Here is a 55000-nt window from a genome sequence, read left to right on the forward strand (position 1 = left end):
TGTATTTGTATATAGACGTATACATTAATAACAAGTGAGCACCCACATGAAGCCAAACATATTCCTGTCTCAATGACTGAGCACATTAGAAAGCATTAGAGAAATGTACCATTCCGGGAAGAAAATGAGTTCACTTGATCTTCTCTCTTAGCAGGCCTACCAGATGGTGAGCTAACCTTGACTGTGTGGAGACAGAGGCACACAGATAAACAGTTGTATTCCCGACTTGCTTTAAAGAACAGCAGTGGTCATACCGTTTAGCACTCCGCGTTGTTATATTTCGCTTCAACGGCCAAACATTGACACAGCGGGTCTCTAGACGATGACCTGCCGTCATTGGAATATGCACTTGAGAAAGGATTAAAAGAATATACTCCATTTTAGTCCATTTTATTCAACACGATGGGGTACGATTGTTGATTGTTGAAAATTGAACAGAAAGTCACAGAGGCCTTTGTTGAGGGAAGGGACTCTGCAGCTCTCTCAAAAATGTGCAGCGAAAGAATGTTTTGGTAATGCATAATTTCAAAACTTTTGGAGCTCTGCTAAAGGCACCACGCTATCAATATCTGTTAAAAAGACAGAATTACAATAGCAACACTTTTCTCAACACTCATTCATTCGCTTCATAGTGAAGGGGGAACCTCACTAACCGCCACCAATGTGTGGCACCCACCTGGGTGATACACGGTAGCCATTAAGCGCCAGAACTCTCATCACACACCAGTGAGGGAGAGAATGAGCCGATTACAAGCTGAATAACACACTCTTATCATTCATGAGTGAAGATCAAAGTTCATCTTCTGGAACCAGGTAAAGTCCATAATGAAGTGGTTAAATTTACATGTAGCCATTTAGGTGACACTTTTATCCAAAGCGACTTGCAAAGCAGGGAACAATCAGGGTACAGCATGACAAGGACATATCAGTGCAGCAATAAGTATTCTACTACTCACATGGAATTGTAACAGTTCTAGAAAAAGGATAGTCAAGTGGTATATTGAAGTAGTGCATATACAACCATGATGTCAGAGGTGGAAAATTCCAGCTTCAGAAAGTGAAAATCCAGTCATGGTTCTACCTTAACACAGGTGATCTCATCAATTAGCTGCTCTAGCTGGCTGAAGATGTGTTACTGTTATTAGAATCAGCTGTTTAAGTGAATGGTTGGTACAGATATGTGGTAGGACATTTACTTTCTGAAGCTGGACTTTTCCACCTCTGTAAGATAATATGCAAATCTATATGGTTTAATGCAAATGTGTCACACTGAAGCGTACATCTTCTATATAACAGCAGTTATGAATCTCTGATATTTTAGTATTTAGGACTGACATGTTCTGCACAAAGCATTCTTCTGAGCCTCATAGAGAGTATTTTGAGATGCTTAATTGGCCACACGCCAGCATACAACTTAAAAGGTCAGCACTCATTTTCAAGTGAAACGTGTTCAGCATGGTGTTCAACAAAAGGAGTTGTCGTCCTGTTCCTTTGGGAGAAGAGGAGGATTTCAAATACTCCGTCGATCCCTCTCATGTGGACCACAACACTAATTAATTAAAATGTCCTTAAAATTAAGTTTTCACGTTCAAACTTTAGAAGGACACATTGATTGGATCGAAGATAGTGTGTCCTTACACTCATACCTCTGTGCTTCAGGAATGCACAAACAAACGTGAATGTTTCTTATATACCCATATACAAACTTTGATCATATTTTGATTATCAGAGGAGACACACAGACACACACACACACACACACACACACACACACATACACACACACACACACACACACACACACACGCACACACACACACACACACACACACACACACACACACACACATACACACGCAGACACACACACACACACACACACACACACACACACACACACATACACACAGAGAGAGAGACCATTGCCAATGACATTTTATTATTATCACAGCCTTTTTAGTTGATGCCTACAATCAAAAAATCTCATGAGATGTCTAGATCTGGCTGGGCAGTACTGAAGTGACATAAAGGCTACACAATGAAACAGGATAGTTGTCAAGATGATGAGCGTCACACACTGCGATTCCTCAAAAGAACAGATAAAACTGGTTTAAAAAAATAGTTTTTTTTTAATTATTTGATCTGAGCAATGGATTATTTTAAAGAAACACTAATCACTAAAGCTACTTAAAAAGTTTATTTTCTGCAGCTCAAAGTTATGTAAATCTGTATTGTTCTATGTGCACTTCTGTGTATCTCTCTCTCACTCGCTCTCTCTCTCACTGTCACTCTGTGTATGTGTGTGTGTGTGTGTGTGTGTGTGTGTGTGTGTGTACGTGTGCATGTGTGTGTGTTTGTTACATATAGTAAAATAAAGCCTGTGACATAAATGGGAGAGCACAATGAGTACAAAAAACACCATGGAAGTATATTCGGATTGAGACATATCCCAAGAGAGGGAAGAGAGTAGACAGAGACTTTAGACACACTCTCAAAGACTACACATATCCCACCCCTTCCTTTATGTCTCCCTTTTCACTTGAATAGGAGAATAGCTGCCCGATACCTGCCCAAAGTGCATTACCAACATGGCCATAGAGTGGGGGGACTTGCAGGTGTCAGGTCAGGTGTACCAGTTCCAGGTTGATTAGCAAGACGCCCAAGTTAGCCCAACACATCTACATCTCACAGCCAGCAGGGTGTGCCAAATACCACATCAAAACAAAAGGGGTTCGTAACAGTATGTGTGTGTGTGTGTGTGTGTGTGTGTGTGTGTGTGTGTGTGTGTGTGTGTGTGTGTGTGTGTGTTTGTGTTTCTGTGTGTGAGAGAGAGACTTTCATGGAAATTACATGGAAAGAACAATGAAAATAAAAGAATAATTGGAGATAAACAATCCTGAACATAAATGTATTGTATTGCACCATTTTTTTATGAAAATTAGATTCTAATTATTTGATTTGATAGGGCATCATTTGATTACAGAGAAAGAAAGAGAGAGCGAGAGACAGATATTACATTACATTATGTAGCAGCTTTTATTAATTTAGCCAACACTTTTAGGTGACTTACAAAATGAGAATTAACATTCAAGCGACATTGTAAAGGAGTACATTAGTTAATATGAATACTACTTTACAAGCAACACATTATCACCAGTGTGTAAAGGTAAAATGATGCCACGGGTCCCTGAAATCACTGCCGACTATGGGTGTGCATGTATGCGTGTTGGTGTGTGTATAGGTGAAAAGTATAAGTCAAGGGCCATTGGAGCATGCAGTTGACACAGCGGGTTGTTCTGCTGCCATAGTCCAGGTACTAGGGTCCGATGCACTCTCAGCACGCATTGTGGACAGTGGTACTTGGATCCCCCTATACTGGCTCACTGTTTGTACTGGTGGATGAACACCACGGTACCTACAGTACGTTCTCCAGGTCTATAGGTGGAGAGGATGGATAGATGGGAGAAGACAAAAGATATAAGAGGACAGTGTAGCTTATAGTTATAGTTAGGTGTCTTATCTGTATACTGTGTGTTAGAACTAATGTATCCTTGTATCCTTCTAACTCACACATACAGGATGTAGGTAGACAAGAAATGAAGCTTTAGCAAATTATTTATTAGTGGAAATGCTATTGCCTGTATGTCTGGAGTGACACCAAAGGTCAGTACCAAATTCATTAAATGTGTGAACATACAGTATTTGGCCATAGGTTGTGATTCTGATGGAGATGAAAGGAATAGAAAACAAGGGACTAAAATTGTCCAGCAAAGTAAAACAGAAAGGAACAGCGGTAATGCAGATGGAGAGTCTGAGATCAGAGATGAAGAGAAGCTGCCGTGTTGACAGAAACACTCTGGGTGCCTCTCAACATGCCTCCTCGATCCTCGATGCTCGATCCTCGAGGGGCGCTCCCACTGATCTATAACTAACACTGGATAGACTATCCCATTGTTTCCCCCCATCATTCCTTATGTAGATCAGTGAGGATCGAGGCATCGAGGAGCGAGGGAGGACGTATAAACGCTGCATGAGAGGCACCCCATAAGGGCGCGGAACAGCAACGGGATTGGTTGATGGAGCTCTTCATAGTCTTGTGGGTGGGTGGCGTGTCAGCGTATGCTTGGGGTTACACCTATAGGACCTACCTATAGAGGAAACACACCCACCCCAAGTGCCTTATATTATTGCAGTTACTGCATGCAATGCAAAGCTGTGCACAACACTGGGGTGTGTTTCCCAAACCATAGTGGTAAACCTGTTAGCAACTTAGTTGGTTGGCAAAGGGAAATTGCATTGCAACCAACAAAGTTGCTAACTTAGTTAGTTGGTAAGTACCTTATCAATCACGCAACTCCAGACACTGATAAAATAGAAAAATAGAACAGAATATAGACTTTTTCATCACCTCGAACACAGCTGCGTACATTCATATCAGCACTTAGAACTTTCTAATGCCCTGTCAGTCACCACACTTTAGACTGATGATACTTGTCAGCTACTTCTGAAGACAACAAGAGGTCTGTTCTCAAGCATTCTTTGATTGCAAAAGGTAAAGGGAGTAATTTGTTTGGTTGTTTGGTCTGTTTGTAAAGTAGTTTGGTTGTTGCTTTGTGCCAGTAGTGCAGTTTTCTCATCTTGCCTGGACTCATCTCATGACAGATAACTGACATTCACTCAGTGTCCTCGCAACACTAGAGTGTGCCAAGGCAGAGCAGGCACTCCTTACAGCACAAGCAGTTCCCCTCAGCGGGCTAGCAGCCACACAGCTCTGAAACAGAACATCTGGAGTTTCCCTCATCCCAGAGTAAACAAAGTCAGATTTTTAACAAGACCCGTTTCCTAGAATACCTTAACCCCTAATCCTATACATCAGCTCTACATGCTTTAGGCCGGATGAGAGTGTTCTTGTGTCAGCTGGCAGAATCTAGTGAAAAGACTATTGATGACTAAGACCTATGACTCCCACTGTTTGGTGGTGATTTCTTGTCAACATCCACATCCTATTGCTTGATGTTACTTGGTAGGTAGGTCGTAAGTGTCAAAGGAAAACCCATATGAATGACAGGACCCAAGGCTTCCCCGCAGAACATTGCCCAAAGCATCACACTGCCTCCACCGGCTTGCATTCTTCCCATAGTGCATCCTGGTGATGTTTGTTCCCCATGTAAGCAATGCACACACACCCAGCCATCCACAAGATGTAAAAGAAAATGTGATTCAACAGACCAGGCCACCTTCTTCCAGTGCTCCGTGGTCCAGTTCTGATGCTCATGTGTCCATTGTTCAGGAGTGGACAGGGGACAGCATGGAAACCCTGACAGGTCTGCGACTGCGTAGCCACATATGCAACAAACTGCGATGCACTGTATGCTCTGATACCTTTCTATCAAAACCAGCATTAAAGGGATAGTTCGGGTTTTAAGACACAAAGTTATATGGGTTCCCTGTCAGCAACGTTGTGCATCAGCAATGACTTACCCCCCGACAGCGTCCTGTGAGCCGAGATCCAGCCGGTTTTTGATGCTGAAGAAAGTAGTCCGGCAAGTTTCTGGGGTCACGAAAGTAAAGTGTTTTTCTTCTCAAAACCATACGTGTTCAAAAGAGTGATATATTTGCGCCACAAAAACGTTGTCCAGGAAAAAATCAAACCTCGTTATCACTGCACTATTTTTCTCGATTCCTATCACTGTGCGCTACTGACAGCTGGCCAACGTTTTTGTGGTGCAAATGTATCACTCTTTTGAACGCATATGGTTTTGAGAAGAAAAACACTTTACATTCGTGACCCCAGAAACTTGCTGGACTACTTTCTTCAGCATCAAAAACGATCAAAAACCGGCTGGATCTCGGCTCACAGGACGCTGTCGGGGGGTGTCAGTGCTGATGCACAACGTATATACCATATAACTTTGTGTCTTAAAACCCGAACTATCCCTTTAACCTTTTAAGCAGTTTCAAGTCAAGTTAAGTTAATTTATTCGTCTCCCTTGGGAGAAATTTTGGCTAGAGACAGGGTACTGCTGCAGACATACATTAAAACATACAGAGACAGCAATGTGTCAGACAGTATAGACAACCAAACAGAGACAAAAAGGTACACAACTGGCAACCAGATGAGGACCAAGGTGCAAGAGTTGCTGACTGTGCAAACTGCCCTACCTGAAGCTTAAAACTAATGCACATTTAAAGTGCCAGTGCACAGTAAAGTGCTGGTGCAATCCAAGTGCAGTGCACAATAAAGTGCTAGTGCATATCAAAGTGCAGTGCACAGTAAAGTGCAAGTGCATATCAAAGTGCAGTGCACAGTAAAGTGCTAATGCATATCAAAGTGCAGTGCACAATAAAGTGCTAATGCATATCAAAGTGCAGTGCACAATAAAGTGCTAGTGCATATCAAAGTGCAGTGCACAGTAAAGTGCAAGTGCATATCAAAGTGCAGTGCACAATAAAGTGCTAATGCATATTAAAGTGCAGTGCAAAGTAAAGTGCTAGTGCATTTCAAAGTGCAGTGCACAATACATATTAAAGCATACAAAATAAAAATGCTGGTACAGATGTAAAACACTGCTGGTACATGTTACAGTATTACAAAGAAACCTTCCTACATTTGCTCATTAATGAGCTTAACTGACACTGGGACAAAGGACTGTTTGAACCGGTTATGTTTGCATAAGGAGACCCTGTATCTTCTCCCTGAGGGCATCAGGGAGTATTCATTAAACAACACATGGGCTAGCTCGTCTGTTGGATCAGACTACATGGGTCAGCCTTCACTCCCTAAGTGTAGTCATTGACCCAGTCGCCTGTTCACCATTTCCTCTTCTTTGGACCTCGTTTGATATAGGTACTGACCACTGCAGCCTGGGAACACCCCACAAGGACTGCCATTTTGAAGTTACTCTGACCCAGACGCCATCACAATTTGGCCCTTGTCAAAGTCAGTCAAATCCTAACACTTGACTATTTTTCCTACTTCTAACACATCAACTTTGAGGACAACACATCAACACATCAACTTGTTACCTAATTTATCCCACTCACTGGCAGGTGCCATAATAACGAGATGCTTCATGGTCTGCTGTGTGTTGTATGGTGTTAATGTGCATGGACCATTGTTTGCTGGCACACCACCCATCATCCATGTTTACATGATGAAAAAATGAATGCATCACATTTATGACTATATAAAAGCACTCAGAGTGCAGACTTCCACCAAGCAAATACATAACCTGGATCAAGACGGTGATACGGATCACTCCCAAAATGTAATCGTTTCTTCCTTGGGTCATTTCAGACCTTCCCTGAAAATGTCATTGACAGACAGACATTTCACAGACAGACAAACAAATAAACAAACAAACAACCCCCCGATGAAAACAACCTCCATGGCGGAGATAATGAGCCTATTACAACTATCCAGGTGGATCCAGGAAGAAGATCCGTCTCTTACATAAGTTCCTGGCAGCAATTCTATTGTGTAGTATTTTCCGTGGCTCTGGTAAGGGTATGTAACTGTATGCATTCTTATGCTTTTCTTTTGTGACTTAGGTTGTTTATAAATGGTGTTTTGTGTGCTTACCAATGTACATTAATGTCATCCAGGTAAAGTAAAAGCATGAAAACCATTATGATTCACGCAGTTTACGGCGGTTAGTGTTTGGTGGAGAGATACAAGAGAGTTCCCTCCGAGTTGAATGTGATAACTTAAACCACATAAGACCAACCTGTACAAGTAACAGCATATCATTTCTGTCAGTCAGCTTTAATTGCACTTGTGAAACTTGGCTCTGAGCTCGTGGATCTTCCTAAAACACATTCCTACAGGTCGCTGCTTCCCCTCTGCGCTCGCTCTCTCTCTCTTGGATTTTGGCTTATATAGTTGGCTATGTGGATGTGGTTTATATGTAGTTGATAATGATGGTAATCATTTTAGACTTATTATTGAAGTTTCCGAAACCATGCAGCTCCCATAGCTAATAAACAAAGACACCCTCCCTGCCCCCATTGAATGCATTGAAAACACTCACTCACTCACATGAGACAAAGGAGTTACCGTACTGCAATGTAGTTACATGTTATGAAATGTGAATGTATTCATGTTTGGTTCTGTTCTCCCGCCACTATGTTCTTTGTTTATCTCATACTTAAGTGAGGATACTGCATTTTTCTCTACAGATCATAGTTCATTTTTACCCTCTCTGCTTGTAACAGAATAAAACCTGATTCTTGAGTTTCTTGCAGTTTGCCAGTTAGTCAATAGTTAATAGTCAAGTAATTTACAGTATTTGGTGTTTTAAAAGAGAAATCCGGCCATTTTCATTTTAATGCCATTTACTCTGAACCTCAGCCTACTGATATTGCACTATTCTCATACTCCTTTCAATTGTATATTGCATCTTGCTTGTGCCTGTTGAGGTGTCCACGACCATGGCAACCTGACAGGGACAACAAGAAGGCGGACATTCCCAGCCGCACTCCCCTCCGAACAATTGCATTCCCACCCATAGTGTCTATTCATTGCAAATGTATTGTTCTGGCCCACATTCTGGTCCAGGATTAGGCAAAGTTCAGCTGGAGTAAGCTGTAACCAGAGGACTGTGGTCATGACAATGATGATGATTATGATGTTTGTGTTGTTTTTTGCATAACAGAAATCATGTTGTGTATTGAAGACATGTGCAACATTCTGGATGACTTGTCAACAGAACAGTTTAAAAAGTTCAAGCAGTACCTGAGGGAGGACCGGCCTGGCATTCCGACGAAGGGGAAAGACGTGACTGAGATAGTTCAACTGATGAAGCAGTATTATGGGTCCGCAGGCCGTGTGACAATAACACAGCACATCTTGACCGTTATAAATCGCTTGGACCTTGTAGAAAAGCTTCAGCAACCTTTTCAAAATTCCACTGGGACCACCAATCAGACAGAGAGGTGAGTAATCAATCATGTAGTGAGGCAAGATTGTCATGGCCAATCAGATTATTACTTTGGTGTGATTTCCCCACTCATGTTGCTTCACCCAGAGCTATAGGTCCTTACTATGCTAATATTGATGTGTGAAATGTAGATTCTTTACAAATAACCATATCTAGTCACTTCCGCACACACTGAAAATTCCCTCCCCCTGCCTCCATTTGAAGTTGTAGAGTCATTTGGTTTTCTCTCAGCCAATTAGGGAAGATCAAGCTATCTTACAAATATTGACATCATAGCATCTGACCAATCAGCAGTGGACTACAGCACCTCAAACACAAGCATCTGGCAGAAATCACATATTTTAGGTTTTTGAACCTGGCTCATCCCACAACTATCATAATAGCATCAAAACTAAACATTGTAAGTTGATGTAACTCACACATTATTTGGTTGAATAGTTGTGTTAAAGATTGAGATTGTTGTTATTTGCATAGCATTTTTAAAAATGAGCTTATTGTTTGGCTAAAAACTAAATGCACTATATTTGATCATACGCCCTATTCACATAAGTGGCACAAGTGTCCATTTTTACACATATGCCTGATATATGTATCTTTTTAAAATATTATTGAATGGCACACAGGTGCTTATTGTTAGTGTGAAACCTAGTACTGTGTGCATTTATTTTAATGACTCAATACTGGTTAGTGATAAAACACAATTATGAGCAAATATAAGTGGTAATTTAGTGATTATAGTTGTATTTCGGTTTTTATACACTGGTACATAGGAGTATAGCATTCATAGTACTAGGCACCTGTGTATGCCATTCATGCCATTTAATTATATTAAAAAGATACATGGTACACGAGTCCATGTACCAAGTTTGGTTTTGATACATGCAGGGGTTGCTGAGATATAAGCTCACTTTCTGTCTGGCGGCTTCGCAAAATTGGCAAAAATGGGCAAAATTGGCTGTTACGGGCGAACGGTAAAAGTTCCGAAGAAAAAACTGAAATGGGTTGGTGAGGCATCAGCTGAGGATGCTCTGTGTCAAGTATGGTGTTGATTGGAGATTTTTTTTTTTCAAATTCACCCTCTATTTTTTCCCCCCCCAGACGGGCAAGGACATATATATGGTAACTTCATTGACCATGATTTGCTATGCCAAGATGAAAAAAAAAAAAAAAAAAAAAAACATTATTTATGTCCTGAAACATCACCCATTAACTTTCTGAAGTTAAAATTTAGAATTTCCAAAGATTTCAATGAGTGCCCTATAAAGGGTTAATGTGTGAAATTCAGTGAATTGTCTGCTCCCGCTAAACTATAAAATGTACTTGTCCTTAGGGCAACTGAACGTAAGGCTGAGGCTGAGGCTGAGGCAGACACCAGCTATGTGAGGGCTTCCAAAGAGTCCAAGAAAGTGGAGAAGACGGATCTGGCGAAAAAAGCCTCTGAAGTCAAGGAGCCTGCAGTTAGGAGATCTACAAGGATACAAGCAGCCAAGAACCTAGCAGTGGCTGAAAAAAAGGAAGACCCCAAAGAAACAAAAAAGGTAAACACGCCTGCAGCACCCGAAAAAGCTGAAACTACTAAGTCCAAAAGTCCCCAGCCCAAGGTTTCCAAGCCCAAAGAAGCTAAGAAGGTGGAGAAGACGAATTTGGCAAAGGAAGTCAAGAAGCCTGCTGTTAGGAGATCTGCTAGGATACAAGCAGCCAAGAACCTAGCAATGGCTGAAAAAATGGAAGACCCCAAAAAAGCAAAAAAGGTAAACATGCCTGCAGCACTCAAGGTGGCCAAGGTGTCTGAGCCCTAAGATCCAAATGCAAATTATGCAATGTTGTAATAAAAACACTGCCATGTACAGTGACCCAATTGTTTTGTTTTTTCTCATTTAGCCTACTGTTAGTAATTAAAGAGACCCTATGCAACTTTTTCATAGTCATAAAATCTCTCAGAAATCGTTGATTTTTACTCATTTTTTAAATTAAGGCATTACAATCAATTCTCAAAAGATGATTATATTCCTCTTTTTAGTCAACTTTAGCATGGGTGTGAATACTTACTATACCCACTGTATGTATAAATATACACGCTAAAGCTGTCGGGAAAGCTCTGCAGAGAAATATGCCAGGGTGAGATAAGGTAAATTGGGACATCAGGTAAAATGGGACGAAGTTGGTTTTAGACCTTTATCTCTTTAAATATTAAAACATGTCATTATATTGTCACTACATATGTCCTTTACCAAATAAAATAATTTTGATTGGTCTAAAGTATCACAAATGGGAGGTGCCAACATTAAAAACATCAGTGGACCCAATAATTGCAAGGAAAGCCCCATGGCAAGCCGATTCTGTCTTAATGATCATAAGGATATTGTAGTTGAAACAAAAACAATATTAGGCCTATACAAAACTCTCATGAAATGTATCCTATTTCATGAGAGGTTTAAATTAATATCAAAACTTTTGGGCTGTATCCTTTACTTTTTTAAGGAAAATTAATTTTAGTGACTTTGGTGTGCATCAGGCAAATTGGGACAAAAAAATCAGCTAAAATGGGACACTTTTACATTACATTTGCCATTAGCGTTAAGGTGTTAGCATATTAGCCGCATATTAGCCTTTTCACACTCAAAGTAGGCCCATACACTCACACACACTTACACACACTTGCACGCTTGTGCTTGTGCACACACGCACCCACCCACACACACATCTGAACACTATCATTAAATGATTAAAAATGACAAATAAACATTGTCATTATTCTACAATTTGTTGCACATTTTTCAATTCTAAACTGACTGTCCCATTTTACCTGACCGAGTGTCCCATTTTACCTGAACACTTTCTTGGACTGAGGTATGGTGTCTTGTGGTCTTTGAAGGTAAATATCTTTAAAAATATTATATTTGGAAGCATATTTTCTGCACAGAAATGTTGCTAAGACTCATATGAAGTGATAAAAGTCTTCACTGCACTGCATTCCTCTTTAAGTAACTATGTCCGTTTGATGTCTGATACATTTTATAAGCGAAACAAGCAGTCACTGTAATTTAAGAGGATTTCTGATTTGGATCTCAATCCATCACAGCCCAGGCAGGCCAATTCAGGCATACCGGTATGTCCATAAGGTTATAACCGATGAGTGTCTTGGACAACTCCTTATAAAGACTCAAAATGTAGCTTTTGTCATCTGTAGCTTTTGTCATCCCCTTAGAATTATGTTTTCTGAATTGAGTTATTGACTCATTCTCATTCTTTTTTGAAGTCGTATGCATCTATGGACACATTATCCAAAAAGGCTTGCTCCACTCATCAATAGGCCTATAACGAATATGAAATTCTAAAACTTTGAAGCTCAATATCTGAGAGCTACTCAGCATGCAAACAGACCTTATAATTCCAAGGGCACGATGTGTCAGCTGCAGCAGTCAGTGGCAGGTGCACAGTGTGAAGAGTGCATGGTACACGTGGGTGGTGGTCAATGTCCATGATCGCCACCCCAGCATCCTACTCGTGGTGAGTGACTCCAGCTCACTGTCAACAACAGAGCCAGCTTTCCTTACCAGTTGCCCAGCATCCCTCTTCCTAATGTTGCCTCCCCAGCACACCACAGCATAAAAAAGGACACTGGCAATGACTGACTGGAAAAACATCCAGAGGAGCTTACTGCAGACATAGAATGACCACAGCCTTCTCAGGAAGTAAAGCTGACACTACCCTTTCTGATTCAGCACTGTGTCATCTGTGTTGGCTGACCACTGAATATGTGGTTTAGATCTCCTGAGATCCACCACCAACACCTTGGGTCTTTGTTTTGCACCATTGCACAAAGTCCTCCACACCTGTACTCGTCCTCCTGTCCATCCCTGATACACCCCACAATTGCAGTGTCATCCAAAAGCTTCTGAGTGACTGAGGAGTAGCTGAAGCCAGAAGTGAGAGTGGACAGGAAGGGACGGTAAAAGCACAGTCCCCTGAAGTGCTCTGGTGCTGCTGATCAGAGTCTCTGAGAAGCAGCCTGATGAACTGTGGTCTCTCCGTCAGAAACCCTGTCATTCAGGATGCCAGATCAACCCCCATCTGAACAAGCTTGTCTCTCAATCTGACAGACTGAATGGCGCTATGATTCTCACAGCACTTTTCCCTTGTCCAAAGGAGATTGCATTCTGCGCAGTAGGTACTGCATAGCATGTATCTTCCACGCCCACCTTCTTCTGGTATGCGAGTCGGTTGAGTTGGTGGCGGACCTGGGGTCTGAGGATGTGAAGAAGTAGCCACTCCATCGTCTTCATCATGTGTGATGTTAGGTGACTGAGAGTGTCTAAAATCATTTAGCTCACGATAGGACCTGGGATGAGACATGATGTCTTCCACAGTGTCGGAGGCTGAGATTGATGACATGAATAAAGTTGAATCTAATCTAATATAATCTAAAAGTGTGTGTGTGTGTGTGTGTGTGTGTGTGTGTGTGTGTGTGTGTGTGTGTGTGTGTGTGTGTGTGTGTGTGTGTGTGTGTGTGTATTATGTGACCAAATGGCTGAAAGCAATTCATTTCACCATTAACTGAAATGGATACTGACATATTGCTTCTGGTGTTAACACTGCCCTCCACTGGAATTTGCCATGGTGATGGAGTCATGCAACTCCTTTTTTGGCCATAGTGTGGTGCCAAAGACACAGATTGCATTGTGATCACATGACCAAGTTGCTATGGTCCTATAGCCTTTTTAACACTGCAGTGTCATGTATCAATTTAGATATTATGAAATAATGCATCAATGTGGAGATGGAGTATTGAAAGCTGTGTTATGTGAGACAGTTTGCAATAGGAGAAATGGAGTGTGTGTGTGTGTGTGTGTGTGTGTGTGTGTGTGTGTGTGTGTGTTTGTGTGTACGCTTGTGAAAGGGAGAAAGACAGATAGAGAGAGAGAGAGAGAAAAAACTGTCTGGTGTAACAATGCTGCAGTCATTCTCCTCTGGCACCACAAACATTCCAAACCTCTCCAGCGCTCTAAACCTAAACAATAGCGGACTGTACCATGTACCAGAGGAAAGGGGGGGTGGACACTAGTGCTATTTCTGGAGCAGGGAAGCTGCCAGCAAATTCCTGCCCGCGTAGTGGCTGGAGCTGAGCAAAAGCCTAACCCTGACATGGATCACCCCTGTCAGAGCTAGGGCTGTACTGCACCCAGGCTCCCTCACCAGCTCCAGGGAAGAAGACTGTGCTTTGAACACGCCTCAGTAGACACTCATGCGTCTCTCCTACCTCATATGGAAGTGGTGCGTGTGTGTGTGTGTGTGTGTGTGTGTGTGTGTGTGTGTGTGTGTGTATGTATATATGTGAACACCTGGTGCACATGTAGGTCTGTGGATGTCTCTGTTCCGGATTGTTTGGAGTCAAGAGACTGATTAATGCATCCATTTTGTCTCTTTCTCTCTCTCTCTCTCTGTCTGTCTATATCTCCCTTTTACTGTCATTAACAGCTGAAAATCTTACTCTGAGCAAATGGGGGAGGTGCACGAGAAAGAAAAACTGTACAGCTTCTCTCTCTCCCTCTCTCTCTCTCTCTCTCTCTCTCTCTCTCTCTCCTGCTCTCACTCTCTCACTCAACTGCGTCTGATAGAGCAGCAAACATCACATGATTTGATCCTGTAGAGACACTGCAAAGGGTGGAGGTGGGGGGTTGAGGGCAACAGAGGCAGCGACTGACCCAGTCTTATTGAAGAGGGATTACATAAGGCTGTTGTTGTTTTCTCCAATGGCCACACCTCAGACATCCACAGTCGAATGTTACACACACATGTGTGTGTGTGTGTGTGTGTGTGTGTGTGTGTGTGTGTGTGTGTGTGTGTGTGTGTGTGTGTGTGTAAGCCCTCTGGAGGACAGGTGCTGTTGTATTTGTATTGTATTTCACAGCAGGTTGAAAATAATGGCTTGTTTGTCTGTGAGTGTGTGTGTGTGTGTGTGTGTGTGTGTGTGTGTGTGTGTGTGTGTGTGTGTGTGTGTGTGTGTGTGTGTGTGTGTGTGTGTGTGTGTGTGTGTGTGTGTGTGTGGTGTGTGTGTGGGGGGGGGGGGGGGGGGGGGGGGGGGGGTTGTTGTCGTCGTCATCTTCTTCAGATGAGAAGAGAGACATAAGATATCCAATCAGAACATTTCATCCAACTGATAACCTATAATTAGGCTATGGACATAGCCTATGCTTTGATCTACGTGATCTAAGCAATTCAGGGATCAGGGATCATGTGAGGATGCTAGCCTATGTAACAGCATGAAAAAACAAACCACCTCCTATCATTGCTAATCCAATGCAGATGACAGATAAAATGACTATGCACTCTGGAATTCTTAAACTATCAATCAACCACTGAGGAGTGGCAGTCACACAATCACAGCAACATCATGATTTGCTCTCTTGTGTGTAGGCTGTGTCCATGAGTCATTAGCTACTTATCTTCTGCTACTGGACCAGACGCTGACACACACACACGCAAACGCACACAGGCCAAAGCACCTGACTGAAGCCTCTGCGCAATAATAGGCTTATTGCACATTATTTTCTCATTTAAGAAAAACAGATGGAAAATCACGGTTGTGGGCTATTAATACAGGTCACGTATTATTCCCGTATACCATGTAACGTTATGGATCCATGGTTCCGCCGTTTTCTCCTTGTTCTGGTTCTCAGTGACCGCCGCTGAGCCGCGGTAGGTCTCCACTCTGCACACACACAGTGCACAACACCGAACTTTCTGCGTGCAGCACGGCCCGGCGCTCTCCACAGGTGATTGGTGCCATGTGTCGTCCAATCACAGAGCTCCGATCTACCAATGCAAAGTTGTTAACCCCAAACCATAGAGTCGCCTTCGTTTGGTAAAAGCTTCCACCTTCCACAGTGGTCTCTTAAATGGTCAGTCGATGGATTTTACCTGCCTAAACGAATACAATAGAAGCAATAGACCAAGCGACGCCAGTGACATTGTAGAAGTTGTCCAAAGTGATTTGGTCAACGATACGTGGTATCTGTTTTCTGTAGCTAACTAGCTTACAGCTCTACATTGGCTAGCTACCCAACTATGCTGTCTGCCCGAGGGATGGCTCACTTGCTCATCATGTTGAGCGAAATTGCCATCTTTCACCCTAGAGGCGTGCACGGTAAGTTATTTTTATTTCTCCATGTTTGTACACTTGAAAGTCTACCTCATGTCTTGTGATAAGTGGATGTAATGCTATTCTTTTCTTTTCTAGTCTTCTTTCCGTTAGTAACAGTAGCTGTCTGAAATGTATGACGTTAGCCAGTTAGCTAGCTCGTCAGACATTCTTCAATGCGAATTCCGCCCAGGGTGTCGCTTTAACCTTCGATTTCCTCGGAAATATTGTGACTGAAAATACAGGGAAATGGAGAAAAATATTGACCCTTCATTCTAGCATACTGAACTACTGTCGAGTAGCATAATTTCAAGAATGAATCGTTTTTAAATGTATGGATGTGTTGAAATTAAACTTTATAATGCTACCATAAGCTGTCTTGGTTGGCTGAGCAGATACTTTTCCCTGCTAAAAGGGGGGTTCATCTAGCCAGCGAAATGCCTGCAGCGCAAAATGTGTACGTTGCACTTTTTTGTCGAAGTAATTTTCGAACACGTATCAGTTTTTTCCATTCGTTTCTTTCAAGGAAGATGGCCAACATTGCACCTCTAGCGTCGATTGTTAGTTAATGTTAATCTTCAATTTATAACCATAGTCGATTTGACGTTAACATTGTTTCTAATTTACCACGTAACATTGAGGCCAATGTAACACAACCGATACAAATTAACATTATGCTTAGCTTCGCTTTCAAGTTACCTTTTTGTATGTAACTTCTAATTGTAGTAGTTAGTTAGCGATCGATAAGTTGTTGAGGTATGGATGGATAAAGTAAAGGTTTTATTGCCTAAGATTAGGACATTTTGGGTATCGTCAATTCGCTTTTTTTCTCAAGGATGCTCGCCTTAAACTTCGCGGCTGACTTCCTCTTTACGGTGTCGAGTCCCTACCGGACGCTAACGTTAATGGTCGTTACAGATGGCAACTCATAGGGCTGACGACGCCGTCTTTTCACGGTGTAATGCTAAATTCGGTCTCACCGGTGGTTCGCTCTGTTGCGCATGGGGAGGGAGGGAGGGGGGGGGCATAGAATAGGTGGTAATAGAAATGGCTTTAGTCTACGGTGGCGCTGTGACACCATCTGCTAAATCTACCCTTAACTTACCCCTGTACCCCGTCTACAGTGGCATATGTATTTCGTTAGTTACATGTGTTGACATGCCTTTTAACAGTCTCCGGGGTGGCGCTATATCAGTTGTTCTGCCGTGGTGTGTGGCGTGATTTTACTGCTGGTGGGTGTTTTTGTGGCGTGGTTGTGCCTTTCACACCGCCTTCGTCTCATCTAATTGCAGCTGATACAACCATTTAGATAAGGCAGTGCTCTTCACCACAGACTCAGCCATCAGCAAACGTGACATTTTTCACTGTTCTCGTTGTCCCAGCCGTAACTTTTGCTCCGCTTTTTGACGGGGTAAGATTTAATCAAACGTTTGTGTGAATTTGTGAAGTGCCCCCTAGTTGCTGACTGGTGAGTAGGTTTGTCCCCTCCCCCCACACGCGCCCTGAATTACACAATCCTCCTGTGACACTGAAAACGACTCTTCCGATCTCCAGCTCAAGACTCCCGCATTCCCCAAATATGACCCAGTTTCACCACGGGTAGGAAAGGCTAGAGCACAATGCTTCCGCCCCTGCCCAGGGTGAGGAGGGGATATTTCCCTAGGCTCAATTATGATATTTTGTTAGGGAGGGAAGGGAAGAGAAAACAACGGTGTCAGATCACTGTCAGGCCATTTGCTTATAATTGCTCCTTTTAATACTGACTTACGTAGGCTGCATGTAGTCTCATGTAAATTATATTTGAAATTGCTTATATCCTGTTCCTGATATTCAGCCACTAGCACAAACATTGTAGGCTGTAACCTTCTCTCTGCTTAAAGACACCGGATAGCATTGCATACTGAATCAAGGCCTCAGAACGTTCATCCATGTAAACAATTACACACATGCTTACACATGTATTTTATACACTGTTTTATATAGTACAACTGTCCTCAACCTGTGTGCCTGCTACTTTGTCCACCACTGCTAGTAAGTAACTCCATTATTGAGGACAGGATGGCGTCCCTGAGAGCCCCCTGCTGGTGACAACCTTGTTTGCCTTTTTTTCAGTTCCAGTACCGGAAAACAAACTCAGTCAACAATGTGTAATGCCTATCTATTACTGTTGTGATAGAACACTTATGAACGCTCCATACAGACAAGTAAGAATCAGGACATTTCTACATGATGGTGCTTTATTTAGAGAGGAGAGTGGCATCTTTTCTCTCTTGTGCGGTCCTAGTCTAGTCAGCGTTATCTTGGTAAATATATGTGTGCTAGTTACAGTACAGATAATTCTGACTTTGAAAGGCAGGTAGATGTTTAAAAAATCCCTAACTCACCCAGTCTTCGACAAAGAGTAGCTAAGTGCGTGCACTAAACCAAAAAGGACTTTCCGTCTTGCATCTTTTTAAAGGAACACTGTAACTTTTTGGTCAATGGGCCATTTAGGCCACAGTTGGGCCAGTTGAGGCTAAGCATGTGAGGCTACTAAAACAAAAAGGGAGTTTATTACAGTGTAATAAAAAATGAACAGTTTTCTGTAAATTTGACTTTTTCTATAGAGAGGCCCAGCACAATTGTCATGTACTTGTGTATATGTGACAAAAATGTTTAAGGATGCGACTTAAATTTGTCCTGGGTCGCATTGGCACACCTAATGTCATAAGAGTCAGCGCCTAGACTTTCTCCTCACACAAATTGTCTCTCCTCAAACAAAGCGTTTGCTCTTCCTGATGAATTCACTCTAGTCTAGTCCACATAATGCTAGACAAGAGCAATAGTGAAGAATCGCTGGAGTTGGGAGAATTCCCAATAGATCACATTTGGGATCGGCATAGGTGAGCTTAAAACAGGCATAATATCATTGTTTATTAATTACTGCTCAGTCGCAGTGCCTTTCTTCTCAACGCAGTGGCCCATCCCCACAGGCACAGCTGTGATGATCGGTCATGCAGGTTCACCTGATTGTGGATACAGACCCTTACAGAAGTTTTAGATGGGTGGTCGTGACGTCTTTCTTGTTGCCCTGGATATTCCCCCCTAAAATAGAAATAGTTCCAATAAATGACTTGAAACCTAAATAAATTATCATTGCTTAATAAATTATCATTGATGCAACGCAGCTATAACTCCTGCCGGTACTTTCGGCACAATTTCAATGAAGGCCTATTCCGCTGCTTGTGCAAACCTGAAATAAAAGAACAAACGTTACATAGGCTTGTTGTTGTAACATATTGTAGGCCTATATGTTATGCAGTATAAGCCTATGTAATGTTGCCTATTAATTAATTGTTAAGTGTAGCATATGTTCCACCGGACATCCTGTCCATTTATATTGTTTATGATGGACAACTACTCGTGAAACTGGCCAATGTCCAGCTGTAGCCGGCTAGCAAATTCTGCTCCCTTGTCCTTGCTAAGATGCCACCCTGGTCCTTCAATTTCTTTTTTTGTATTTTTATATAATTGTGCTTCAAATAAAGACAAGGATTTACCTACACCTTATTCTTGTTTTAAATCATTTACATACATCATACAATCATTTTTATATTAATTTATATGGGAAGTGATAAACCAATTACCTTGAAAATGTGGTGTTGAAGGCCACACAATGGACAACTTTGAGTGAACCTAAATAAATAAAGGTTAGGCACACCAGCGCAACCAATGCAAAAAGTTAGTGTGGAGCCCAGACCCAAATTGCTCTACTCTACATACTTGTACCTTAGAAAAATAGATATACTAGACCTCAATCTTTAAGAGGATGACTTACTATGCCCTGGAATTACTTTTTGAAGCCCAAACTATCCTTTGTGTTGTGTTATCATTGAAGCGGCACTTTGGTAATGAAAGTATGAATAAAGTCGTAGACCTAAAGCCAATCAATGTTCTAGTGGGATTGACAAATAGGCTGCACACGTATTTCCCTATTCAGATTCTAGATATTGGCCGCGTTTCCCAAACACGTTAAGAAGCTCTTAACGCCAAGATCTTCTTTGGAGCGCTCTTAAGAACGCTCTGAAAGAAAAACGTGTTTCCCAAAGTCGCTCTTAGCTTAAGAAGATATTTCACTAAGAAGGATACGTAAGATCGAGCTGACCCACTCTTAACAGCCTTCTTAGCGATCAAATGCTCAGTGATCATAGCCTGCCGCTAGGGGCACCTAGATTTCTAGGCTGTAGTGATCAAGCTGCGTCAGGGAAATGTATACTCCACTTTTTTAAACAATAAAACAATTTTCAATGTTGCAATGCACTCGTGGCTGTGGACCACTGGCGCAAGAAACATAGACTTAAAAAAAATAATATTGAATTACACCTTTAAGTTTTCAACATATCTGCAGATGAGTTTATAATACTTCACATACAAAAAACATATATGAGTTTATAATACTTCACATACAAAAAACATCAACAACCTTGTGGCATTCCACGGATATCAAGGAAACCGATGTAATTGAACTAAGAACCTAATCCAATGAAGCTTCACCTGCTACAGTAGCCTACTCTAGGCGTTGCCAAAGTCCGCGATGTAAAAGTCCGGTTTGCATTAATGCATATGTGCACCCCACTCGCAGGCCACATGGGCTGGAGGGTTACATCTTCTCGGATATTAATAAAGTAGACTAGCCTACATCACATGCCTACTACCACACTATCTATAAGAGAGATGGGATGCGTCTTGCATGAGTTAATATATGAATGGCCTGAGCTAATAAAAAATAGACCTAGGCTAAATTGATAATCACCCTGTTTTATCAGTTAGTTTGAGTTTTTTGGCAGACGCAAGGAGCTGCGACCGCACAGCCCAGGCTGCAGAAGTGCCGCAAGGGCGCAGCAAATTATCTTCAGAAACAATATATTTAAGCTCACGATATTCACACCGGCCCAGAATAACGGCCCACCGGTAATCCTCCCGAATCTCCCGATTAGCCACCCGGGCCTGCACACACACACAAACACGCACGCACACATGATACATGCGTAGCCTAATTGCACCTGTAGGGGGAACACGGGGCGCTGTGTGACTTGTGCGCTTATAAAGGGGTGGGTGATCGATTTGCCTGGCATCGATTGATTCCGTTTCAGCACCACCGTGGTGAACAGCTCTCGTTAAGAGCTTCTTCAGAAGCTTCTTTGGCTTGATCTTAAGATTCTCCTAAGAAGGCAGTTAAGAACGCGTTTGGGAAACACCCGTATCTTAGCGCTCCTTCTTAGCGATTCCTTCTTTGGAGCCTTCTTAAGTCCTTAAGAAAGATCGTGTTTGGGAAACGCGGCCAATATCAAACAATTGATTAAATCATCCTGGATTTTTTTTCCAAACAGCTTAATTTGATGTGCTCACTACAGTTCACTGCTCAAGCCTGTTTCTAGCAAGCGAGCTATCTGCTCTGAACGTTTCAACTAAAGATTGTTTCTGTAACTGACCGTGTAACTGAAGTTCGCTGCGTGAATAAGTTGTGTGCTACTTTCTTTCGGGTATCTCATTTTTATTGGTTTGCATAGATTATTATTGTATACATGTCACTGGCCATGGCCATTTTAACAAGAAGAGTTCCATTTCATTTTGGCAGGTTAACTTGTCCAACCACCATTTGCCATGCTTAATTCCGTTACAGTTCATTTTGACACCCTTTTTGGATAGCCTATTATTTCATGATCATGAGAATCGTGTTGAAAATATTTTCGTGCTGAAACCTAGGCCCTATGTGTTCTCATCATGTTTAATGCTACCCATAGTCAGAAGACTTTGACAACATAAGGAAAAGATTATTGAAAGATTGGAGTCCTTCATGCAAGCTTTACTGGAAAGACGATCTTTCAAGAATATTTTCCAATGTCTTGGCAAGTATTGTTGGTAGCGCACACTCAACCATACCAGAGATGGTTAAAGTGGGTCATTGACCCTACACTTACCAATTGTGCTCATGGTGCCTCTCTTTGTCCATACAGGCCTTGGAGAAAGTGAGTTTCCTGGTGGATGACGCATCCTGAATGTGTTTGTGTGGAGACTATGACAATGGATTTTATACCTGTGAGCGGTAAGTACAGTGGCGTTCCGGAATGCTCCATTAGTGATATTGAAGTTACAAACCGAAATGTAGAATTTGAATTTCCATGAATGGGCCCTGAACACTGATCTATAAAGATAAAGGTATTCTTTATAGATCAGTGGCCCTGAATTGTTCAGAGATCCGGGAGTGACATCTGTAAGAAGAATCTATCAATGCACAGCATTCATACTCTGTGTAGCCTAACATTTGGAATCTCTGTGGTATTGGAAGGATGAAGGGTACTGACCATTTTGATTCAATAGCCTACATAGAGACTGAAATTAGCCTAGCATAGCCTAGTAGGCTATCTTTGCTGTTATGAGGGGATTAAAGGTAGCCTATACTGTACAAAGACTGAAAGTAGCCTAGCATAGCCTAGTAGGCTATCTGCTGTGTTATGAGGGGGTTAAAGGTCTACAAGACTGAAAGTAGCCTAGCCTTGTATCTCTACGGTGTTGAGGGGGTTAAAGGTGCAGTCTGCCATTTTAATTCAGTGGTCTACACATAGACCAAATTTAGAACAAAGTGCTGGTAAAATATGAAAGTGACAGCAGTTGATATTGAGTGGCTGGTGAATTTAACCATTTGTCAGAGTGGTTAGGTGACATTCACATTTTACTAAGATATGCTGACTCTATTGTTGTCCACACAAAATCAATGAAGTCATTGCAGTCATTTAATTGTCTATTCATTCACACTCTAAAAAAGGGAAAAAAAGTGGGTTTCCATTTTGACCATCAACATGTAGTCCTAGCAGGTAAGGGAGTGGTGCAATTTAATTGCCTATTTAGAGCTCAATCATCAACTGTGTTTCTCCAGAATGACAGACTACACCTTTTACAGTGCATTTCCTGTGATGTTAACTATAAAAGCATACTGTGTAGACTTGGCTCATTGTGTTTGCCATTGTGTGAGCCATTATCACCGCGTTAAACAGCCACCGCAGGTGGTACACACCTCACTTGACATGGTTCACCAGGCTATCTGTAGAGTAGTATCCATTTGCCCCTTTTCTAATGGGCATATCCGTTGTTTTACTCAGTTTGTAGGCCTGACCGGATTAACCTGGAAGCCTATGGTGGCAGTCTTTGTTTGGAAAAAAGGTGTATAGTTACCTATGAGAAGAGTATCTTATTAGAATGTTATTTCCCCTCATTTGAAAGCACTGTCCAGTCAGGCGAAAATGTGTCCAAGTTGCACCATGTGCCCATGCATCTGGGCTCTGTTATGGGAAAATGAGTGTTGTATGTGTGGTGATGGATTGTTTTTGTGTCTTGAAGCGATTATATCAGGCTACTTCAGTTATGGGCATGCTAAATATCAGTGGTGGAATGCCTCTGTGGTGACAGTAAAAGTGCTAATTGCTACATCAAGGCACCTCTTCTGTGCTTTCAGTGTTTAGGCACTTTTCCATTGCCCTGTCTTTGCCAGCACTGATCACTCATTTTCAGAGTTAGAAATGCTGTAATGCTGTTGAGGGTGATGTGTGCCTCAACTCTGCATGCAGATCCATGTTGCACTCAACAGCCACAGGAGGGCGATGTGTGTCAACATATCCCGTCACTGCTCCGTGGGAGAATCATCATTTTGTGGCCCTCGATATTGTGGACGAGTTTTGAAATAAATGTAATCTTTACTGTGAAAATGCATGTTCAGAGCTCAGTGCCATAGTGTGTAAATAGCAATATTGTTAGATATGCATGTCTCTGTCTATTTTGCAGTCTACACATTTGGTTAAAAACCCTACGTTTAATTATAAATGTTAAATCATTACGTTATTTCAGACAGCGTAGGCTGAGATGGTCGCGATTTCTATTGCTGGAGAAATTAATGTGGACATCGTTTTGTCCAAACTGCTGGCCGATCCTTGTCAGTTGTACTAGCGGTGGTGTGAAATTAATTATAAATGCGTCAGCTCTGGATGGATTGACTAGCAAGAGCGATGGAGAAAATCATGGATGCAAGGCGTTTGGTTTGCGGCTGACGCTGAGTGCCTTTGGTGTCATCGTGGGTGGGAAAGAGACGTAAGAAGAAGCGTAGTCCGTTACCCCCGCCTCCTTCCCTGCGGGCGGCTCGGACGCGCACGCGTGCTAAACCTTGTGGGAATGGCTGGTGTGTGATCGGGGGTTGGGCCGCTGGAAGCGAACGCAGAGTTAAAGAGTTTTTAATGTCCGCCATGTTGGCCATGGCGTATTGAACCAGGGAGAGGGAGCGGAGCTACGGAAAAAAAGAGACCGAGAGAGAGCGACCAAGATCCGGGCCTTCCCGGCTCCGTTCTTCTCGCCATACCCATATTTTGTAACCAATCGAACGGTTGACTCCTGGAGAACGCCACAGTTCCATCAATGAGAACTAACATTTGTACAGTTGTGATTCGTAGGGGATCGGATAGATATATGCTGCACCTTTCATTATAAAAAAATGAGTAAATTGTCGTTTCGGGCACGGGCGCTGGACGCTACCAAGCCACTACCCGTCTTCCGCTGCGAGGACTTGCCAGACCTGCACGAATATGCCTCAATTAACCGAGCGGTACCGCAGATGCCGACGGGGATGGAAAAAGAGGAGGAATCGGTATGTTTTATGGTTTCAAATATTGTATTTTATAATTTCGCCATGTTTTCTTCGTACGGCGGGCGCCCCTATCTTGCCTGCGCAAGCTTGCACAAAATGGCCGCCATTTCTGTTTTTCTTGAACACGGTAGTATGCGAAGTAATATTCGTGCTCCGTCGAAATTTGTGCAGATATTCAATTTATAAGGTTATATTTGTTCTATTTTGAGAGCAATAGCTGGGTTGTGTCGGGTTGTTTAGCCAATATTTGGTTTGCAATGCACAAAGGAGTCACGTGACTTTGCCTCAATCCGCCATTTTGTTGACTTTCTCTGTCTCTGGGATGGGCCTGTTGCCTGCAAGTATTGAGATTCGACAGCAGAGGGCGAAGCTGGGTCTGTGATGCTCATCATGATATGTGCACTGGAATTATGTTGGTACTAGGTCCTTGCACACAAGCGCCTGTTTGTCTTTTCCCTGCTACTACAAAATGACATTCCAGTAACATTTCACTGCACGCGACGTGTTAGACTTGTGACAAATCTATCCGCTAACATCATCAGGGATTCTTAATGGTTAACCGTAACGTTACGTGGGCAGGCATCCTTCAGTTGTTAACATTTCGCCGGTAAAGATAACCTTAGCGCTAACATTTAGTGACAAGTCAGTGTATGTTGTGTCAATGTCCTATTATCTCTCTGTTGATGAGCACCGTAGGCTGCATGCATTTTGCACACTGACGTTAACGTTACGGTACATGAATATTCCTGAAGTGGAGCTTGCCGGGGAGTCTCCTGGTGCAGATGCAATGTTAACGTTTACATAATCATGCACGAATACCTCTTAAGTATTCTCAATGAGCCATCGGGAGATAGAGTGGGGTCGGGTGAATATTTTTTGTTGTATCCCCCCCTCCCTCCATGGTTGTATGTCTCGTCGACGATGTGTGTAGCTGCTAGGCGGGCGCCCAGCTGCAAGGCTGTATTGAAAGCCCCCGGGCTGGGCGCACGTGTCATCAAGAACAGATAGTATTTCCTGAGCCGCAAGCAGTGTCCTTACAGTCTTTTAACATGATGTGTATCGTGCTAGTAGTTGCAAATATTTGAAACAAAAACTGTCAGTGTATGGTAGGGATCCACACTTTTTCGGAGGAAGGCAGTGTCACCTCACCGGTACTTAACCGGTAACGTCAGCTCTCGGTTGGATTTAAACTCTGTGTCCAGCTTCCGCTCTCATACGAGCCACTGATATATGCTTTAAAAACGTCACTTTTCTAAACTCCTGCTGAAATGGATCCGCATCTAAACTAAATAACATAGTAATGACAGACTGACTCTAGACTACTCTTGTACCTTGTTTACATAGCCCTAGTAGCCCGTCTGCCCGCGAGGCACCGCTGGTAATGACATGCTGGGTCCCAGTGGAAGAATGTGTGTTTGTGTGTGTGTGTGTGTCTGTCTGTCTGTGTGTATGTCGAGTTGTCAACCTCAGTTAGTGCTTGTACATCATCATTCAGTATATTAGGTGTGCTGTCGCAACATGAGTTTGAGGGTTCGTGCATAGAGGTTGCAGAACTAGATTGTTGCACTAGGCTGTCAAGAAGGAGCCCACGTTTTTTGTTATCTGGTGTTGGCATGGATACACTGTATTTGCATTATGTTGAAGGGGTGGTTTGGTCTGTACTGGAGTGTACTGGAACTTTTCGGATGGGCTGCAGGATTGTGTATGTTTAATGTGTACACATTAAGAAGGGAGGGAGAGTGAGCTGCTGTGTAATTGGAGCAGTCTCGCATTAACTAGCCTATCTGCGTCCCTTCCAGTATTCATTATCTTGGATGAATCATTTGCCAAGGCATATTGTTTGAGCAGTGCTCCCATTTCAAACCTGCACATTAATGGACTTCCTTGTTTCTGCGTGGGGTTGGCTGTACTTTGTTGTTTACTGTAGTGTGAGTACACTGCCAGTAAAACAGGTTTTTATTACTGATATAGGCTGCGTCTCAACCAAACCTGAATGGCATGTTTCCCCATGAGGGCATGTGTTCATCTGTGAGATGGAGAAAAGATATTTGAGCTGGGTCTGATTAGTGTGTGTGTGTGTGTGTGTGAGTGTGAGTGAGACGGAGAGAGAGAGAGTTAGAGCGAGCCATGTGTTTGCAGGTGTAGTAATTGGCCCCCCATGTGACTGAGCAAGTCAGTCAGCTCTGGGACAATTACAGCAGAAAGTCATTTCCGATCTGAAGTTTGTACAGCTCTGTCTCTATCTCTGTGTGTGTGCACTCTCGTTAGTTTGTTTGTGTGTTAGTAGGTGACTGTGGTGAAGTTTCTTCACTTTGAATTGCCTCGCTCATGGAGGAGTCCGCTCCTCATTTGCATAGAGGAGGAATATTAATGAGCTCGTTAAGTGTCCCGTCTGACGTGAAGCCAGTGTGTTAATTATGAGGCTGTTAATGATGGCTTAATTATCCCACACGCAGGCTGTGATTCCCTATCCCAAGAGGACACAGAGCTGGTATGCTGAAGGTCCTATACTGTGACCGAGCCTTGATTACATGTTGGATGTCTTCTAGAGGCTACTATGATTTCTCTGTGTGCCACGGTAGTTTGTGGCATGAATCTCTGATGAAGTTGTTGCTGCACAGCAGTATACGAGTGGATGTGGTTATGTAGGCTCTTCTGTGAATCAGTTAGTGAGTCAGCTTGTCAGTTTCTGTCTGTGTAATAGTATTTGGGCTGTGCAAGCCGATGTGTGAAAGTAGCCACACTCGATTGTGTGTGTGTGTAGTATATCGTATAGCCTTAGAGCTTGTTCATAATTGCTCTACTTGGTTGCATATCCTACAAGGTGCTGTACCCTAGATGCTGCAACAAACCAGGTTGCAATTTAGAGTGGGTCTTGACTTGTTGTTGCCTGTATAGTTGCATGTTTTTTGTTTTTTCTTTTTTGTTTATTTCCCTCGCACGTCACACAAACTTTAAAGGGTAAGGCTCTAATAGCTGTCTCAGTATGTCATAAGTGGGTTTGTTCGACCCTTCGATGTTTAAAGGCTGTGTCTGATGGAAATGTAGTTTAACTCTCATCATATGGTTCGCCATCCCTAGATGCACAGAGAGAGGTGGCCCTGTGTGAACCTCTTGCGCGCACACACACACACACACACACACACACACACACACACACACACACACGCACACACACACGTCTGCTGGGCAGGCACTACGTCACATGAGTGGGGCTGCTGCTGAGTGGTATTCATGAGGCCGCTCGGAACGCCGCTGTCACTACCGGGAGGATGGATGGGAATGCTATCGCTATGGAGACGCTCCGCTCAGGCTGCTGAGGTGCTGGATGTGGATTTATGATGGAGGAGGAGACGATGATGCAGTGGACAGGTGATGGAGGAGAGAGGCCCGCAGTTTGCAGTACAGGACTGAAGATGATTGAGTGATTATGGATGTTTTTGGTAGAGCGATGAAGCGTTGCTTTGGATGATGGAGATATGGTGTTTCGATGGGTCAAAAGCTGCAGTGGTGTTGGAGGGAGGATTTTGGTGCTTACGGTTTGATTCTCTGGCTGTGTAGTGTCTCCCTCGGTGTGTGTGTGTGTGTGTTTATAATAGAACAGATGCTCAGGGCTCCCAGAGAGGTCTTGTCTCCTTCCCCTTGTGTGTGTTACGTAATGTTCTCAAGGGATTTCTGTGAAGAGGCTGTATATGATAATTGACTCCTGACCCACTGACCTCTGTGTGTGTGTGTGTGGGGGGGGGGGGTCTTCCAGTCTATATTCTGTATGAAAGCAGGTTGTCAGTGAAGGGGACTCGCCATGTAAAGCACTTGCTTCTTATTTTAGTCTGTAGCTTCTTTAATTTAGTATGTCGGCTGTCCCCTGAATTCATCTAAACTCACCAGGCTGTACAGAATGTTGTTTGTGCTACATGATTTATACAGATTGGTTGATTATTTATTTATTTATTTTATTTTACTTTTTTGGTATCACAGTTGCTTCCCATGCGATACAGTTTTGTATAGGCTATGTAATGGTTGTGCTGAAAAGCGTCTTGTGTGAAGTAAGGGAAGTTTTGTTGAACTTGGTAGTCTCCAAATTCCACAATTTCGTGTGAAATCTGTTTTCTCTATGCATTGAGCAAACCAGATAGTTGACAAGTTGTGTTATTTCATCAACAGCTAATTTAGCCCAGGGAAATAGTTAGATTTTTAATGAATGTTCAGTTTTGAATTTCTGCACATTCAGACACTACAAATTACTTGATCCTAATTCCACAAGCCCAAAAAATTGCACTTTAATATGTGAATGGAAAAACTATTTTGTCACGACTCGGGCAACATTCAACCAGTGACCTTCAGCTTCAGTGTATGGTATGGTCAACAAATGACTTATTTCATGGGTGCACGTCACGATAACTATGTCTGATTTTTGCCACGCTAATAGTCTCCTGAAATATATTTACTGACAATGAATACATTCACATCCCTGTTTTTCGAAGATCAGATAAATATTCATTATAGCATTGTCATTGTGGTTGCTGTAAAAATCATTGTTTTTGTTTTTTTTGTAGAAAAGCCCCAAAACCCAACTTGATAATTAGCCTATTGTTCCATTTTAATGTGGAGATGTTCAATTGCAATTGTGTGTGTGTGTGTGTGTGTGTGTGTGTGTGTGTGTGTGTGTGTGTGTGTGTGTGTGTGTGTGTGTTAGGGCTGGGACAACGCATCGACTTAACCGATTAGTTCGACGCAAAAAATACGTCGGTTCAAAATATGCGAATCGACACGTCGTCAAAATCAAAACAAGGTTGGCGGCAACGTGAGTGACTCCTCAGAATTTCAAAAGTGCAAGGCACTGCAGCACGCACTCGTTCCTCTACTGCGTTTCTCTAACTATGGGCCGCGGACGGAGCTGCACCGGTCCGCAATGTAGAGAGACTGCTGGTCTGTGAGGCGTGCAGTGAAATTAGGCTCAGTGCTTCACCTGATAATTTGCTGCGCAATTGATGAAGCAAACGCGGCCCGACAGAAAAAGAAAACAAAAGTTTCAGCAATCAGGAAGAAATACTTGCTAATTCGATGTGAATAAACATACAGCAACACAATGAAGTGTTGGTATGAGCGTTCATTGAATGCATGCATGTGCGTGTTTGCGCGACAGAAACTGAAACTAATCGATAACGTTGGTGGCAAGTTCTGTTCAACCTGCTGTTTAATTATTTAACGACATTTAATAGAACAACGTGGATTCTTGATACAGAGCAGAGTATAGTTCAGTCAAATTTGAGTATGGTCAAAAGATTGCAGCCTTAGTCTTTCATCTAAAAATCTCCAGATCAGTGATTTACGCCTATCTAAAAGTTTCAGCAATCAGGAAGAAATACTTGCTAATTCGATGTGAATAAACATACAGCAACACAATGAAGTGTTGGTATGAGCGTTCATTGAATGCATGCATGTGCGTGTTTGCGCGACAGAAACTGAAACTAATCGATAACGTTGGTGGCAAGTTCTGTTCAACCTGCTGTTTAATTATTTAACGACATTTAATAGAACAACGTGGATTCTTGATACAGAGCAGAGTATAGTTCAGTCAAATTTGAGTATGGTCAAAAGATTGTAGCCTTAGTCTTTCATCTAAAAATCTCCAGATCAGTGATTTACGCCTATCTGCTCGGCCGTAATACATAGACTAAAGTTGGTATACGTGTTTCCTGAATCCTTACATTCAGAGATTCAAATGGAATTTCATTAAAAAGCATATCAATTTCGTCTCCATTTGCCTACCAGAGTTTGATGCTTGCATGAGGGAAACATCCCAAAACAATAGCACCCATATTATTGCTGTTGTTTTCAGAAGTAGGCTACTGTATTTATCATGCAACCATGCAAAAGCTATTGTAATCTTACATTACTAAAGCAGGTCTGATTTTTTCACAAACTTTTTGTTAACAATATTAGCATTTAAAACATTGACTGCTTTGAAGTGAAAGTACACTTAATACAGCATAATAATAATAATTATAATAATAATCATCATAATGATGATTTGATGGGGGTATACAGTATGTGTATGGGCCCTATGGCTCCAAAGTCCCAAAGACTTAAAATAAGCCTACTTAACTTGTCATTTTATTGATGACAGTTGGGATCTTGTCCCCTTCAATTTGACAGCACTCCCAGTGTTTTCAAGGCTTCAAGGTTTTATTGAATGCTACCTCTGACTTAGAATGCATTACTTTGCACTTGCATAGTCTTTCATTTTGGAATTTTAAGAGCAATAAACATACATTGCAATGTTTTATTTCATTCAGATATGTAAATCAACATGTATATATTGCAATTAGTCAATTAGTGGGGAGATAATCGATAATCGAATCGAATCGAAATCGAATCGAACTGAAAAAATGAATCGTTAGATTAATCGATGCATCGAAAAAATAATCGCTAGATTAATCGTTTAAAAAATAATCGTTTATCCCAGCCCTAGTGTGTGTGTGTGTGTGTGTGTGTGTGTGTGTGTGTGTGTGTGTGTGTGTGTGTGTGTGTGTACTTTGACAGTAATGGGTTGTGTATGGTGAATGTGTGTGTCTACACACATTTGTTTGAGTGCTAAGCAGTTCTCTTGGTGTGTGTTTATCATGTAGACAAACAAGAGGTGCCACTGCGTCTGTTTCAACTGAAATGTCAATATGCAGCATAGCATCATTTCAACCTTTTCTCATTTTGCTTAAGTGTGTTTTGTAATAACTTGTTAGTGTGCCCTTACCTTAATATACACATACTGCCCAATTCATAGGGAAACTGTGTCTTGCTGTGTTGTCTGCCTTTGTCTGTCTGCTTTTATACAAGAGGTAGTGGGCGCAATCATGTAGTCCTGAATGTAATGTTCAATATTTATGATCATGTATATTCATTAATCCCTGTGTTTGCTAATTTGTGAATGAAGAGAAAGGATAAGGCAGTTTATTCCTCTCCGCTAGAACGTGGAAAGATTAGTCTTATCAGGTCATCAACCCTAGTATAGATCTCCCCCGAGAGGTCACGGAGGTCTGCAAAACCTCATCAGTTGATGGCGTTTATTATGGTGACGTCCATGATCTGAGGGTAATTGCGGTAGAAGCACCCAATGCCCCGGTCACCTGACTAATGATTTAGATTGACCTAGTAATGGGCCAATGCTATTTTGTGTCTGGACAAAGTAGGCAAAACGATTTGCTTGTTTATTTAAAAGGCAGTGCTGTTTATGACGTTGTTCCGTGAAGTTTCTCAGAACTGTTTCAGAAGAGAGTTTTCCCAGTTGATCCATTTGGGCATCTCATGTGGTTTCAGACTGACTCACTCAGCACTTATGTGCTAATGCGAACACGCTAAATGAACTCTGAACTAGTTTAGCCCCATGCCGTCTGTTCTCAGATTGCTCATGTCTCAAGGTTGAGTCCATCCACTAGTACTCGGCGTCAGACACAGGATAAGCTATACAGCGGAATGCTTGGCTCCGAGCAGACTGAAACATTTTTGAGTAGGTTACCAATAATGGCCGCTTTACTGCAACTAATGCATTTAAGCTGTAACATATCTGCTTCAACAGCATTTTCTTGCATCAATACAAGGCTACATGTGTGAATGTGCTAGGCCTAAATAACTGAAGCACCTTATTGACTTGCTGTGTTGCTTAAGTTTGTAAATCTCACACACATTTCCATCTTGGTCAGTCTGCCGTTTTAACACACTGGCATGGTTGCCTACTAGCGAATGCTTTTCCTTTTTTGTTGTTGGTGTCATAGTGAATCTGTTGGAGAACTTAAAAAGTAGGCCTACATCTAGTCAAAGCCATTGCCCATCTATTTGGGATTTAGGTTATCCGTTGTTTGTGTATCAGCCCTGTATGAAGATTCTATTTCCGAAGCGTCTGATTCTGTGTATACCAAGCATGGAGTATACAGTCCATGCTGGCCTATGGAACCTGGTTCAATTAGGGTGGAAGGAGGAAGGGTTGGTGTTGTTGATTCTCGCCCCAGTAATGTGGCTCCTGTCCTGGCTAGGGATCTGCCATATCGTATCATCCACGATATATGGGTGGAATTTCTCCCCATGATAAGATTGTGATCCCACGATACTACAAGGTTGAAAGTGTTGAGGCACTGTACCTGAATTGAAGTGTGGGCCAGTATGCCATGTTAAAGATTTGAAAGAAGACGAATAGACTACACTATTGACATCCCCAACAATGTCTGGTAACTTTAGACACAGTCATATTGCTTGCTTTAGGCTCTAAATGACACTAATGATGGGCCTAGCTGATAGCACATATGTGTTGCAACATGAGCACAGGACCGATCGCATGTAGAACATGCAAAAGTACCGCTGATGGTGGTGGTTAACCACTGAGGAAGAAGAGTTGCTGATCAGGATTATGTTTTGGCGATCACATGAGTTGTGATGGTAACTTTGGGTTGCCATGGTGATCCTGCTGTCTGTTGGGACTGATATGCTACCTGCCTGAACCACCTTCGCTGTGATTTCCCTGCAAGCCTCTGGCAACACAGCTTGGAAGGCATGATGGGATGGGATGCAGTTTTTTAATTCCAGTCAAGTTTATTTGTACAGCACATTTCATGCACAGAGGCCATTCAATATGTTTTACATAAGCCAAAGCAAACGGGGAATTGTAAATAAAAGGCAACAGTCAAAGAATAGTTTAAAAAGTAAAGATCATCACAAAAAAAGAAGACTGATTCAGAATTTCTAACTCAGTGCTGTTGGCAGAAGACATCTGAACAGTTTGGTCCAGTGTGTTGACCAGCAGCCTAAAGCCTTTGTTTTCAACCACTGAAATTGGCCTCATGGCTGCAATGACCCTTAAACTCTGTTGGAGTGAGCGACGCGTAGTTGAAGACCCATTTGTCGGCGGGGATTGTCCTCTTACAATTTTCCACTCTGGCGGTGCACGGTGGTGAATTGAGCTGTTTGACAGCCTGGAAAGTTGCTTGTGGTATTTTTGTAGGTCATCAGCCTCTTGCAATATTTGCATACTGGTTTTGCCTCGCCTGTCTTTATATCATGGTTTTCAAGTCATTACAGGAAAGCCAAAATGCTGCCACAACGCTGACTCAAAACTGGTCGGTGCATAATCAATTTCAAAATCACTCGCAATGCCTCTCGTTAAGTCTGAATTGACAACTGACTGATGTGCAATGTTGAACAAGGGAAATCAAAAGTAAATTAAGACCCTTCGCTGTTTAAAAGAGCATTGTGAGTCATTTGTCATTTCAACCAGTTTGAATCTTCACACACACAGGGTGCCTCTCAACATCTGTCCTCGATGCTCAGTCCTCCAGGCTCGTTCCCACTGATCTATAACTAACACTGGATAGACTATCCCATTGTTGCCGCCCCATCATTCTTTATGTAGATCAGTGAGGACGAGGACCGAGGAAGGATGGGAGGATGTATAAAAGACGAATGAGAGGCACCCGTAGTCTATAACATGACTTGTGAGTCCTCGTTTCATCCCACTTTTTATGATGTAAAGGATGGCGTGAAAAATAGTACAATTCACCATCTTCACATCATAATGACATAAACTGTGATGAGTCGTGATCTAGTTGAAAGTCAGCGTTGCCCATCCCAACACACACTGGCCTACGTAGGCAGTGCAGCAGCAGCAGTGCAGAAATACACTTCAGTAGACGTTTAGTCGGGCTGATGTGGTGTAGTAAAGGCGGCTGGTTAATATTTCATATGAATGTAGCCACTGCACTAATGAAAGATTCATCTAACGGTACAATGGCTGAATGCAGCACTAGAATGTCTGTCTGTCTGTCTGTCAGTCTGTGTGTGTCTGCCAGCAAACCAGCTCAGTGATAGAATAGGGTGTATGTTTTTGCAACAAACTCTATGGTCTGTGTTTGTTGTGCAGTGTAGGAATTGTGATGGGTGCGTGCGTGCTATTTTCAGTTTGGAAGAAAGCAGTGTGTAATTGCAATGTGTAGGTGTAGTTTTGTTCCAACACCTAGATGAGTGTTAGTTCATATTGCCCTACGTTAATGACAATCTACTGCTGATTTTCTGTGTCCCGACTGTGAAGTCATTTGACCTCCCCTTGGCATGGAGAAACGTACTGCCGGCAGGTGAAAAGCCTGTCTAATAGGAATAGACATGTTGATGCAGTCTAGCCTAAGCAAAATTAACACACATTTCAACTTTTCAGTCGGTTGATTTGTGAGCGTTTCTTTTGAAGAGGGTTGATGGCGTTCTGGAAAATCCAATAGTTTTGCCATAAGGTGACCTCATTCACAGACATTCAGCACCACTTCCACAGAAACAAGACATGCCCACACACACACACGCGCTACACAAAGAGGAGTCTGCTGGCACATTGCCAGAAGATATTCTAGAGAAAGACGGTCACAACTAAGCTCACACACACACACACTCTCACACACACACACACTATCTCTCCTGACCACACATCAAGGAGCTGCTACAGCTCCATAACTGCGTGCGTGGTGTTGTGGGGGATTTCACTCTCTTTGTATTGAGTAGGGATGTAACGATGCCCAGTGACTTGCTAAAAAATCGATACACACTTGTATCTGCTGATGAGGGGAAAAATGAATCACGTTGTGGCTACGTTAATAAATAAATGGTAAGAGCTATGTGAAACTTAACCAAAAGTAAAGAGTAGCCTACCTTACACAGCCCATCCTTGCCCTGTCTCTATCAGTTGGCACACCCCTCCTCAGTGCAGACATTTTATTTACAATTCCAAACATTCACCATCTTGTTGCGAAATTGCTATTAAGTCAGGCTAGCATTATTAGCATGAATAGCACGGTGAACACGTAAATGGAGTCTCTTCCCAGACTTGAAAGGGCCAGTCCCAAGGAGTAAAAGTAGACCTCTCACTCTGAAACTTCCACACACGCCTGGGGAAGCTGAACGGTCCAACCAGTAGACTATGATTAACCAGCAAAGTATACTTTGTTTACAATATTTCCAGGCTTCAGCTAGTGCTGCTGACTGCTGAAGCAGCAAGACACAGAAAGGGGTAGAATATTGGACTTTATGTAGCTTATCAGCAGCACCAGGTTGTAATATATCTGCATGTGTGCTGTTATGAGTCAGAAAATCATCACACAAACAGACTGCAGCTTAATTGACTAAAAAAACAACTGTGAGAAAATTGCGTTGTGAGCTTAAAATCTTGAGTTGAATAGATGAAGAGACTTGAGTTGGGTGTATTGTTACTTTTCCCTAGTATCTCTAGTATTGAGTATATGACTTGACTTGACTGGGGTCATGTCCCAGATTCCTCAGCCTGCTCCCCCTGCTGGGTCGGGACAGGGATCAAGTGTAATGCCTGGGGGCAACCGTTCCATACAGTGAGCAGAATTAACTTAAAATTCAACAATGATTTTCATGTAATAAGTTGTAGGATATACATCAGTAATGTATTACTGTTTGGTGTAATTTCAATTTAATTTAAGCTTTGGTTTCTCAGTGTACTCGTGTTTAGTTTGACCTCCAGTATGGATGTGCCTGGGTTAGTTTTCTTATCGTACAGTTTGGGGTACAGGAACGTCCACTGTGGCAGTGTGAGTTTGTGTGGTCCTTCTTAGCCTCAACTTTCATTACAAAACCAGGTGATGACAAAAAAAGATGGCCGCCTTGTGTCACTCACAACTTCTCCACAAACACTACAGCGCATTGTATCATTGGAATGCCTAAACTATTCCTGCAGCTCACTAGAATCAGAATGTTGGGAGTTCCTCAGCAGAGGTAAAGCTGTTTGCTTCAGGGTCGATGACCGCGGTAGCGGAAGCCTTTCATATTAACATGCACTGGAATGTATAAGGCACTTGACTTGCAATAGCAGATTCAGGAATCATCACCACCACCACTGTTCCACTGCTCCTGCAATCTCCACATTATGCAATCTGCAAGAATTTGTCTGTTCAGTGGCCTAATTGAGCACCTTTCCTCAATTGTATTGCCTTTAGGTGTGCTAAATAAACGTGACTTGACTGGACTAACTGCGCGGCTATGCTATTCTTTGTGTATCCTCCATGGCCCTCACCCGGTCACACTGATTATGCATCAGGCTGTTTTTTTTTGTTTTTTTTTTGCAACATGTCCAAATTGACATGAATAGAGGGATAACTGGAGTAATACCCCCCCCACCCCCGCTGAGACATGCACATCATTGGTGGTTGGCGGGTACTGGGTTTTGGTCTCATTTCTTGTTGCACAAGCTTGCTAACATGTCATAACTAGATTACAGAATGACTGTTCTTAATTGTTAACCTCATGTCTGTTTTGGGCAGAACTGAATGTGTTGTAGGTATACAGCCTAGATGGCCATCTACTGGCATCACATCTGCTTGCATTGTCAGTAATCATGCTCATGGTTTAACTAGACGATTGACACAATGATGCAACCTGGAGTTATGAAACTGAACATTTCATCACCAGTTAATGACCTGTAGCCACACACACACATCAAAGCACACAAGCCGCCCTGGTCACACACACACACACACACACACACACACACACACACACACACACACACACACACACACACACACACACACACACACACACACACACACACACACAGAGCTAATCTCACATTGATTCCATACAGACTCTCATTAAGCAGAGTCGGGTTCAGTTTCTCTTGTGTTCTCTCTGCTCTTGGACTGGATAGGTGGTTGAACTCTCCAAGGCTTTGCTCAAGCCAGTAATGTTGTGTAACTTGTTTATTTTATCGTTACAGCACACGTAAGAAATGGGTAGGCCTATGCGTCTGTTAGTCTCTGGCCTACGGCTGTTGTCTCCTTTCAGCGTGTGACGTGAGGTTTCTCATGCTGGTCGAGGGCTTGCTTAACTCTAACTCCAGGGGGAAATGTGTTCAGAGTGCATTTCAGTGTGAGAAATACAAGAACAAATTTAAAAACGTTTGGGGATTTGTGGTCTAGGCCATCATGGAGTGGCCTTTTGTCTAGAAGTGAACTCCTCAGTATGGGACATTAGGTTAGCATGGCTGCTTGGGTACAGTAATTTCCCGCATATAAGCCGCATTGTGTATAAGCCGCAGGACAGTGTTTTGTGCAAGTTAAAAGAAATAAAATGATATTAACATCATATTAACTGCCCCCCCGTATCAACCTCATAGCAGAAGAAATGTATAAGCCGTGGCTAATAGTCAGGAAATTACGGTATGTGTGGACATGCAGTAGAGTCTCTGTTCAGACCTTTTACAAATGCCCTGTGCAGCACATGGTATTTGGCCTAGAAATCCACACATCAAAAGGGAAACTTTTGGAAGTTGGTCACCACGTTTATGCCTCACTTTCTATCTGCAGGAAGGAGTTCATCATTAATGTGGCTGCAACAATGAATTGATTTATCGGATAGCCTGGTTGTCAGCTATTAAGTGAAGTCAACCATCTTGGTAAATGGTTCATAACCAGATCATTTTTAAAACAAAGGTCCTGACTGATTACAGCTTCTTAAGCGATAATATTTTCTCTTCAGTGACAGAGACAATCTTGGGCTTTGGGGAACACTGATCAATGCTTTTCACCATTTTCTGACATTGCGTCAGTTAGGCTAGACAACTATCACGTTGATTGAGGAAATGGTCGAGAATGAATCGTCAGTTACAGCCCCACTGTCTCCTCCACAGCAGGCCATGCTACGCTGAAGGGTGCTTTTCCCGCAGGGTACAGCCACCTTGCACACGCATGCCAGCCTGAATTAAGACACTGGAGAGAGACTGGAGCTACAAAACTGTCAACATGGGGAAAGTGCTGTAATAGAATGATGGTGAAACTGTTCTCAACTGCCCCGTTGGCAGTGTGTGAGATTGCTTCCTGTGATGAAAATATTTATTTGCTTAACTCCGGAACTATACTAGCAATGGTATACCTGGATTCTTGTTTGGTGAGCCTATGCTGTGGCATGCTGCGATTAAGCAAGCCTGTGGTGTGTTATTTTCGGCTGTGTGTGGTTTAGGAGTATGGCATGCCAACCGCATGAAACCTAGTGAGGTTTCTCAACCCACGTTAATGTGAAATTGAAACTTGTGCCGTATCGTGAATGTCATCTGAATTCTAGCGATGGGCTCTCTAGCAGATGATGGCAGACTGTCTGATTCAGTCACACAATCTATACTGAAACTAATACTGATGTGTGAATGTTTGTTTCCGTTCACTCTTTGTGCGAAATTAGTCAGTGTCTGGTGCACAAATGATCCCATCTGCTTTTTGCGTTCATGCTGTATTGCTGCGTATTCGATGCCCACATGTTCATATCTCGTGCGTCAGACAATGTTCTCTAATTTGAGCTGCTTGCATACATCTGCTGTAGAACCCATCGTATTGTAGCTTAAAGGCACGTTTAGACTTGCTGTAGACAACGCGTTCGTGTACGCATCATGGCTGCCTCGCGTATTTTGCGGTAGTTTGGTGCGTCGGTCGTGCACGTCGTCGCAAGCGACCACGACGCGTCCGCGAGATGCAATACTGACAAGAAAGTAGGGGGCGATCATTGCCAAAAGAAAGTGACTGCAAGATGCATTATCGACATCAAAGCTGGGGGCAATCATGAGAGTAAACAATGGCACATGGCCACATCCACATCTGATATTAGGCTACTAGTCTCCCCCTGGTGAAGACCTCCAGTAAGGTGCGTAATGCTGCAGCGAGTCTGTACACGGGACACAGCAGGTCGCACACGGTCGCATACGCTTACGTTTGGTCTAACGGCAAGTATAATCCCAGCCTTAGAATCTTGTCTGACTTGATCTGGCCATAACGATCGCAAAGCAAATCCTGTACTTCTGCGCTCTGTTATGCCTGTTAAACAAGTCCCTTTTTCATCTGGATCAAGTCTGGATTGCAATGTTGTTTTAGTTTGCTGCATGCATATCTACTTGTCTGTGTGTGTCTATACCCTTACCTGTATGTGTGCACCTTGTCTAATGTGTGTGTGTGTTTGGTTGCCATAGGAACACCATCTCCAGCGGGCCATCTCGGCGCAGCAGGTGTATGGGGAGAAGAGGGACAGCATGGTGATCCCCGTGCCCGAGGCGGAGAGCAACATCCCCTACTACGAATCGCTCTACCCTGGGGACTTCAAGATGCCAAAGCAGCTCATCCACATCCAGCGTGAGTACTCTGTGTGTGTGTGTGTGTGTGTGTGTGTGTGTGTGTGTGTATGAGCATGTTGGCGTGTGTCCATTGCTTCTTAGAACGGTCAAGCTTGGAATTGTAGCTGCAATATTAGATGCCATCCAGCATGATTGACTGACTAGCTGTGTGTGTGTGTGTGTGTGTGTGTGTGTGTGTGTGTGTGTGTGTGTGTGTGTGTGTGTGTGTGTGTGTGTGTGTGTGTGTGTGTGTGTGTGTGTGTGTGTGTGTGTGTGTGTGTGTGTGTGTGTGTGTGTGTGTGTGTGTGTGTGTGTGTGTGTGTGTGTGTGTGTGTGTGTGTGTGTGTGTGTGTGTGTGTGTGTGTGTGTGTGTGTGTGCTTGCCTTTGTGCCCCTGGAGTTTGAAGTCCTAGAGACTTTGGTGTCTCAGATGGAGATATGGATGATGAGCAGGTGTTTAGGTGTATGTTTTTTGTAGAGGTGGCTTTTGTTGGCTTCTAAATGTGGAATATGGCTGGGATGGGTAATTAATCACTGCATAAACATGCATTTGCAGGGGTGTGTTTGTTTGTAAGAGGTCAAGTGTGTGTGGAAGCCAAAGGAATGTCTACAAGGGCTGCGATATGATGAGATGCGGCTGTCCAAGACCATTTATGTGTGCTCCTACGCACACACTCTGGCAGTCTGGTCTCTTTGTGTGTGTGTGTGTGTGTGTGTGTGTGTGTGTCGCTGTCACCCAGGGGAGATCTGAGCTGATGTATTCTGTCTGCTCCAGTTGCAGAGAGCCCGTCAGACAGTGGAACAGAGAGAGTGGGGCGGGTGGGGGGGGGGTTAAGAGTCCTCTGAGGGATAGAAATCTCTCTACAAGAGATGTTTTGGAAAAAAGTTGATTTCATTGGCCTCTGTGTCTGCATGCGCATGTTTGCTAGTGCGGGAGATGTGCTAAATCATTCAGATCATGTCCTTCATGATGAGGCATAGCTGTATGTATGCAAGGAATTTAATTCTCGACTGGATTCCTTTTGGTTTAGCCTATCTCACCTGGTGCATCATTTTTAAGAGAGAAGACGATTAGTCAAAAGATACTTGTCAAGCACCTCTGTGTCTCTTCCACGTCACTGCTAAAACACTGCCTATCCCTTCAGTGAAACCAGAGAGGGTTAAAGCGGAGCGAGAGGCGGAAACGGTCGATCATTTCCACGTTCTGTCTTCACAAGGGGGACGGGGGCTAAATCCCCCTTTAAGCAGACCTGCTAACATTCGAACTGAACTGCTTGCCGATCTGACAGAGATCGATATCCCACTATGACGTCTTTGCAACACGCCTCTTTAAGCAGACCGGAACTGTTCGAATTTTGCTTCCATAGAGATGCATTACGTTGCTCTATCTTGTCAGTAATGAAGGATCTTTGGTGAAACCCACATGCATCAACTAAGTAGCAAAGACCAGCTGACTGCACAGGATGAAACCTGCACACATTCACTGGATTGTGAAGCAACCTGAGGTCTGTTAGCCACAGTATTGTGGGACTGCAGTAGCGTCGTGGCTAAGGAGCTGGGCTAGCATGCAGTAGCCTGAAAAGTTGTGGTTTCAATTCCCGGCTTCCACTGCTGTGCCCTTGAGCAAAGCACTTAACCCCGAGATGCTCTGGGGATAGTGGCCCTGGTACTATAATTGACACATGTACGTCGCTTTGGATAAAAGTGTCTATTAAATGAGTGAATGTAAATGGAAGTTAGCCGTCTGCTTTGGAACCTCCAGTGGCGGTTGAAGCTTGCGCCTGTCAGGGGTTGTTCACTTGGACACTTCAGGGGACCAGGCTGACTGATAGACGTTAACATGCGTATGTCTGGGAATGGATTGATTCTGCCCATATGCAAACAGTGTTGCTCTAAGAAATGTGTGTTTTGCAAGCATTTGTGTGGGTGCAAGTGCATGCACCTGCAAGTGGTTTTTTGTTTGTTTGTGTGTGTGACTGACTAATTTTGTAACCAACTGTGTGTGTGTGTGTGTTGCTCAGCCTTCAGCTTGGATGCGGAGCAGCCGGACTACGACCTGGACTCGGAGGACGAGGCGTGCATGCTGCAGCTGCAGAAGCAGATGGAGATCGGAGCCATGCAGTTCGAGGAGATGATCGAGCGGCTGGAGAAGGGCAGTGGCCAGCAGGTGGGTGCAGACGCCTTCCTTGTAAGGTGTGCGCTTACACTTGTTTGCAATATAGAGATGCAAATAAGAGTGGTGTACAACGGAATAAGGTCATGTGGGTAACTTCAGAAGTAACCGCTTATCTTCAAGCTACATGTAAAAAAAATATCGGCTCAGTGTAGTGTTCCCTTCGAGAACAGCGGGTCCTTCCAACGTTACCTGGGTTAGCCAGTTGTCCCACTATTTAGTATAGCCCCTGGATTTGCTGTGTATGTGTGTGCTTGCACGTATGGAGGTGCAGACATGAGCACCAGAGGGGTGTACTAGATAACTTTTTATAGGTTTTTATCCAGGTAACTTCAAGAGCAACCGCTGATCCCCAAACAGCTAGTCACCTCAGAAACAGTAGCTGTTCAGTGCAGTGTTCTGCAGGAGAACGGGATGTAAAAGCACCTGTGCGCTGAAACTGTGTGCTCAGCAGTTGGAAATCTGTGGTGGTGGTAACGCAGTGACCTAAGGACCTGGCTAATATGCCATAGTCAGAAAAGTTGTAGGTTCAGTAGATGCTGCCACCATTGTGCCCTTGAGTAAGGAACTTAACTAGGAGCTGCTCTGGAAAGACTGGGCGTTGTAATGATTGATGTATGCAGCAAGTCGGCCATTTGAATAAGGACAAATCAAAAACACAATGGTCCCCTCCACCCCCTGTAAATGTGCTTTCACACATGGAAATATTGAGAGTCTTTAAGATGTCCGCTCTTGTTCTTTGCGTGTCTGTAAAGTACGAAAGTTGTTGTATTTTCTATAGTGACAGTTGGTTCTAATTGTCTTGGCTGTAGTAGGCCTCTTCAGTGGCGTCTGAATGTCAATGTTGACAGATTCCATCTTATTATGGTGGTAGTGTAATGAGCTTTGGCTAAGGAGCTGGGCTAGCATGCAGCGGCTCTAAAAGTTGTAGGTTCAATTCCCGGCTTCCACCACTGTGCCCTTGAGCAAAGCACTTAACCCCGAGTTGCTCTGGGTACAATGGTTCATGTAATATGATTGACATACACTACTCACAAAGAATTAGGGATATCTGGTTTTCATGTGAAATTTATGGACAATGTAAATTAGTTCAAGCTTCAGTGGTGTTACATCATGAAAGTAGAGGCATACGATGGTGATTTTCCTCATCTCACAAACAATTTATTGAAACAAAGGCCAATAAATTTCACCCGATAGCTGAACATCCCGGCCTTCTTGTGAGGTAGTGTATGTAAGTCGCTTTGGACAAAAGCGTCTGCTAAACGAATAAAAAATCTAAACCTACGTTCTCCCTCCCCTTCCCCTGCGTAGCTGGTGACTCTGCAGGAGGCCAAGCTGCTGCTGAAGGAGGACGACGTGCTCATCCAGGAGGTGTACGAGTACTGGAGCCGCAAGCGGCGGAGCTGCTCCAGCGGCTCGCTCATCCCCACCGTCAAGCAGGAGAAGCGGGACGGCTCCAGCACCAACGACCCCTACGTGGCCTTCCGCCGTCGCACGGAGAAGATGCAGACGCGCAAGGTGAGACACGCACGCACGCACGCACACACACACACTTCATGATTTATTCTTCAGCGCAAACATTTTTCGTCCTAGTTTGATTTTTAGGACCATAAGAACTCCGCTACACTCTCAGCTACACTCTGTTACTTCATAACTGTGACTTAATGGTGTAAAACATTATAATTGCAAGGGATTGGTACATTTTGTATGTCTGCCAGCGTCAATCATAGCTTCATACTTCATCAGTGGCACATCAGTGGTCTGTGGTTGCTAACCAAGGGGTAAATAGATTGAACCGGAACTAACCTGGTAACTCTGTGTGTGTGTGCAGAACCGTAAGAACGACGAGGCGTCGTACGAGAAGATGCTGAAGCTGAGGAGGGACTTGAGTCGCGCCGTGTCCATCCTTGAGATGATCAAGAGACGCGAACGCAGCAAGAGGGAGCTGCTCAGCCTCACACTGGAGATAGTCGAGAAGAGGTATGCACTCACACACACCCCACAGTCACACACACACACACACACACACACACACACACACACACACACACACACACACACACACACACACACTCATGCCACACCAACGTATATTTCCATTTAAGCTCAACTTGTGGACATACTTGCCTGAGAATTATTGATATGCATATACACAAATTGATAACGTAGGTGAAAACAAAACATACACAAGATGCATGATTAAACATCCACATGCAGCTCCAAATGTCCAATCTTACTCTGTTGAATTGCGTACACAGACTGCATACAGGTACATCGCATATGCTTCAGTTATAGCCTTGACATTCCCAAGAGGTCAGATGTAGCCATTACCCAAGAGATTATCTTTGTCGCAGACATTCACTCCACACACCAGCGTGGTACTTTGAAATGCATGTTGAGATCTCTCTGTGATTTTTATGATCTCTCTCACTGTATGTGCTGCTGCCATTCTTAGCCAGGTCTGTTGGTTAAAGAGATGCTTATGTTGATGAGCTTAGCCTAATTTAATGAAGGTTATGATATTTAGGAGACTACACCACCCCCTCTCCTCTCTGCCAGTAAGCTGAATGTTGATCTCTGTGTCTCCTCTTGTGTGGTGTAGGAACGGTACGCCCGACTTCGGTGCGGATGTGATGGCGGAGGCTCTGGCCCAGCGGGCTCTGGTGAAGCCCATCTACAGCCTGCCCCTGCTGCCCATCCCCTCCAGCGGGCAGCTACGCCACCACGACCTCCTGGAGCTTAAGGACTACCGCAGCAAGGTACACACTCACACACTCTTGGACATTGAGATGCATAGATGTACCACCCCTGCGGACGGACACACACACACACACACACACACACACACACGCATTCATGTACATGCTGCGTTATCCCATGTTCTATACATAGTGCATGCGTGTCCTATATAACACCCACATATTCGTGCATCACATGTAAAGGCGGTCCGTAGGCGACTTCAGTGAAGATCAAAGCAAATGGAATTCCTCAGATCTTTGTCTTTGTTCTAATGATTCTTTCTCTTTCTCTGTGCTTCTCTCATTTTCTCTTTCTTTTTTATCCCTCTCTCTGTGTGCCTCTTTCTCACTGCCATCCCCTCTCTGTCGTTTTCCCTCTTCCTTCCCATCGCTCGTTCTTTCTCTCCCTCCCTCCCTCATCATTTTTCTGTTCTTCGTTTCTCTCTGCCTCTATTCTTCCCCCTCTTCCTTATGCTCTCCCTCCCTCTCTCTCTCCCTCCACCAGCCGGAGAAGACGGAGGTGGTGCGCACCAAGAGGAAATATGAGAAGAAGCAGAAGCCTCCGGCCCTCTCCGCCTCCCAGCACAGCGGCCCCGCCATCTTCAACCCCAAAGACCTCAACCAGTACGACTTCCCCAGCTCCGACGACGAGCCCTACACTCAGGTACACACACACGCACACGCACACACACACACACACACACACACACACACACACACACACAGACGCAGACGCATGATGCGTGCCCTCAACAATTTCTCCAACTTGCATGTTAAGCTCACCGAGCTAATATACACATCTGATACATTTTAAATAAATTAAATAATCAGCAGTTCTGCCTGGGTTGAGGTTTCTGAAGTGTGATCCTGACTGACTGTGCGTGGGTTTTTTTCTAGATCCACTCAGGTTCGTCAGAGGCAGAGGAGGAGAACGATCCAGACGGAGTGTATGCCTTCAGGAGGAAGGCTGGCTGCGTATACCATGCTGTGAGTCAAGCAGACACAGAAATACACTTACACTCATTCACTTCTGTCATTTCTCTTTTTTTCCTTCTTTCTTTGACAAAATGGGTGTTGATCAAAACACACACACACACACACACACACACACACACACACACACACACACACACACACACACACACACACACACACACACACACACACACACAACCAGTCCCTTTCTGCAGGTTACTCTAAGTTATTTTCACACGCACATGCACACACCCCTCCTCTGTTGACGTTGTGTTGTCTTGTGTGTGTGTGTGTGTGTGTGTTCAGGCGCGGTCGGAGAGTGGCAGCTGGCCCTGGACCGTGCCGGAGGAGGGCGGCTCAGGCGACCCGCGCTTCCGTTTCTCCCTCACCTCCCTCAACAACCCCCTGCGCTGCCTGGGCCTGGCACGCCGACGCCTCGGACGAGGGGGCAGGTCAGCACACACACACACACACACACACACACGCGCGCTCGCACACACACACACACACACGCTCGCGCACACACACACACACACACACACACACACACACGCTCGCACACACACACACACACACACACACACACACACACACACACACACACGCCTGCGCGCCACAAGTATGCATACCAGAGATGTACTGTACATCTATACAGAGGGAATTTGTCACAAATGGATGCCTGCAGGCAAACACACAAATATTTGCATTTAAACTGGAAATCCTTATCTAAACACAACGTATGGTGTACATCTAGTGTGTGTGTGTGTGTGTACTGTATATAGAAACTCATTAATACTGAAAGGCTGCATAAGTAGTGTTTGTTAAACGAGCAATTGAAATGAGTGTGTGCGCTCAATCTCATACACACTCTGCTCTGGTGTCTCACTCGTGTGTCCTGTGTGTGTGTTTTTTAGGATTCTGCTGGATCGGGCTTCCTCGGATCTGGACAGCGTGTTCCACAGACTGGACTCCATGTCCGAACCGGACCTCTCCCCCTTGCACTCCGCCAGTACCTCAGACGCACCCACACACACGGACATGGACACACACCCGGCGGACCGGCGCGGAGACCCCGCCGCCGCCGCCGACACACACACACACGCAAACACAGACGCTCACACCGCCACCACCGCCACCTCGTCGTCCTCCTCCTCCCAGTCGCCGTCGTCGTCGTCGCAATCGCGCTCGCTGGCCCACGAGCTGCGGCAGGTGCTGCTGAACATCAGGACGTGCCGCTGGAGGCACTTCCGCCCGCGGACGCACACCGCCAGCCAATCGGCCGCCGCCGCCGCCGCAGCCCGCCGTCCGCTGCGCGGGATTGGCCGAGGAGGAGTCGGCGCCGCCCAGGGCCGCATCACACCGTTAATCAGTGAGTCTCAAGCATGCACCAGCACTGTGTGTGTGTGTGTGTATACTACAGATGTTTTGCTGTATGGTCCGGGTCTTTGAGGTTGAGTGGCTTTGCTGTGAGTGTGGCTTCAGGGTGTGTGTGTGTGTGTGTGTGGGTGAAGAGTTTCTGCCCACTCTTTCAGTAAGGATGAAAATGGCTAGTGTATGTCTCTGCCTGCCCATTTTAGGCTGGTTATAATTGGAAAGTCTTGCCAACCATGAAATTGTGTGGAACTCCCATTGTGCCATTGATTACTGTGTGTGTGTGTGTACATAATGAAATGTGTAGGCACTTCAAATTGATTTCTTTTTCAGTAAAGCGTTTGTAGACTCTTCCTACAGTGTTTTCAATTCGGTCGTGTTAAAGTATGCTGGATGTGGCTTGAAGTTTCCACTCTGAATAACTATACTGTGTGTGTGTGTGTGTGTGTGTGCGCGTGCAGTGGTTACACCAGAGCAGTTCCAGCAGCATCAGGAGCAGCTGGCCCTCATGCAGAAAGAGCAGCTGGAGCAACAAGCCAACCAGACGGTGACCCCCACACAGGTAAGTGTGTGTGTGTGTGTCTGTGTGTGTGTTTCCTGTGTCTCCTATTACAAATGATGGTCTTCTGTTTGCAGTCAGTGTGTTGTCTGAAAGATAAACGGCACACTGTAGCTGGCACGGAGTTTAGTCTCTGCGGAATTTAGTGCTGTGTGTGCGAGAACGGTCTTCGAGGTGCATTGCAACGGCATGTGTGTGTGACTTTAGTGTGTGTGTGTGTTGCGTTGGCAGATTACTCAGACGCTGGACCCTGCCAGTGTAACTGGCATTGAATGGAGTCTCTGTGGATGTCAGTGCTATGATGTGCATATGTGTAACATTGTGTGTGTGTGTGTGTGTGTGTGTGTGTGTGTGTGTGTGTGTGTTGGCAGATTGTTCAGATGCTGGACTCTGCCGGTGCCCAGTTTGCGGCCTCGGCGCTGGTGTCGTCCGACCAGCTGCTCACCCTCAAGGTCAAAGAGGAGGGCAGTGGAGGGGGAGGGGTCAACGGCGTTCTGCAGCCCTCAGGTGAGGAAACGATACACATTTTCACACATACACACACACACACACACACCCACACACACACACAGATGGAGGGATACACAAATGCATAAACACAGAGGGACATGCACACTGAAAGGGAGGCACAGAGTGTAGAAGGAGCTCCCACATACACAAGGTCATATATACAGGTGCATAACACCAATGCGAATATACAATACACAGTGCAGTCCTTCAGTAGAGAGATGTGCATGTTCCCTCAGACAGCCCATCTTCAGCAATGGTAGAGGTTTAGTTTCCTTGTCTCATGATGTGTGTGTGTGTGTGTGTCTCCTCTCACCTCTGTAGGTGTGTACAAGGGCTTACTCCTCCCCACCAACACCACCAGCCCGTCGACCACGACGGTCTCCTCGACGGTGACCCCTTCCTCCGCCTCCTCGACCCCCAACAGCAACTCTGCCCACGCCCCCAACGCCCACCTGGCCCTGGGTAACCACGGCAACCCCACAAACTCTGCACCGCCCGTGCTGATCGGCAACAACCTGCGGCTGAGCATGCCGGCGCCGCCCATCACGAGCCTGAGCGCGCGGCACCTACCCAGAAGCCTCAGCGTCAGCCCCGCCGCCCTCAAGCTCAACAACAACTGTCAGATCCCCAAGGTGGCCACGGCGACCAGCAACATGGACCTGGTGCCCAGGTGAGGAACTCGTGTGCGCGTGCACACACACACACACACACACGCACACACACTCACCAGGGCCGGCTCTCGGCTAAGCCCACCCAAGCATCGTCTTCCCCACCCAAACAAAGATGAGATATCATATAAAATATAACATTTTTGGCAGTAATTAAACCACAGCAATACACACATTTTAAAGTGTCTTGATGCAACATATGAAGCCATGATCTTCAACAACAAAAAAAAAACTCAAGTGACATCCTGTTTTGAGACAGACTGTATATCAGAAATGCTGTCCATCCCTGGCTGCTGTAGATGGGCATTGTGTAAAAGTGTCCCTCTCTCTCTCTCTCTCTCTGTGTATGAAGGGAGAACCACGAGCAGGAGAAGTCTCTGAACAGCTTGTCGGAGACCACAGTGGCCATGGAGGTGACGTAGTGAGCCCAGTAAGGGGAGGGGCCTAGCCCCTCTCCCCCTGTCCATCAACGGGTGCTGTGCACCAATCACCAACCGGGGATGCAAAGGGACAGCCCACGGCGGGTCTCCACGGCAACGGCCGCGGACTGGACGGCAACAACTCATCTCTTCGCCGCTTTTTTTTTTTTTTTTTTTTTTTTTTTTAAACGTTTGTGTTTGGATCACCGAACCTACCCCCCCTCCCCACACACATCTTTCTTCTTTTTCTTTTTTTTTTATACAAACTTCACGACTTTGCAGACCTTACAATAAGAGCATCCACTGTACAGGAACTGTGTCCGGACTCCCTGTATATAAGTTACTTGAATACAGAACTGTTCATTTGTGATGTTTTGCACTTGGGAATCAACATTTAAAAAGAAAAAATGAAAAAGAAAAAAAAGGCAAAAAGCAGATGGAGGAGGGGGGCTGAGGGGGGGGCAGGGCAGGGGTGTTGAGAGAGAGAGGGGGGGGGGGTGTTGGGAGAGTGAGCTAGGAGCCACCGGCATGGTGCCAACCCTGCTGTTTTATTTATTGTGCGTGTTTACAGTTTTATTTTTTATTTTGATTTGTTTTTTTGTAACTTTTTTTGTATTCTCTGTTTAGCCCTCACTCCCGTGTGTGTGGTGTGTGTGCGTGTGTGCGTGCGTGAATGTGTATGTGAGTGCGTGCGTGTGTGTGTGAGTGTGTATCTGAGGGGGAGGTTTGCGTCTCCCGCACCTCTCTCATCTCGGCACTGCTGTCACCAGACCCTTCTCTTTCCTCCACTCCCTCTTCCTCTTCCTCAGCTGCTCGACATTCAGACCACCACACACACTCGTCTCCCCCTCTCTGTCTGTAAACAAGAGGCTATTTTTCTACTGGTTTTGTTTGTTCATGTAATGTTTGGATGTTTTGTGCTAAAGCAACAGACTTCTCCCACCTCTCCATCCCCTCCCCCACCCCACCCCATCCCACCCCTCCACCTTGGTTGGGAGTATGTGTGAGTGTAGATGAGTTGGGTGGAGGTGGGGGAATCCTCACAGATCCTGCAGTCATCATTCCAGTCTCCCGGCTCCCTCACTCACTCACACACACACACACACACACATGCGCACACACGCGCCACCACCCCTAAACAAAGGCACATACACACACACACACACACTCACACTCTTCAATTGAAACACCTTACCTCCTCCCACACAGAGAGAGACACACACACACACACACACTGCCCCCCACCCCACCCCCACACGGACACACGCTCCCCAGGCACGGGAGCGGCATCTGGTCTCTTCTGTGAAGAGGTAGGCAGTTGGCACGGCTGCCCAGGAGTAGCCTCGGTGCCGCTGCCCAAGAGGCGCCCGCAGGCCAACCCGCCCCCCGACAGACCGAGAGAGTTTATCAAGAGTCTGCAGAAGAAAAGATTAAAAAAAAGAAGAAAAAAATAAAGAACTGAATGAAATAAATAAATAAAAAATGTGAGGACTCACGTGAATCAGACAATAAAGCCCAGGTCCATATATGTGAAACACTACAGTGTCTGTGGGTCATTTGTATAAGGCATGCTGAACTGTGTGTGTGTTGAATGCTGCGATGGATGTGTTGAGTTATAATTAAGAGATCTCGTGTTTGATGAGTGTATTAAATTATGTGAATCTGAGTGTATGAGCTGAATGATAACTACTCGAGATAGTTGTGTGTACACATGACTGATGATCTGTGTGCGTGGATTTTTGTATGTACAGGTTCAAAAATAAGCAGAGCACGTTGTGGTGTGTCATGCAAAAATAAAGGTTTAAAACAATAGTGTAATGCATGGTTAATTGACCTGTTGGAACACTGATGCAGTCATGGCCGTTTGGTCATAGTGGTGATCAGGTACGAACCAGTTCATGTACAGCTGCTACACTCTAAAAATAAAGGTGCTTTGGTTCTTTAAATCTCTGGATGGTTCCATGGAGAGTTCAAAATTGTGTTGAATAGAACCATTACATCAGGTGAAAGGTTGCCTTGATGGTTCTTTGAAGCACTGAAAAAGGTTGCTCTATGGCATCACTCTGGAGAACCGGTACTGGGCCCATTATTTTCTTGGAGTGTAATGTACCTCCTATCTTCATCTAATCGGTCTGATTTATCCAAAGTGATGTACTTCCTATCTTCATCTAATCGGTCTGATTTGTCCAAAGAGACTTGCATGTCGATTAATTGCAGGGCCAGACTTACATGGAGCGACCCTGGGTTCAACGCCTTGCCCAAGGGCACAACCTTGCTCTTTATTCACACATTTACCATAGCACTCTTTATTAGTATGGATCCACCATTATTGTTAACAGTACCCAAAGAACAGCTGATACTAGAGAAACTCACATGGCAGGCCTTTTCCACTATCCGAGAACTGGCTATTTTATGGCTAATGCTCCAGATGTTCAACCGTTCAGAACATTTCGACCAAAGATAAATCTCGGTTTGGAATCTAAGAAGTTGTTTAGGATTTGGTATCCAAAATAATAGTTTTTCCTGTAAACCAAAGTGCGTGTCTTAATCGACAGGATCCTTAATGCACTCTACACCCTCTTATCAATGATGATTCTTTGGTTCCCTTAAAAACTGGTGGAAATGCATAGTGGTTCACAAGATGGCAATAAGGTTCGAAGAATCCTGAACAGAATCGGTTCAAGGGCCAGTTCTCTTTTGGAACACGCTCAATGTGTAGTAGTAGAATAGAGGGTCAGGGTTCTAAGGAGAAGTTCTTCAGATCTGTCTGAGCTGCCATGGTGATGGAGCTCTTGGTATCTGCTGTGATTGTGAGTTGTTTAGTGGGGGGTGTCTCCAGCTGTCACAACAGAATCATCAATCTGTCCTCTGAATAAGAAAATGCCCCTCCCCCCCACACCTGTCCATCAGCCTTTGAGCCAATCAAGTAATTCAGTGCTCAATTGTGATGCCAGCAGAGGAGGCAGCCTGGAGCCTTTTCTGTGTATGCTGGCAGAATGGGGGTGTGAGGGGGTTGCCCCTATTCTTAAGGGCCACTCCAAGGTCTGGAGGAGCTCTTTCAGCTGTGGCTGCACACACACACACACACACACACACACACACACAAACACACATACACACACTCCAGTGTACAGGAGGGATCACACTAGTTGTGTATGGGCCATTCTACAGAAACATCCATCCTGCATTTGCATGCAGAAATGTTAAGTTTCTGTGGAATGACCTGTTTGTGATTCTGCTTCTTTCAGTACTCTCACTGAGCACACACAACAATTAAGTTTTCTGCTTGGACTGTGTGTGTGTGTGTGCGTGTGTGCGTGTGCGTGTGACTGTCTGTCTGTCTGTCTGTGTGTCTGTCTGTCTGTCTGTCTGTCTGTCTGTCTGTGTGTGTGTGTGTTTTAGAGTGTCTGCTTAAGTATTCTTCTGCACATGCAGCATCTCCCCTGTCTGTTTTAAGATATAGTGTAGAGCTGGAATAATGATATTACGAAGAGCTACCAATGACAGCATGGTGCCACTTGCATGATAAAGCAATGCAAGCAATGCTGTCCATGTTTTTTACAGTCATTGGATGTTGTAGTGAGGTCATTCTGAACTGCAGAAACAGAATGACCTTGGCTTGAATAGGTCGGAATGTTTAGATATGGTTAAGATTGTGTGTGTGTTGAAGTGTGTGTATGTGATTGAGTTCACCATGACAACATTGCATTGAGCAACGGCACAGATCTTTCGGTCTTCAATTACACACCCCTGTGGGATCACAGATGAAAAGATTTCACCCCCCCCCCCCCACCCTCACTCCATCTCCTCTCTCTCTCTCTCTCTCTCTCTCTCTCTCTCTCTCTCTCTCTCTCTCTCTCTCTCTCTCTCTCTCTCTCTCTCTCTTTCCACCCCTCTCTCCCCCTTTCTATCCATTTCTCTGTTTTTATGGATCTGCCCCACCACGGAGGAACCAGATAAGTCAGTAAATACACTGCAGCTGTTCCCCAGCTAACTCCAACACACACATACGTGACACTCACACCCACACACACACACACACACATACGCAACACTCACACCCACTCCCACACCCACACACATGTGAACGCACCCAACCTCCCCCTCCCCCCATAAACACATTCATCTCCTATATATACCCCAACAAACATCTTCATCCCTCTCTCTCTCACACACTGACATACACACACACACTCACACAGAGACACACACACACACACACACACACACACACACACACACACACACACACACACACACACACACACACACACACACACACACACACACACACACACACACACACACACACACACACACACACACACACACACACACACACACACACACACACACACACACACACACACACACACACACACACACACACACACACACACACCCTCAGCCACTCCTCCATATCCATATCGCATATCACGGGCCCCCCAGTGCAGCCTGCCTCTGATTTGTTGTGATGATGTTACATGAGCCAGAGGTGCAAGTCGAGTGTAAGTGGGGGTTGCTGTGTCCTGCAGCTGCCCGCCTCGTGCTGTGTAGTCGAGCTGTGGTCGACGCCAGTGGAATGACTTTGTGACCCAGACCCCTGGTCACACACCGCCCAAACGATTTCCAAACTCAAGAGAATGATCGTGTCTCCTGACTGTGATGATTTCCCTAATCCAAGAGGCATTACGTCACTGAATATCGTGTGACGACGTAGCCATGCAGATGACTTACGTCAACTGACGGTGTCGTCATTTTTCGAAAAAACGTTGCTATATGTCAAAACGAATGCAACAAACGGACGCAGGCAGCCTGCATTCACAATGACAGTCGTTTAAAAGTGACTGCTGAGGAGCGAAGCCTTTGGGAGACGGAGGAAGGAGCTGTGAGATAGACAGAGAGAGAGAGAGACAGAGAGAGAGAGAGAGAGAGAGTGGAGAGTGGAGTGGCAGTGCCTGTGGCGTGAAGATTGCCCTGTAGAGTTGACTGTTGACAGGAGCGAAGATGAGCTCTGTCTTCTTGAGACAGCGTTGATGAAGAGAATCTCTCCGCACTCCAATGCCTTTCAGCCTCAGAGAGAAGGAGAGAGAGAGAGAGAGAGAGAGAGAGAGAGAGAGGGAGGGAGGGAGAGAGGGAGAAAGAGAGAGGGAGTCCTGAATTTCATTACCAGTTGAGAGTTCCAGCCCCAATTCCCAATTAATTCAAAGACTAATTGCTTCATGTCCCCATTAATGAATAAAAGATGCCATTTGAACTGTAAGGGTATTGGCATTCACAGACAGACATTAAACAGTGTGTGATAAAGTGTGTGTGAGTGTGTGTGTGTGTGTGTGTGAATGAGAGTATTCTGTTTTAGTCTTAAGCCTAATCCTAGAAGACGTGTATACTTGGATATTTGGATATTGCATGGCTTAAAGGTGTGTGTGTGTGTGTGTGTGTGTGTGTGTGTGTGTGTGTGTGTGTGTGTGTGTGTGTGTGTTGTGTGGTGTGTGTAAGTGTGAGTGTGAGTGTGAGTGTGTGTGTGTGTGTGTGTGTGTGTGTGTGTGTATGATGCAGTGAAGTGTTAAGGATAAGACTATTATGAATTTCTCTCACAGTTTCATCTTCATCTCGATGATTGAAAAACTTCTTTCTAAAACGGATAGTTCCGGTCCTTGATTATGATTGGCTGAATCGCGTTCGATGCCGT

At 44.3% G+C, this 55000-nt stretch overlaps 1 protein-coding gene across 2 annotated transcripts; it reads left to right on the forward strand.

Moving 5' to 3' along the window:
* The first annotated feature begins 15805 nt into the window (after positions 1 to 15805).
* epc1a (enhancer of polycomb homolog 1 (Drosophila) a) lies at positions 15806 to 49750 on the forward strand. 2 transcript variants are annotated; one of them, XM_062521054.1, is made up of 15 exons: positions 15806 to 16086; positions 22077 to 22165; positions 39756 to 39915; positions 41917 to 42062; positions 43380 to 43586; positions 43900 to 44048; positions 44671 to 44827; positions 45312 to 45470; positions 45704 to 45793; positions 46088 to 46233; positions 46696 to 47150; positions 47614 to 47714; positions 48083 to 48218; positions 48543 to 48891; positions 49242 to 49750. In XM_062521054.1, exons 3-15 carry the CDS (start codon positions 39816 to 39818, stop codon positions 49309 to 49311), a joined length of 2265 nt encoding a protein of 754 aa, XP_062377038.1. In that variant the 5' UTR covers positions 15806 to 16086; positions 22077 to 22165; positions 39756 to 39815; the 3' UTR covers positions 49312 to 49750. The 2 variants fall into 2 exon arrangements, with proteins under 2 accessions (XP_062377038.1, XP_062377037.1); XM_062521053.1 differs by lacking the exons at positions 15806 to 16086; positions 22077 to 22165 and adding an exon at positions 24266 to 24751.
* Positions 49751 to 55000: the final 5250 nt, after the last annotated feature.

Source organism: Sardina pilchardus, chromosome 19 (genome assembly GCF_963854185.1).
Source record: "Sardina pilchardus chromosome 19, fSarPil1.1, whole genome shotgun sequence".
NCBI classification, from domain to species: Eukaryota; Metazoa; Chordata; class Actinopteri; order Clupeiformes; family Clupeidae; genus Sardina; species Sardina pilchardus.

Coding starts and splice junctions, on each gene's coding strand:
- epc1a (XM_062521053.1), top strand. CDS start 24,599: ATGAGTAAATTGTCGTTTCGGGCACGGGCGCTGGACGCTACCAAGCCA. Junction 47,715..48,082: donor AGACGGTGACCCCCACACAG/GTAAGTGTGTGT, acceptor GTGTGTTGGCAG/ATTGTTCAGATGCTGGACTC. Junction 48,219..48,542: donor CGGCGTTCTGCAGCCCTCAG/GTGAGGAAACGA, acceptor TCACCTCTGTAG/GTGTGTACAAGGGCTTACTC.